Source organism: Myxine glutinosa, chromosome 10 (assembly GCF_964187855.1).
Source record: "Myxine glutinosa chromosome 10, kmMyxGlut1.1, whole genome shotgun sequence".
NCBI lineage: Eukaryota > Metazoa > Chordata > Myxini > Myxiniformes > Myxinidae > Myxine > Myxine glutinosa.
Window position 1 is genome coordinate 6,746,614 of NC_136270.1, and position 55,896 is coordinate 6,802,509.

At 45.9% G+C, this 55,896-nt stretch overlaps 1 protein-coding gene across 1 annotated transcript; it reads right to left on the reverse strand.

Annotated features, from left to right (window-relative positions):
• Nucleotides 1–7,501: 7,501 nt before the first annotated feature.
• On the reverse strand, nt 7,502–54,614 carry NCF4 (neutrophil cytosolic factor 4). Its single transcript, XM_068127108.2, has 12 exons — nt 54,580–54,614; nt 51,027–51,111; nt 39,146–39,201; nt 34,854–34,954; nt 31,684–31,754; nt 30,880–31,007; nt 30,540–30,597; nt 29,153–29,251; nt 28,708–28,877; nt 17,203–17,268; nt 9,066–9,193; nt 7,502–7,762 (listed from the first exon to the last, which is right to left on the reverse strand). Exons 1-12 carry the CDS (start codon nt 54,603–54,605, stop codon nt 7,632–7,634), a joined length of 1,119 nt encoding a protein of 372 aa, XP_067983209.2. The 5' UTR covers nt 54,606–54,614; the 3' UTR covers nt 7,502–7,631.
• Between the last annotated feature and the right edge of the window lie 1,282 nt (nt 54,615–55,896).

The following is a 55,896-nucleotide window of genomic DNA, read 5'->3' on the forward strand; positions in this document are numbered from 1 at the left end:
AATATTAACTGTTGAATTAAATATTTCCTGATAATGATTGTTTAAAAAAAAAAAATGTAATGTTCTTTTTCTGAGGATGGGGAAGGGGTCTTTTACACGCACCGCATGCAGGTCAACGATATTCCGAGACGTTGGTATTCACCTACGATCAGGGAATTGGAGCTGGGATTACAAAATTTTGAGACAGGTTAGTTTCACCCGACTGATGCTTGTTCTGACAGCTCGGACGAGAGGAACGCGATTCGGGAAAATTGCCGACACTTGGCCGAGAGGTTACGGTGCCATGCGACACTCTGATAATTAATGGCCCACCACCTCTAAGCCATAGATCCAGTTGGAGACTAGAACGGCACTCGCTAAAGAGCAAACCTCCACCAGGCTGAACATTCTACCTTTTGTAAAGTTGGAGCAAACTCCTGGATTATTCTTTGAAACAACATTGGCAAATGTGATGTGAGAAGGCCACCTTGTAGAAACCGCACAAGAGGACATCTTGAGGACATCCACATACCACAGGACATCCACATACCACACATACATCATGACGGGAATTATTATCCCCACAATTTTTTTTTAAGGTCGGTGGGATATTGTAATTGGCTACGTCTGTCTGTCCGTCTGTCATGCTTTCTCCTCCTAAATGGTTGTGCAGAAATACACCAAATTTGGTAGTTATGATCACCACATGGCAAGGTGTGATAGCGGTTTCATTTTTGCCTCTGTACCCTAACCCTGAGGAGTGCTTGAATCACTTGGAAGTTCTACGTCACAATTTTGAGCAGATTCCAAACCGCTGCTGCGTTTTTGTTTTTTTTGTTTGTTTTTTTGTATACTGAATCGAGGCTCGTGAAAGAGCTAACATTTATTTCACAAACAAATCAACCAGACAAACAAAACACACAAAAAGAGGGAGCGGAAGACAAGATGGGGAGAGAAGGGGAAGCACACAACCACAACATTTGAGAGCAGGGAGAAGTGTGGGAGGGAGAGGGCTTGGGGGCGTTCCTTTTGGTCTTCACCGTGATGTCGCAACCAAGTGTGGTTTGCACGTCTTGGGGGTGGAAGCTACATTATGACTTGGCCAAAGGTGGACTTATTATAATTACATCGACTGTTGTACTTTCAACCAAGGAATCGATCACAACTCTGCATCATCAATCAAATAATGGGATACTTTGGACATGAAACTGTTTAATTTGTTTTTGGGCATCTGGGCAGTGTGTTGCCTGATTGGCTAATGTCAACTGATGATGATCGATGTCTCCATATGATCCAATGGCATTGATCTGCTACACTGTGTGCACACTCTCAAGGAATTGTGTTGAAAGATAATAGGAATTTTTAAAAATCCGATTGAAAGTGAACAAATTATTCCCGTTTCTCTGAAAAACTTCAATTTCTATAAAATATGGGATTGACTGCCACAAAGATTAAGGGGCAAAAGGTTGTCACCGGTGTTTCAGTTGGCATGCCTGCAACGGTACATATACCTGTGATTGGTCATCTCCTTCATTGCATGCTCACAGAAAAGTACACATACCTATACTTAAGCTCCTCCAAGCTGGGGGATACAAATTAAAAATTAAGTTTGAAGATCTTTATGAGTTTAATGCAAGTTTTTTGAATCTATTAATAGTAGAACAGTTTAGTTTTTATCCTGATGGATAAGTGAGTAATTAATATGAGCTCTCCCATTCTATATCCAAAAGACTCAGGAATATCAAACTCAAACGCATTGATCCAGAACGTGTTTATTCACACAAGCATTACTGGACTTTAAAGCTAAATGGTATAAAATTAATTCCGTGAGAGATACACCGGACTATCTCACATCTGACACAGAATTGATTTGAATACACTGGATGGAACAGTCACCGAGGATGGTAAGTTAGAGGCAAAGGTGCAGAGGAGGATTCAGGTGGGTGCGAATGCATGGAGGAGGGTGGAGGGAATAATGGAAGACAACGATTTCAAGGAGATTCAAAGGAAAGGTTGTGATATCGCATGTAATGCCAGTCTACCTTTACGGTCTGGAGGTGGTGGCACGAACAGAGAGCCAACAACAGAGGCTGCAGGTTTGTGAGAACAACTGGTCAGGAGGATTGTGGGAGTGAAGAAGGTGGATTGAAGAGGAATGGATGAACTGAGCGAGGCGATTGGTGTGCAGATGAGCTCGACGGGGAGATTGGTGAAATGCCGTCTGAGATGGGCTGGACATTTGGTGCGAATGGGGGAAGAGAGAATGGTAAAGAGAGTGGATGGGTTGAGGGAACAGGGCAGGAGGAAAAGAGATAGATCATGGTTGAGATGTGACGATTGTGTGAAGAGGGATTTCAGTAAGGTGGGAGTGATCGGAGAGTGGAGAGAGTTGGCTGAGGACAGAGGGCAATGAAGGAGTATCGTGGTCAAGGCAGGGCAGGAGCATGGTGCCATTGGACCTCACTCCTTATGAAGGAAAGAGGAGGACAACAACACTGAAGTCATCTTCCTTCATAGACCATCTTTCATTGGGCATTTTCATTTATATAATATGTCGAAAAATTTAGTGCAACTTTTTTCTCAATGAAGCCAGATATATACAGTCACGTGAAAAAGTAAGTACACCCCATGTAAAGTTTTGATTTTTTCAACATATTTCAACATACAGCTATTTGATCTTCATTTCAACAACATTGATAGATAAAGGTGATATAATATAACAAATATCATGAAACATTTACATTTTGTGGTCCATTGTATAATTTAAATAAACATAAATGCAAATTTCGCATTTGGAAAAAGTAAGTACACCCCTACATTTATCACTACTTCAAATACCTAAAATTAGAATCAGGTGCACCAGCTCAGGTGCAAATGATTAGAACATCGTTAGAGAGGATCTTGGAGGAACCTGTCTTATTTAAACCTCAGACATTTCGTTTGGTTTGCTCTTTGTTGTTGAAGTGTGCGGTGTCACCATGCCTCGATCAAAAGAGCTCTCTAAGGCATTCAGAAAGAAGGTTATAGATGCCTACAAGTCTGGGAAGCGATTTATAAAGATCTCCAAACAATTTGAAATCAATAATTCGACTGTCCGGAAGATCATCTACAAGTGGAGAAGATTCCAAACAACTGCCAACTTGTTCAGGCCAGGCCGCCCCAGCAAGTTCAGCCCGAGAGCAGACCACAAGATGCTGAAAGAAGTCTCGAAGAACCCCAGAATGTCATCACGGGACCTACAGGTAGCTCTTGCCACAGTTGATGTCAAAGTGCACGAGTCTACCATTAGAAAGAGGCTGCACAAATTTGATCTACATGGGAGGTGTGCCAGGCGGAAACCTTTGCTGTCCAGAAAGAACATCAGGGCAAGACTAAAGTTTGCCAATGAACACCTAGGCAAAGACCAGCACTTCTGGAACAATGTGCTCTGGACAGATGAGTCAAAGGTAGAGCTATTTGGCCACAGTACCAGAAGACATGTTTGGCGAAAACCAAAGACAGCATTTGACCACAAGAACCTGATACCAACTGTAAAGCATGGTGGAGGAAATATTATGGTTTGGGGCAGCTTTGCTGCATCAGGGCCTGGGCAGCTCACCATCATAGAATCCACTATTAATTCTTCATTGTACCAGAGGGTGCTTGAGGATAATGTGAGGCCATCTGTCTGAAAGTTGAAGCTCAACCGAAGGTGGACATTGCAATATGACAATGACCCTAAACATACCAGTAAATCCACCAAGGAATGGCTGAAAAGAAAGAAATGGAGGGTTCTGGAATGGCCAAGTCAAAGCCCGGATCTAAATCCCATCGAGATGTTGTGGGGGGATTTGAAACGAGCTGTGCATGCAAGAAACCCCTCAAACATCGCACAGCTGAAAGAATTCTGCATGGAGGAGTGGGCAAAAATTTCTCCCAGTCGATGTCAGAGACTGGTAGACAGTTATAAGAAACGCCTACTTGAGGTTGTTTCTGCCAAACGGGGCAATACCACCTATTAGAGCCAAGGGTGTACTTACTTTTTCCACATGCGAAATTTGCATTTATGTTTATTTAAATTATACAATGGACTACAAAATGTAAATGTTTCATGATATTTGTTATATTATATCACCTTTATCTGTCAATATTGATGAAATGAGGATCAAATAGCTGTATGTTGAAATATGTTGAAAGAGTCAAAACTTTACATGGGGTGTACTTACTTTTTCACGTGACTGTATATGGATGACTCAAAGCGAAAGATTGCTTGCTGGCTAGCCTCCCTCCCGTGCTCCTTATAACGTTAACCCCGAGTGAAAAAAGCTTCCGCACATGTTAATTGTGCTATATGATTGCAAGAGCTAAATTCAAGCGATTATCAAAAGTACTATGCAAAACATGGTGAGAAAATTCATTACGCTGTGTGTGTATGGTTCTACACCATGTTTATTTTGTAACATACTTCCTATATACTGTATTTTGACAGATGTCGTCTCTGGATAACTCTGAAAGGACGGCGTGTCTTTAAGAGACAACGATCCCCATTCGCCCCAGAACTTCCCATGCCTATGCCCAGAGTCGTTGTTACCATACGCAAAAGTCCAAGTGCGAGAGGGTACCGTGTCGGTGGTTACACAACAGACAATCAATCGGCCGAGCGGAACCAACGATGCATAACCGCATCTGAGATTGAATTAGATAACCAATCAGCACAGGCCATACACCCCAGCAGTCTTGTGCCGCCAACAGAACAGACATAATAAGTCAGGACACGGTTTCCAATCATTTAATCCTCTCTTTTCCCACTTATGGAACCACCTTCCACATTCTTTTCAATCTCATTCTTCTCTCACGGTCTTCATGACACCTGTTCACCACCATCTCAGGTCATCTCACATCCAGACATAAATCTTTTCTACACCTATTAAACCACCCACACCAATCCTAAAATTTTGCTTAAGTATCCATCTTTTTCACCACTTGCATTCTCCCTTAACCCTCATCGTTACCTGCATGCATTGTTTGTCCATCCCCGTCTACCTTCTCCCTCCGCCCTGCTGTAGGCGTTTCCTCTTTCTCCTACTGTTCTCTTTATGTTGTGTCCTCATCTGTTCTGTGTCCTAGCTTTTTCACGAGCCTAGACCTTGTATTTTAAAAAGAAGGCTTTTAGTGATGGTAATCAAAATGCAAGTATTTACAAGGAGAGAAAACAATCGTCTGTGGGAGGAACCGTCTGATCGGCCTGGGTCTTGGCGTGATATTCTTCAGCAGGAGTTCACCAAACCTGTTTGAGGTGGTTTCAGGGCGCCCGTGAAGATAATGGGCTCATGACAGCCTTGGATTTTAATAATAATAATAATTCATTTATTTTGTATAGCGCTTTTCAAGAAGCCCAAAGGCGCTTTGACAGAGTGCAAAACATAATGCATAACAATACATGAAAACAACAATTGCAAAAAGACAAGAATCAATAGGGAAATATTTAAAGCAAAAGGAGGGAGAAGGAGAAGAGATAGTCAGGGGTTAAATGCTGTGGGTTGAATGTTGAATGCAGTGTTGAACAGGTGGGTCTTTAGTGATGTTTTGAATGTGGTGAGTGAGGAGGAGTCTCTGATGGTGTGAGGTAGTGAGTTCCAGAGGGTGGGAGCAGCGATGGAGAAGGCCCTGTCCCCCCAGGATCTGAATTTGGTCCGGATGGGGGGGGGGGGGTCAGGAGGTTGGTACCAGCAGAGTGGAGGTTGTGGGTGGGAGTGTGTCTGGAGAGGAGGTCAGCCAGGTAGGATGGGGCCAGGTTATGGAGGGCTTTGTATGTCAAGAGGGGGATTTTGTACTGGATTCTCTGGGGGATGGGAAGCCAGTGAAGCTTGTAAAGGACGGGGGTGATGTGGTCACAGGTCCGGGAATGGGTGAGTTTGGTCATTGGTCATCATTTGCCACAAAATTTTGTCTCACGCGTTCATGAAGCAATTCGAAATGTTTTCAGGGCCTGTGAAGAAAATGTGCTTGTGATACTGTGAGATGCGGTAATGACTTGGAGAAAAAAAAATAGAATGAGAAAAATGACTTTTGGGATTTCTAACTACACAATCGCAATGCAGACCTATAAACACGGACTTTAGAACCCTGCCAGCACGGAATCGCTCCTAGCCCAATCAGCACGGACTATCCCCTCACCCTATCAGTACGGTCTATCCCCTCGCCCTATCAGCATGGTCTATCCACTCACCCTATCAACATGGTCTATCCCCTCACCCTGTCGGCACAGACTCGCTCCTCGCCCTATCAGCATGGTCTATCCCCTCACCCTATCAGCATGGTCTATCCCCTCGCCCTATCAGCATGGTCTATCCCCTCGCCCTATCAGCATGGTCTATCCCCTCGCCCTATCAGCATGGTCTATCCACTCACCCTAGCAGCATGGTCTATCCCCTCACCCTGTCGGCACGGAATCGCTCCTCGCCCTATCAGCACGGACTATCCCCTCACCCTATCAGCACGGTCTATCCCCTCCCCCTGTCAGCACGGACTATCCCCTCACCCTATCAGTACGGTCTATCCCCTCGCCCTATCAGCATGGTCTATCCACTCACCCTATCAACATGGTCTATCCCCTCACCGTGTCTGCACAGACTCGCTCCTCGCCCTATCAGCACGGTCTATCCCCTCGCCCTATCAGCACGGTCTATCCCCTCACCCTATCAACATGGTCTATTCCCTCACCCTGTCGGCACGGAATCGCTCCTCGCCCTATCAGCACGGACTATCCCCTCACCCTATCAGCACGGTCTATCCCCTCGCCCTATCAGCATGGTCTATCCCCTCACCCTATCAACATGGTCTATCCCCTCACCCTGTCGGCACGGAATCGCTCCTCGCCCTATCAGCACGGACTATCCCCTCACCCTATCAGCACGGTCTATCCCCTCGCCCTATCAGCATGGTCTATCCACTCACCCTATCAACATGGTCTATCCCCTCACCCTATCAGCATGGTCTATCCCCTCGCCCTATCAGCACGGTCTATCCCCTCACCCTGTCTGCACGGACTCGCTCCTCACCCTATCAGCACGGTCTATCCCCTCGCCCTATCAGCACGGTCTATCCCCTCACCATATCAGCACGGTCTATCCCCTCACCCTATCAGCACGGTCTATCAGCACGGTCTCTCCCCTCACCCTATCAGCACGGTCTATCCCCTCACCGTATCAGCACGGTCTATCCCCTCACCGTATCAGCACGGTCTATCCCCTCGCCCTATCAGCACGGTCTAGCCCCTCACCCTATCGGCACGGTCTATCCCCTCACCCTATCAACATGGTCTATCCCTTCACCCTGTCGGCACGGACTAGCCCCTACCTGTTTAGTGATACAACAGCATATTAGATGCATCCGCATAGACCTGCAGTGTCATCTGTATTACTGACTTTATTTCATGTTCTTTTTAATTGGAATATAATACATTATTGGTAACTAGCCTAAACCCGTGGAACATCCACGGAAGGGAGGATGTGGTGTATGGATAGAGTGTACCATTATGGATGGCATAGGGGATTTGCAGAAAGATGAGAATGAAGAGTGCGTATATGAACAACGATCGCCGACACCGGCACAAGTGCATGCTCTGGAGTGTCCACTCAGTGGACGGCTTGCTTTCGCCTTCGCCTGTCCAATCAGCGGACGGCTTGCTTCGCCTTCGCCCAGCAGACGCCAATACGATGGCGTCGTAAGATGGCGTCGTATCGGCAGTTAATCGGATGCTTTTGGGCCCCAACGTCGGCTAATTCAGATTTTTCGAGTATGTCTGTACGTGATAAACAAAGAGCGCGGTTCGTAGATCGTAAATCCATTAGTGCCGTGGGCATCGGGTCACTGGGTGCGGCGTAAAAGGGATAACAAAGTCGAGTCCTTACGCTATTATTATATAGATGAATGAACCAAAGTACTTTAACACATGAGTTGCACATGACAATTGAATCACAATTTATCGCATAATACTATTTACACAACCCTCTATAATTCTCCCCCACACCTCAAAAAAAACCCAGAAACAAGTTTTAAAAACATTTTAAAAAATGAAACATTTGGTGGGATTAAATTCCAAAAAAAAAAAAACAGGTAGGAAGAAATAAGAAAGAATGAAACCACAATAGGACACCACTATCCTTTTATGGATTGCCATCACGACATATTTTAACATTTTTGTCACAGGTGACTATGTGCGTGGCATTAGTAACTATTGTATGAAGATGTCAAGAACAGGGAGATGTACGTTTGTTGTTACTAGGGGGCCCGTTAGTCAGTTGTACCAAATTTTCATTGGTCTTCACGGCCTTGTAGCATACCGGCCTGCCGTACTCAAGGGGGTCTTTTGGGTTCTCTGGGGCTTTTGGGTCTTTTGGATCATCAAGGACTTTTTGGGTCCTTGGGGACTTTTGGGTCATTGAGGACTTTTGGGTCTTTTAGGTGCTCAGGGACTTTTGGGACATTGTGGACTTTTTGTGTCCTTGGGAACTTTTGGGTCTTTTGGGTCATTCAGGACTTTTGGGTCATCTGGGTTATTGGGGACTTTTGGGTCATCAAGGACTTTTTGGGTGCTTGGAAACTTTTGGGTCATCAAGGACTTTGTATGAAGGGCAGGTCCATGGCGACCGATCCACACTCGGACTGTGACCACTCTGGCCTGACAAATCTGGGCAGCAGGAAAGAATGGGGAAAATTTGGCCCCTACTTGTGTTGGCGGGGGGGGGGGGGGGGGGGGTACAACCACCATGAAGAGGCATCCATGATAGTTGTAGTGTGAGTTCGTGTAATTGTATATTTTATTTGCTGTGAGGTTGAGACGGACAAATGTGAAAAGATGTAAAGTGGCAATCCGTAATGGCCGCCCTGATCATCCAATCATTGTGACGATGGAGACAAAAACACAGACTGGATCATCAGGATATCCGAGCGCTCGGGTCTACAGCCATGGCCTGAGTTCCGGTTATGGACACCAATGGTGCGGAGTTGGGATTAAACACAAAATTCATTTGATGACGCATTGTACGGGCTCAGGTCGTTTGGGCGGGTTAGGTATAACTGCCAAGAGACAAAGGACATCGCACCACGAGACACGGACAAGCCTGTAGATTCCATCAGTAAGATGGACAAGTCTGCATCGTCCATGAGGCGCACCATGTCTCCTTCATGGTCCACGTAGTTGAGAATGAGGTCGTCTTCACCCATTTCCTTTCTGGAAAATGGAAGAACGTGTTAAAAATTGTCTGTGGAATGTCAGCTCACCTGAAAACGATGTCCCTGGCGTGTGGCAGGTGTGGCTCACCTATAAACTATCTCCCTGGTGTGTGGCAGGTGTAGCTCACCTGAAAACGATCTCCCTGGTGTGTGGCAGGTGTGGCTCACCTATAAACTATCTCCCTGGTGTGTGGCAGGTGTAGCTCACCTGAAAACTATCTCCCTGGTGTGTGGCAGGTGTGGCTCACCTATAAACTATCTCCCTGGTGTGTGGCAGGTGTGGCTCACCTATAAACTATCTTTCTGGTGTGTGGCAGGTGTGGCTCACCTATAAACTATCTCCCTGGCGTGTGGCAGGTGTGGCTCACCTGTAAACTATCTCCCTGGTGTGTGGCAGGTGTGGCTCACCTGTAAACTATCTCCCTGGTGTGTGGCAGGTGTGGCTCACCTATAAACTATCTCCCTGGTGTGTGGCAGGTGTGCCTCACTTGAAAATGATCTCCCTGGTGTGTGGCAGGTGTGGCTCACCTATAAACGATCTCCCTGGTGTGTGGCAGGTGTGGCTCACCTGAAAACTATCTCCCTGGTGTGTGGCAGGTGTGGCTCACCTAGAAACTATCTTCCTGGTGTGTCGCAGATGTGGCTCACCTATAATCGATCTCCCTGGTGTGTGGCAGGTAGGCCATTTAATGTGTGTGCAGTCCCTCAGGTGGACGTTAAGATGGCTGTCCCTTGTGCTAGCGTTAGTTGGAGGATGTTAAAGATCCCACGTTGTACTTGGTGGAGACATCACCTACATCCTGGACATATTGCAATTTCCTGCCCAAAACCAGGTTACACCTGCTCATGATGTCAGTTCTCATTAGTGTGGGCCAGTAACACCTGCACTATAAAAACCACCTTTAGAGGCCATTTTTCCCCGCAAGCGGGGGTTGGCCTTTTTCGGGGACCGTGGTTGTTGTTGTTTTTTGGTCCCCTTTTTGAAGCAATGTTTTACGGCTGGATGCCCTTCCTGCCGCCAACCCTTTTTGTCGCCTTTTTACGACAAACAGGGAATTACCAGTGAACTGGTACTCAATTTGCCGACCTCGGAAGGATGACAGGCTGAGTCAACCCCCCTGGCGTTAATTCAGCGATCGACCGGGATTCGAACCCAGGATCCTAGGATCCTAAGTTGGCACCCTAGCCGCTAGCCCAACACCAGGGTTTGTCTGGCCTGACTCAGGTAACTGCACTATACATAACTCACCGCAGGGACATATTAACACCTGCACTATAATAAACAATATTACACCCCCAGATTTGGCTACAAAAGGTAACTATGGCATTACCTTTGGTGACAATGGCTTGAAAAACAATACAAGTGTTTGCTACAAATGGAAATTTAAATCCAATGTTTTTATTCCTCTGGTGACAAAGTCGTCGGAGCCATAGTGTGTCCGTCCGTGTTATCGTCACCGTGATATAATTTATAGTGAAACTCGGTACAAGATTGAATACAAATATTAACCGATTCGATTATGGGGTTAAAGGTCAGAGGTCCCGTTAGGTATAAATGCGGTTGCCGAGCTAACTTGCTATCTTACTGACTTGCTAACTTGCTAACTGACTGACTTGCTAACTTGCTAATTTTCATTGGAATCTCCCACGATGAAGCGGATTCTGAGATCCTTTCACTCACTCACCGCAGGTAGGTAGGTGGTCTTTCTGTCTTCTACCGACTCCTCTCCGGCCTTGCTCCCCCAGCTCTCTCTGTGCTCTGTCCCCCAAATATTCCTGCAGGTCGCACAAGATCTGCCTGCAACCCTCTTATGGTGAAATTGCCAAAATCAAGACTCTCTGCTCACCTTCACTCTTTCATTCCTCTTTCCTCCTGCCTCTGGAACAAGCTCCCCCACTCCCTTCAATCCCACTCTCCCCTCCAGGTCTTTAAAACAGCTGTTCACCACCATCTCTTATCTTCCCCCATCCAAAACCTTGATCTTTTCTACCCCCGTTAAAACACCCCAAATCCGCCTCTTTAAATCCCCAACTTCTTTCATGAAATTCATAGTCATGTTAATTTGCTTTATACCGTGTACCCCTCCCTCCTCCCCCAGCTCTCCCCCTTCCACAGATCTATCAACATCCTTGTTCTCTACTGTTGTTGTGCTTGTGTGCTTCCCTCTCTCTCTCCATCTTGTCTACCGCTCCCTTCATTGTATGTTGTATGCGTCTGTGCATGTTTTCATGTTCAATGTGTTAGCTCTTACATGAGCCTTGACTCTGTATACAAAAAAAATAAAAAAACAAGACCGGAAGTCTAACAGCAGTCTCAGATCTTGGAGACGGCGGCAGGGATTTTCGAAGCTCCACACGGTCTCCACGTTTTTCGAAGTTAAGTCTGTTCACAATTGTATTTTGTCGAAACTGTATTTATCTTTCGGTGTGTGAAGTTATTGTGTGCAACTTTGGTTGTTTCTCGGTGTTTATCTTTCATAAATTGATCGTCTGTTTGCCGTGTCGCGAGCAAGGCCTTTGCCGCGTCGCGAACGATTTGAAATCGAAGTTAAGTGATTGTTCCCATTTGTATTTTCGTTAAAACTGTATTTATTTATGGTGTTGTACGTATATTGTGTTCCGACGAAGATTTTTCGGTGCAAATCTTTCATACCTGTATTGAAAATCGTGTTAATTCGTGTCGTGTCTTGAGGCCTTGTACAGTGTGCACTGTACAACCTTGAGGCTTTGTTTTTCTCAGCGGTCCGTCGTTTGTGATCCAATAACTTTCGTTCTCTGTATTCCCAGTCTTTTCACCCATAGCCTACTTCCTTGTGTAAATCTCAACTCAAAAAAAAAAAAAATTTTCCTTCTCTGTTCTCATTCGTTTATTCATTCTTATTCGTTCGTTCGTTCTTCGACCACTTTTTTCTCCCCCATTTCCCCAGATAGTTTTCACTCATTAACCTTCAATGTTTACACTTTCCCCTCAAGTTATGTATTCCGTCATATTTTATAACACCTTTTTCTTCTTCTTCTTTAAAAGGCTGCTTTCGACTTGCTCACCAAATCAATTCATCCCAAAAAAAATATCCATCTCCTATAGTGCCTTTTTTCTACATTCCCTAAACTCTCCTGCACTCCATCCTCCATCCAGCGTCCTTAAACGTATTTTTAACTCGTAGGTCACAAGAAACTCATTTTGCAATAAATGTTCGTTTCCCATAAATCGTACACTTTCAAAAATCCAATCTCACCCCTCCCCTCCAAATCTTCCCCATAACCCCTCCCCTCCAAATCTTCCCCATCACCCCTCCCCTCCAAATCTTCCCCATCACCCATCCCTTTCAAATCTCCCCCCTTGCCCCCTCCCTCCTAAACTACCCCCTCACCCCTCCCCGCCAAGACGCCCCCTCGCCCCTCCCCTCCTAGACTCCTGCCTCACCCCTCCCCTCCAAATCTCCCCCATATCCCATCCCTTTCAAATCCCTCCCCTTGTCCCTTCCCTCCCAAACTCCCCCCTCACCCCTCCCCTTCAAATCTCCCCACCCTCATTGCTTCTCAATTTCCCCCCTCTCACTCCCCCTCCTCAAAGCGTCCTCCCCGCTTCTTCCCCCTTCAAACTCTCACCTCCATCTCCCCCAACCTTCTGCCTCGCTCTTCCCCCTCCTCAAATAACACCTCATTGTGGCTCACCCAATCACCATCAAACCTTTTGTCCGCCCCATCCTTCCCTTTCTCCGAGCTATTCTGAAATCTCTGACACACCTTCAACAGCTCTCCCTACCTCTTCCACCTCTTCCACATCTTACCCTACCCCTCCTCCCCCCTGTTCTGTATCTGATGCTCCCCCTTCCTCTTCATTAACGGTATGGACCTCAAACATCCGGGGCCTTCGTTCAAACTTAACTGATCTCTCCATACAGGTTGCTTCTGTCAAACCAGACGTGATCTGCTTAACAGAAACTTTCCTCCTTTATGATGTCTCTGATTCCATAGTATCTCTCCCGGGCTACTCCCTCCTCCGGTATGATAGACCTGAGCCTCGTCCTGGAGGCGGGGTTGCTATCTTTATCAAAAACTCTCTTCCTCACTCGCCCTGCACTGCACTCTCTCCACCTCACCCCCAGGAATACCTCTGGCTACGGCTTCCCCTTCGCTCCCACCTCTTGTTCATATGTGTGTTGTACCGTCCACCAAACAGTGATGACTCCATCTACATCTCGCTGTCTGATGATATGGACCAACTTCTATCTACTCATCCCAACTCTCTCTTCCTCATATGTGGTGATTTCAACTGTCATGCCAGTTGGCTGGGTGTGGGTACCTCTCTCACCAGCCATGGCTCCTCAGCAAAGGACTTCTGCGACTCACTGGGACTGACACAATCTGTCAATTTTCCGACCCGGATCTCAGTCAACGGAACATCTTCTCTTCTGGACTTGGTTATGACTAACTTCCCTGAAAATGTCTGCTGCTCTTCTTCTGCTCCGATCGGATCATCTGATCATGTCCTTGTTAAAGTGGACATCTCTCTGACCATCCTCAGGGAGCCTGCTCAGCGTCGACGAGTCTGGCATTTCACTCAGGCCAACTGGCACGGTCTTCAAGCAGCCATCAATCATCTGGACTGGTCTCCCATCTCTACCACCTCTGACATCAACTCATCCTGGGAATTCTTCCAAAGTAAATTGCTCTCTCTCATGCACAGATTTATCCCATCTCGTCTTCAGTTGTCATACCCTTCCTCCCGTCCATGGTACACGGAATCTTGTGGTGAGGCTGTTGCCCAGAAACAACTTGCCTTCATCTCCTGGAAAGCAAATCCAACGGAAGGAAATCTCACTTCCTTTCACAAAGCCCGAAACAAGTGTGTGTCCACCCTCAGGAGAGCCAGGAAACAATATCTCTCCGTTCTCAAGACCGAACTCTCTTATCTGTCTCCCTCTTCCAAATCCTGGTGGCGTCTGGTCAAATCCGTTTCTGGTGTTTGTTCCCCCTCCATCCCCTCCCTTACCTCAAACGGCTACACAGCTGACTCCGCACGTGAAAAAGCTGAATGCCTCAACTCTGTGTTTGCCTCTAAATCTTGTGTCCCAAACCCATCCCTCTCTGTACCCACCATACCCAGTCGTACCCTGCTGCTCCTGGACTCCGTGTCCTTTCCTCCTGACAAGGTGGAAAAGTTTCTGTCAACCCTCGACTCTGATTCTGCAACTGGACCCGACGGCATCAGCCCACGGGTCCTAAAATCCTGCTCTGCTGCTCTATCTCACCCTCTCTCTGTTCTCTTCACCCTCTCTTTTGCTCAAGGTCAACTGCCATCTGCTTGGAAATCAGCCAACATCACCGCTTTGCACAAAAAAGGTGCAAAAACAGATCCTAGCAACTACAGACCAATCAGCCTTCTCCCAATTATCAGCAAAGTCATGGAATCCATCATTGCTTCGGATATGAAATCTTTCCTCTTCTCCAATGGCTTGATCTCTGATCATCAATTTGGTTTCAGACCAGGTCACTCTACTCTGGACATGCTGCTTCTGCTGTCTCAACAATGGATGGAGGTCCTCAATGCCAAACAGGAAATTAGAGCTGTCTCCCTCGACATATCACGTGCCTTCGACACGGTCTGGCACCCCGCTCTGCTCACCAAACTCTCCTCCTTTGGTATCCATGGAAATCTCCACGCATGGCTGGCGGACTTCCTCTCTAGTCGTCGTCAACGTGTGGCCCTGAATGGGTTTCTCTCATCTCCTCTTCCTGTTCAGGCTGGAGTTCCCCAAGGCAGTGTTCTGGGCCCCGTGCTTTTTCTGGTCTTCATCAATGATCTCTCTGACTCTCTCGAAAATCCTCTCTATCTCTTTGCTGATGACTCCACTCTCTGCCGCTCCATTCCTCTTCCCTCAGATCGGCAGTCTGCTGCCTCCTCACTCTCTGAAGACCTGGACAAAATCACAGACTGGTCAAACAAGTGGAACATGTCTTTCAATCCTGACAAATCTCACACTCTTACTATGTCTCTCCGAAAAGATCGACTGGACAACCCTCCCATCTACTTTCTCAACAATCCTCTCCAAGAAGTTCTGTCACTCAAGATTTTGGGTCTCACTATCTGCCATGATCTTTCTTGGGAAAACCACATTTCCAAGCTGGCCTCCAAAGCCAGTCGCCGACTGGGCATCCTCCGTCGTGCGAAGTCCTTCCTCGGCACACCTGAGCTCCTCACCACATACAAGGCTTTCATCCGCAGCTCAATGGAATACTGTTCTCCCCTATGGGCCGGTGCTCCTGCCTCACACCTAGCTCGGCTTCACGCTGTTGAAACCAAAGCTTTCAGAATTATTGGAATCTCCCGCGATGAAGCTATCTCTGAGGGCCTTTCACTCACTCACCGCAGGCAGGTAGGTGGTCTTTCTGTCTTCTACCGACTCCTCTCCGGCCTTGCACCCCCAGCTCTCTCTGTGCTCTGTCCCCCAAATATTCCTACAGGTCGCACAAGATCTGCCAGCAACCCTCTGATGGTTAAACTGCCGAAATCTCGGCTCTCTGCTCACCTTCACTCTTTCATTCCTCTTTTCTCCCGCCTCTGGAACAAACTCCCTCACTCCCTTCAATCCCACTCCTCCCTCCAGGTCTTTAAAACAGCTGTTCACCACCATCTCTTATCTTCCCCCATCCAAAACCTTGATCTTTTCTACCCCCGCTAATTCACCCCAGATCCACCATGTTTGAAATTCCAACTTCTTTCCTGGAAGTCCTGGCAGTGTCCATATGTTTTATACCTCTCCCACCGCCCCCTTCCCACGCCCCCCCCCCCCCCCCCAAAGCCCTCGCCCTCTCTCAGATCTCTCGATGTCTCCATGTCTCTCGGTCCCTGCTCTCAAATGTTGTGTTTGTGTCCTTCCCCCTCTCTCCCCATCTTGTCTACCGCTCCCTATGTTATATGTTTTATGTGTCGGTTTGTCTTTCTGTGTGATTAATGTTCGCTCTTTCACGAGCCTCGATCTTGTATACAACAACAAAAAAAAAAAAAAAAAAAAAAAAAAGCGTAGCCAGGCTTGTAAAATATTATAAACCACAAACACACATGATTAGCTTTTTAAACAGTCGCTAATGCTGTTTATAACATTAATTGGAATCAAAATGGCGGTGTGTGGAGTCAGCCACCATATCACCGTAATGACATCAGATGTAATCACATCACCCTGTCATGTGAGCAGATCCTCAGCTCTGATTGGTGTATGTTTGAGGGGACATACATACATTCAGACGGACAAACACTGTCTAAACGGCTTTGTCCGATGGGCTACATCATAAAAATAAAAAACAGTGATGGGATTTTGACCAAACTTGGTATCTTAATATAATAGAGTAAACGTATATGGTTATGTATGTTTATATGCACTAAAAACGTCTTCTTCTTCTTCAAATACAATTAGCACAAAACACAGTCCATGAACTCTTAATTACGTTTAGACTGCTGAGACCCCTCAGACCTTTGACAACTCTTTAAGTCCCCGAAGACCCTTAAGATCACCAAGACCCCTGAAGACCCAAAATACCCTTAAAGACCCTGAAGACCCAAAATACCACGAAGACCCAAAACACCACAAAGATCAAAAATACCCTTATAGGCCCTGAGGATCCAAAAGACCCTGAAGACCCAAACTACACCGAAATGGTTAAAGATGTCTATCCTTCTGAAGCGACCTGTGGCGAGGCGTGCGGAGCACACCGAGTCACGCTAGTAAGTATGTATTATGATGAGATGAACTGATTGGATTTTTGCAGCAATCGGTCAAATATCAGAGTCTGTAATAGGTTTTCATTACAGCAACAACTTAAGAATGGCTGAAGGGAACTAAGTCGATCTTTGTGCAACTATGTATAATGATGTAATAATGTGGGCGGAAGCATATCAGTCAACGTCGCGATGTCGAAGAGTGCCGTTTTGGTTCTTAATGAACTAAAACGAAGACCATGATTAGTTTCACTGGAACTGCTGATTCATGTGAAAACAAGGCTTACCTTACTACTTGCAGGATCGCTGAGTAACTTGGTCTATTTGCCAAGTCTTCTTTTATAAAGATGTCACTAGGAACAAAAAAAACCACAAGTTTTAATCAATTAAAAATGCATTTCCAGGTTGCATGCCAAACGTGTGTATTCACAGATTTTGATTTTATTCAAATTTTACTTTATAAGTGTTCGAGCTTATGGAAAATCTTCTGTATATACAGATATTCAAAAAGTTATAGCAACGAGATGCTCACTCTGGATAGCAAGACATGGCAAAAAGTAAGACAATTTAAAAGAAGTAGATTGCATCTCGAAATCCAAAGCCCATCCACGTCCATTTTGTACTCAAACTAAATTTTGACAAAAACAACAGTTAAAAAAAAGCAAAAATTTATGAATTAGTGATCTCCATATTCTCATAATTAGTTTGTTTAAAATTTGATGACAAAAGCTCAAATGGTTTAAAGGTTATGGCACACACACACACACACACACTCACAGGAAACACACACACACAAAAGCTCAACTAGGCCAGCCACACACACCTTGGCCAAAAGAGCAAGACAAAGGCTTTGGGTACTTTGCAATGAGTGGCCACCCTCTTGACTCTTTAAGACCTCTCCACGATCTACAAAACTGAGGTCAAGAGTGTCCTGGAATATACATTACATCTGGATTGGAACATCTGGAACACTTGGGAAGTTTGACTCTATTCACAGAGCTGCTACCTTCATCAGCTCACCAACACAGTCCATGTTCATCATCTTCAGTCTCATGGACGTTCTGTGGCCGAATTACATACGCTTCACAAAATGCGCTGTGACAACTCGCCGACCTGCTTCAACAATCGTGTAACCATGCCAAGCAACAAAATGGACGTGCTATCACAGTGAAACCATCACCACTCATGATGTGTGCTGCTCACATCTCAAAAGTTAAAAATAAAAAAGAATCACCACTGATGGAAGGAATTATGGTGAAGCGATGAGCTGCCATACACATCAAACCCACACCAGTGTTACAGGAAACATAGGGGTATACTGCACTATGGACCACTGGTGCTCACCTGGTAGAATACACAGTATACTGCACTGACAAAGTATTTTAAACCAATTTGAATGGTTTCTGGAAGACAGGGCACCATGTAGAATCATGCTAATATAATCATAAGACTTAAACAAACAAAAAAAATACCTACTTTGGGGGGCAACCCCTTCCTCTCCCCCCAACCCCATATACCTCCTAAGACCCCAATTTTCTAATGCCTTGAACAAACGTTGGTACATCATGTGTGATTAAGGTTGTGGTGAAGTTTCATCGAAATTGCATGTGTAGTTACTTTGAAGAAAGCAAATACCTATTCTGGGGGGGTTGGGGGAGGAGGTCGGGGGACTCCCTCGATAGTCTACTGCGCAGGGATACAGTATGCCACCTCTCGAGCACTGAATGGACACAGTTTATATGAGCCCTCTCAAGGTCATTCCTTTCCAGCGGATCGTCTCGTCACTCGGCTCGAGACAATACAACATATTTCATCACATTCTCCCTCCGTTAAAATCAAGCAAGCCATAAGCAATTAATCAAGCAATTAATCAAGCAATTCCAAGTAATATAGGGCAGTCTAATAATACACACAATTCCTACCAACCAAGACGCTGCGGTGGCTGATACAGACGACCTGAACGAGTGCGATATATCCCCTCCGGGTCAGTTCCTTTACTACCCGTACCGGGTAGTTTGTCCTCACCTGATAGGATTATTTGCGGACTAGCTTTCACCGTTTGAATCGGCGAACTAGGTAACAAAGTATCATCTCCGATCATCCCGTTCTCAATCTTCGGCAAATCATACGACTTCAATTGATCGGGCCCTGCAGTCCCATTCACTTTAGTGTCCCTCTCATTCAGCATCTCTCCGCTGGGCGCGAGGTGTCAGACCGATACTGTAGTCTCTCTCCCGTCCTGTAATCTGATGTGCGTGTATTCTGGGTTGGCTTCTAAATGTGTACGTTGTCTACCATCGGCACGTACCTGCTGTGCCTAACCGCTCGCTTCAGCAGAGCTGGACCTTGCTCTGCCAGCCATGAGGGTAGCGATTGCCCACGAGCGCTGCATCGCTGGTAGCGAAATAAATGCTCGTGGGGAGTTTTGTTCGTCGCGGTTTCAGAGTAGTGCTCAGATGGCATGCAATTCCTCAGGTAACACTCACTCCCATGATTGCACAGGTAACCCGCGTGTCTTCAGGCTCATCGTAACGGCTCTCTATACTATACCGTTGTATCATTCCACTGTTCCGTTACCCTAGGGGTTATATGCAGTAGTACGGCTGGAGGCTACTCCCTGTTCCTGGAGGAATTGCTTAACTTCCTTGGATAGAAATGTGGTGCCCTTGTCGGAATGCACATAAGCGGGATAACCGAACATGAGAAACAGGTCCTGAAGACAACGTATTACTGTCGTGGATGACATATCAGCACAGGGGTATGCAAACGGAAATCGTGAGTACTCGTCGACAATTGTAAGAATGTATCGTCGCGGGCCCAGCGCCGGCAACGGCCCCTTAAAATCCACATGTAGTCACTCCCACAGTCGTCCTGCATGGATGAAAGTCCCCATGGGAGGTTTATAAAATCACGGCTTTACCTCGGTGCACACAAGACATGACCGACAAAGTCGCCGGACATCTTCGATGGAAAAAGGCAGATTTCTACATCGTACAATGTAGGATAACCGGGTGATGCCCAGATGGCACAATGATTCGTGGATCCCACGTAAATCTTCTGATGTCATGCCAGCACAGACAGGCCGAGACAGTGCATCGGCCGCCACATTATCCTGCCCAGGTCTATACACAATCTCGAAACTGTAGTTGGCCAGTTCTATGCGCCAGCGAGCTATTTTGTCATTCTTAATCTTTTGAGAATGTCGGACGTTATACATGAAAGCAACTGACTCTTGATCGGTTATCAGTTGAAAGTGTTTGCCAAGGAGAAAGTGACACCACCATCTCACTGCCTCGATGACAGCGTACGCCTCTTTTTCTATCACAGAGTGTCGCCGTTCGCTCTCAGTCAAGGTCCTCGAAAAGAATGCGACGGGGTGTCCTGCCTGCTTGAGCGTAGCAGCAATCGCGCAGTCGCTGGCATCCCTCTCGACCATGAAAGGTACTGCTTCGTCTATTGTGGTTACAACAGCCTCCACGATGTCTGATTTGAGTTGTTGAAAAGCAGCTTTAGCAGACAATGTCAACGGAAATACTTTACATTCCACCAGCGGTCTGATCTTCTCTGAGTACCGTGGGATCCATTTTGAGTAATGGGCAAATAAACCAAGTGCTCGGCCAAGCGCACCCCGATCAGGGGGAGGGGCCATCTCGAACAAAGATTGCAGGCGAGTTGCGTCGGGTCTAATCTCCCCGTCTCTCACCGTGTACCTGAACAAGTCTATAGTTCTGGCTGAGTATTTACACTTAGCTTCGTTGAGAGTCAAATTGTACTTTCGCACCATGGCCAAGAATCTTTGCAAATTTTCGTCATGTTCGGCTTGATCCCGGCCACAGATGGTCACAACGTCAATGTACACTAACACATCCTTTAATTGCTCTTTTGCTATGATATCATCGAGCGCACGTTGGAATCAGGAAAACCCCATTCGTGATTCCAAAAGGAATTCTTCGAAATTGGTACAACCGCTGCCCTGATTCAAAGGCGGTATAAGGTCGATCAGCTTCTCTAATCGGTATCTGATGATACACGGAGCAAAGATCTAAGGTACTGAACACACTGAAGGTAGCCACCTCCTGGACCATATCGTCCATCTTTGGAAGTGGGTAGGCGTCTAACTGAGTATAACGATTAATCATTTGTGAGTAGTCGATTTCCATTCGTTTCCGGTGGTTAGAACTAGCGACCACGAGTACTTGAGCTCTCCATGGCGATATCGGCCTCCGGGTGCTTCGCGGCAACAGCTGCACCAGCCATCATGTAGGGCCATCCGTAGGTTTCTGATCTAACCTGGGCTAGTTGAAGTACGCGGGCCTGGTCATATGTGACTTGTAGAGACGTAGTCTCAGTCTCCAGCAAGCGTTGCCGAATAGCAGGTGACTGAAGTCCTGTTATGAAGGCATCCCGCATGAGGTCGTCGATGACCTCAACGACCGTTCGCTCACGGCAGCCCACAGTCTTTGCCGAGCTGTCGTAGACCCTGTACATATTGCTCCAGGGACTCCGTAGTCTCCGGCCGCCTGGTAGCAAGAAGATGACGGGCTTATATCGGACTTTTTGGTTTCACAAAGAGTGCACGCAAAGTGGCTATGGCCGCCTCATACAGTCACGTGAAAAAGTAAGTACACCCCATGTTAGTCCGGCAGCTAAGCTAAATAGAGCATAACAATTGTGCATTTTGTGAGGAAAGCACCAAATTTGGCACACTAGTAGACTATCATATTATGAAAAGATCTGGATATTGGGCCATCTCAGATTCAGAGATTTGTTTTTGCAAGATTTGCAGATTTTGCAGATTTGCAAGCTGAGATTGCAACGCCAGGGACGGCCGACTCCTTCCTGCGAGCTGCCCACATCACCCGCACAAGAAGAGCTCATCAAATCACTGCAGCGGCACTGCACAGTGCACATCCTGCAACACCGTGCGTATGAACGCCACTGTATGACATATGCTGATGATGCAGAAGACCTGCCTGAGTTCGAAGACTGGTGTCACCAGAGAGGAGAAGACATTCGCAACTTTCAGTACTGGGCAACTGTGCTGGAACTAGAGATGTTGGTACTGGTCTACGTGCGTTCTCTGCGGCAGGCTTCATTCACGATGTACCTTGATGCCCTGACGGAACTGGTCCCATGGTTCCATGCCTTAGACCACACACACTATGCCAGGTGGGTCCCTGTTCACCTGAGGGATATGGTTGCACTCCCAATGAAGCACCCAGATGTAGCCAGAGAATTCAGGGCTGGCAACTTCACTGTACAGAAGACGAAGAAGGTGTTCTCTTCGATCCCAATCGAATCGAAATCTTGCAAAAATCAAATCCCTGAATCTGAGATGGCCCAATATCCAGATCTTTTCATAATATGATAGTCGACTAGTGTGCCAAATTTGGTGCTTTCCTCACAAAATGCACAATTGTTATGCTAAGTTGCCCCACTCTGTAAACTTTTGACTTTTTCAACATATTTCAACATACAGCTATTTGATCTCCATTTCAACAATATTGATAGATAAAGGTGATATAACACATCATGAAACATTTACATTTTGTAGTCCATTGTATAATTTAAATAAACATAAATGCAAATTTCGCATGTGGAAAAAGTAAGTACACCCTTGGCTCTAATAGGTGGTATTGCCCCATTTGGCAGAAACAACCTCAAGTAGGCGTTTCTTATAACTGTCTACCAGTCTCTGACATCGACTGGGAGAAATTTTTGCCCACTCCTCCATGCAGAATTCTTTCAGCTGTGCGATGTTTGAGGGGTTTCTTGCATGCACAGCTCGTTTCAAATCCCCCCACAGCTCGATGGGATTTAGATCCGGGCTTTGACTTGGCCATTCCAGAACCCTCCATTTCTTTATTTTCAGCCATTCCTTGGTGAATGTACTGGTATGTTTAGGGTCATTGTTTAGGGTCTCCACTGCTTCGCCGATGACATCCAGCTTTTCATCTCCACCAAGTCCATCTCCACCGCCACCCACTCTATCCTGACAAACTACATCACTGAAATAAAATCCTGGCTTCAAATCAACTTCCTCAAACTTAACTATGATAAATCTGAAATAATCATCATTGGCCCAAAAACGCTCACCAAATCCACCCATAACTTTGCCCTCAACATCGACGGTTTCCCAGTATCCACCTCCCCTCACATCCGGAATCTTGGCAACATCTTTGACCAAACCGTCTCCTTCGACAAATACACTAAACAGATCACAAAGACAGCCTTCTTTCACCTGAAAAACATCGCCCGTCTCCGTCCACCCCTCTCCTCCATGGCTGCAGAAACCCTCATCCACAACTTCATCACCTCCCGTCTTGACTACTGCAACAGCCTCCTCTATGGTTCACCCTCAATAAACTCCAATACATTCAGAACTCCGCTGCCCGTCGACTCACCCATTCCCGGACCCGTGACCACATCACCCCCGTCCTTTACAAGCTTCACTGGCTCCCCATCCCCCAGAGAATCCAGTACAAAATCCTCCTCTTGACCTACAAAGCCCTTCATAACCTGGCCCCATCCTACCTGGCTGACCTCCTCTCCAGACACACTCCCACCCGCAACCTCCGCTCTGCTGGTACCAACCTCCTGACCCCCCTCCCCCCCCCCGCCCCCCCATCCGGACCAAATTCAGATCCTGGGGGGACAGGGCCTTCTCCATCGCTGCTCCCACCCTCTGGAACTCACTACCTCACACCATCAGAGACTCCTCCTCACTCACCACATTCAAAACATCACTCAAGACCCACCTGTTCAACACTGCATTTAACATTTAACCCACATCATTTAACCCCTGACTATCTCTTCTCCGTCTCCTTCCTTTTGCTTTGATTATTTACCTATTGATTTTTGTCTTTTTGCACTTGTTTTTTGTACTCTGTCAAAGCGTCTTTGGGCTTCTTGAAAAGCGCTATATAAAATAAATGTATTATTATTATTATTATTGTCATGTTGCAAGGTCCACCTTCGGTTGAGCTTCAACTTTCTGACAGATGGCCTCACATTATTCTCAAGCACCCTCTGGTACAATGAAGAATTCATAGTGGATTCTATGATGGTGAGCTGCCCAGGCCTTGATGCAGCAAAGCTGCCCCAAACCATAATATTTCCACCACCATGCTTTACAGTTGGTATCAGGTTCTTGTGGTCAAATGCTGTCTTTGGTTTTCGCCAAACATGTCTTCTGGTACTGTGGCCAAATAGCTCTACCTTTGACTCATTTGTCCAGGGCACATTGTTCCAGAAGTGCTCGTCTTTGCCTCGGTGTTCATTGGCAAACTTTAGTCTTGCCCTGATGTTCTTTCTGGACAGCAAAGGTTTCCTCCTGGCACACCTCCCATGCAGATCAAATTTGTGCAGCCTCTTTCTAATGGTAGACTCATGCACTTTGACATCAACAGTGGCAAGAGCTACCTGTAGGTCCCGTAATGACATTCTGGGGTTCTTCGAGACTTCTTTCAGCATCTTGCGGTCTGCTCTCAGGCTGAACTTGCTGGGGCGGCCTGGCCTGAACAAGTTGGCAGTTGTTTGGAATCTTCTCCACTTGTAGATGATCATCTGGACAGTCGAATGATTGATTTCAAATTGTTTGGAGATATTTTTAAATCCCTTCCCAGACTCGTAGGTATCTATAACCTTCTTTCTGAAGGCGTCAGAGAGCTCTTTTGATCTAGGCATGGTGATGCCGCACACTTCAACAACAAAGAGCAAACCAAACGAAATGTCTGAGGTTTAAATAAGACAGGTTCCTCCAATATCCTCTCAAACGATGTTCTAATCATTTGCACTTGAGCTGGTGCACCTGATTCTAATTTTCGGTATTTGAAGTAGTGATAAATGTAGGGGTGTACTTACTTTTTCCACACGCAAAATTTGCATTTATGTTTACTCGAGAAATACCCGTGCTACGCACGGGTGGGAGGCCGGAAGCAAACAGGCAATGCAGATACGGTGAATGCTAAAGCATGAAACCAATAAATTCCACATTCCTGTAGCAACTTCAGTCGCACGTCAGACATGGACAGCAAGTTCGTGAAGGACTTCCATGAAAACCGTACCTGTTCGCAAACAAACGGGTACGTTCACGTAGAGAAACATCGATCGTGGGTCCGTGGCGAATCTGGATATGGCGATGGCAAAATATCAGAAATTGAAGGGTTTTATTTATTTTAAACGATTCATATAAACATCCATTGAATCATATCACACGCAAATCATCAAAATCTAAACAGTATCTTTAGAATTTCAATAAAATAAAAGCCACATCACTGTTCATATCGGTAAATATTATTCCATTGTGTTTCAATTCGTGATCGATACACGATGATCGTGATGATCGTGATCGTGATCGATAATCATGTTCACAATCGCTATGTCGTATGTACTCCCGATACGTGTACCAAATTCCCGATACGTGTAACTCTACCAAATCGACAGTTAAAAGGATTTTGAGCCGATAGGTGTGACGGCCTTGGCAAGATCGATGGAGACAGCGATCTGTAAGATCTGATCCTCCTTCATGCCGAAGTGCAGATCCTCTTTCATGCCACATCCGATCGATGCAGCCGTGCAGCGATCGGTGCAGTCGTTTGTGCGGCACACGGTGCAGCAATCGGTGCAGCCGTTTGTGCGGCACATGGTGCAGCGATCGGTGAAAACGTGGACTCCCACACTGCCACATCCTGCTGATACTTGCTCCCGCACAACGGCTGCACCGATCGAGATTTAACGGATGTTTATATAAATCGTTTAAAAGAAAAAAAGATTTCAATTTCCGATATTTTGCCTTTTCATTTGGGTCTCCCAAAGGAAGCCCTGCCCATAGGGCGGGTACCGTTGCTCGACGTAAGAAGACGTCACAATGAACGTCGTGCAAACGCGAATGTTATGCGTGAGTCCAAACCTGAGAATGCTGGAGACTAAAGCTGAAATTGGGAAATCTAAATAGCCTATTTTACTCCTTGGGATCCCAGGATTATCCACACAAAATATCTTTGCGATCGGTTCAGCAGTTTTTATGATGGTACCTTCGAACAGACAGACAGACGGACATTTGGTGAATTATAGTCTATGTTTGTTTAAATTATACAATGGACTACAAAATGTAAATGTTTCATGATATTTGTTATATTATATCACCTTTATCTATCAATATTGTTGAAGTGAAGATCAAATAGCTGTATGTGAGTGAAATAACCATAGACCGTGTTCGACACATTACAGTGTAGGATGGTCAACTTCTGCGCGTCCGTGAGCTCGGGAACCGACGCCATGTGGTGTCCGAGGGTTCTTTCCCAGTATGACCATTGGCTCGAGGCATCGCTCGCATGAGGATCCCCATTGAACCTTTCCAGCTTAATCTGCTTCTCCATGGCTCGTGCCGCTGAGTTCGAGCGAAGCGAAGTTGAGAGATAGCTGAATGAGAGGGACACTAAAGCGAATGGGATTGCAGGATCCGATCAATTGAAGTCGTATGATTTGCCGAAGGTTGAGAACGGGATGATCGGAGATGATACTTTGCTACCCAGTTCGCCGATTCGAACGGTGAAGGCTATTCCGCAAAGAATCCTATCGGGTGAGGACAAACTACCCGGTACGGGTAGTGAAGGAATTGACCCGGAGGGGATATATCGCACTCGTTCAGGTCGTCTGTGTCAGCCACCGCAGCCTCTTGGTTGGTAGGAATTGTGTGTATTATTAGACTGCTCTATATTACTTGGAATTGCTTTATGAATTGCTTGATTAATTGCTTATAGCTTGCTTGATTTTAACGGAGGGAGAATGTGATGAAATATTTTGTATTGTCTCGAGCCGAGTGACGAGACGATCCGCTGGAAAGGAATGACCTTGAGAGGGCTTATATAAACTGTGTCCATTCAGTGCTCGAGAGGTGGCATATTGTATCCCTGCGCAGTAGACTATCGAGATTTACCAGGTATGTAATGGCTTGCTTGCAAGGAATTAGAAAGAGATGTATTCTTTGGTTGCCTTGATATGGGACTAATAGGTCAGTAGGCCAAACGGTCAACATAGGCCAAAGGTCAACCACTTTTTTAAGAATTTCTAAAATCTTCAATTTTCATCCGATTGACTTGAAATTTGAATAGGATTTTCATAGCAGCTAAATGAATTCAACCACCAACTATTTTTGAGATCAGCGTAGGCCAAAAGGTCAATATAGGCCAAAGGTCAACCACTTTTTTGTCGATTTTCTAAAATCTTCAATTTATCATCCGATTGACTTGAACTTTGAATATGATTTTCATAGCAGCTAACTGAATTTAACCACCAACTATTTTTGAGATCAGCGTAGGCCAAAAGGTCAATATAGGCCAAAGGTCAACCACTTTTTTGTCGATTTTCTAAAATCTTCAATTATCATCCGATTGACTTGAACTTTGAATATGATTTTCATAGCAGCTAACTGAATTTAACCACCAACTATTTTTGAGATCAGCGTAGGCCAAAAGGTCAATATAGGCAAAAGGTCAACCACTTCTTTGTCAATTTTCTAAAATCTTCAATTTTCATCTGATTGGCTTGAAATTTGAATAGGATTTACATAGCAGCTAACTGAATTTAACCACCAACTATTTTTGAGATCAGCGTAGGCCAAAAGGTCAATATAGGCAAAAGGTCAACCACTTCTTTGTCAATTTTCTAAAATCTTCAATTTTCATCTGATTGGCTTGAAATTTGAATAGGATTTACATAGCAGCTAACTGAATTTAACCACCAACTATTTTTGAGATCAGCGTAGGCCAAAAGGTCAATATAGGCAAAAGGTCAACCACTTCTTTGTCAATTTTCTAAAATCTTCAATTTTCATCTGATTGGCTTGAAATTTGAATAGGATTTACATAGCAGCTAACTGAATTTAACCACCAACTATTTTTTAGATCAGCGTAGGCCAAAAGGTCAATATAGGCAAAAGGTCAACCACTTCTTTGTCAATTTTCTAAAATCTTCAATTTTCATCTGATTGGCTTGAAATTTGAATAGGATTTACATAGCAGCTAACTGAATTCAACCACCAACTATTTTTGAGATCAGCGTAGGCCAAAAGGTCAATATAGGCCAAAGGTCAACCACTTTTTTGTCGATTTTCTAAAATCTTCAATTTTCATCTGATTGGCTTGAAATTTGAATAGGATTTACATATCGGCTTACTGAATTCAACCATTAACTATTTTTGAGGTCAAAAGGATGCTCTACGGAGTGCCATTCTACTTTGTTTTGTTTTTCCAAGTGTCGCTCTATGAGTGATTTTCCATCTGTCTGTTTGTTTGTCTGTCTGTTTGTGAACAGGATATCTCAAAAAGGTGTGGACGGATTGTGGCGAAATTTGCTAGAGAGGTAGTGTATGTGACAAGGACGAAATGATTAGATTTTGGTGAAGATCTGAATATGAATTCGGATACCAGAATTATTTAATTAATACGTGATTCTTCACCATTGAGAGATCGGGCTAAAACCGATATATAACATGATAATTAAAAAAGTTATGGACGAGTTATGACTAAACTTGGCGGACGAGTTGGTTCGGTGACAAGAACAAGCCGATTCGATTTTGGTTCAGGTCTGAATGCAGATCCGGCCTATCAGTGGGATACAAAACATAAACTGTTCACCAGGTATGTGCCCTACCGAGCGGTCGTTAAGCGTCGTTATTGTTTTCACAGAGATTAGGAAGCCTTTTGCCTCCAAGTATTTTTCACTCACAAATACAAAATGAATGGAAGACTTCTGCAATGGCGACCATTTGCTCGGGCGTGTAGTTTTACCGGATGTAACTCTGTCCTTCCTCGTGAAAAAAGCAGCGCAGTAATCGCTTGGAGCCCTCTTGCTCGACCCCGGACATTTCTCCATCTCCATCATCGTCAGTCGCCAGCAAGTCCTGGACGATTTCTACGTAACTCGCCGGGAAGATTCCGGTTCTATTCTTGAGGGATCCCTGTGTATCCGGGGGAAGATGATTCAGCTTCCTTCTTTTAATGTTACATTTACAGTTTTGCATTGAGAATGTACAAACACTTATGGTATATAATTCACTAAATGCACAAAGATGCACAAATGGCAGGGAAACATCTACATATTACACATTTGGGAATGTATGGTTGACTTTCCTTGGCTACTTCCTCCATCCAATGGCCTTTTGTTGGTGTTTCCTGGATCCATGCAAGTTTAAAATCTTTATGAAGAATTTATATTTTATTTTATGCCCTCTACCTCGAACCAGTCATCGTTGATCCTCTGCAGGAGAGAAATGACATCACCTTCACTGATGCTCAGCTCTTTCTCGTCAGAAGCAAGGAAATCAAACATTGCCTGCATACCGGAAAACAAGATGCAAACATAGGGGCAACACCCCTGGTGCTCACCTGGTAGAATATACAGTATACTGCACCGACTAAAGGTATTTTAAAACAATTTCAATGGTTGCTAGAAGACAGGGCAGCAGGTAGAATCATACTAATATAATCATAAGACTTTAAACATACTAACATAATCATAAGACTTTAAATAAACAAATTTAAAAATACCTATCTTTGGGGGCAAATCTAACCCCACCCCCTCCCCCCCCCCCCCCCCCCCTATCCGGTATACCTCCTCAAACCCCAATTTTTCCAATGACTTCAACATTCATTGGTACATCACGGATGATGAAGGTTGTGATGAAGTTTCATCAAAATTGTATGTGTAGGTTCTGAGAAAAAAAAAGCGAATACCTATTTTGGGGGGCAAGCCCCCCATAGACCACCTTAGACCCCGATTTTTTAAATGCCAGGAACAAACTTTGGTACATCATGGGTGATTAAGGGTTGTGGTCACGTTTCATCAGAATTGCACGTGTAGTTTTTGAAAAGAAAGCAAATACCTATTTTGGGGGGCAACTTCCTCCCCATAGACCACCTTAGACCCCGATTTTTTTTAATGCTGTGAACAAACTTTGGTACATCACGGGTTATTGAAAGTTGTGGTGAAGTTTCATCGAAATATTGTGTGTAGTTTCAGAGAAATAGGAGCTTATTCCTATTTTGGGGGGTCAAACCTGGATAGACGTAGACCCCCTTAGACCCGTATTTTTTTTAATGCCATGAACAAACTTTAGTTACAACACAACAAACATCATTTGCGCCAAATTTGGTCGCAATCCCATCATCGGTTGCGGAGAAGAAGTTTCAAGTGTTTACGGACGGACTGACGGACAGACGGACACTCGCCATCGCAAAAGCTCCCCTGAACTTCATTCCAGGTGACCTAAAAACCATCATCGCATTTCTTCAGAAAGCATGAAGCCTCGTTATTTGCCTCTTCCGTGTGTCCTAATTAATTATTTTCTCTTATATCAAGTCACATGGAATAGTAAGCAGGAGAATGAATGAACGAATGAATTAAGTAACAGCAACAATTTAGGAAACAATAATGGTTCCTTCTCACAAGAATATCGCACATCAAATTTGATCTCCACTTGCAGCCCCAATGTCCGGACAACCTGATATTCAAGTGAGGCAGAAGTTACCATTCCCACCAACGAACAGATCCCAAAGCCCTCAAAGATTTCAACCATTCTTTTCTCATTCGCCAATGACTTTGCAAGGTCAGGATAAATTACCTTCGCTCTTGGCCCAACAATTTCTGTAACTTGTCTTCTCAGCGTATGCGGTAATTTCCTTGAAGGTAAGAAGTTAACACATCAAGCTCCTCCATCAGCACAGTCATTCTCCAGTTTAAATGACTTTGGGAAGAATCTCATCCCAACCTTTCCACTATCCCATATATTTGCTTTATGTGCAATCCATAGCATATTTACCAAAACTAAGTCTTTGGACTTGTAACACATTAATATAATCTTGCCAAGTGGGATAACCTAAGTTAATAAATGTTACTAAAAGAAAAATACTGGAAAGGGGCAAAAATAATGAAGTGTGATTTGTGACTTGATTGAGGCCTACAGTTTGCGTGTGGGCGGGCGCCTCCGACGGAGTCTTTTGGGTATGCGTTCCTGATCGGCCTGGGTCTGATAGAAGAAGAGGCGAACATTCTCATCCATAAGCATCCACACCGGCATGGAGAGCAACTCCTGTGGAGATGGAGCCAAGACTCAACTATGACAACTCAGTTAGAGATTTTAAACCTACCTGTTTCACGTGATTTTAGAAGAATTCAAGATTGTTCAAGACAGACCAAATGGGTCTTCACTTTGGGTCACCTCCATAAATCTAAAGATGCTGAGCAGGTCCCTTGAAGCATGAGGCCGGTAAAGACTCTTCTTAGATTCCAATTTTAGCATTACATATATCATCCATAATGGGTGTGAAATAGCACTAATATTCTTAATATTCTTCAGTATACAGCATGGTATGGCTGTGGTTTTCCATCATTTTTCCATTGTCGCTGATGCAGTGGTCAAAATGGCGGCCACTGTCGCAATGGCGGCCACCACATGGCGACCACTCGACAAAATGGCGGCCACTCCATATATTAGAGCAGGAATTTAGAGTTTAGCTAGGGTGCTGTCAACAACTCGACTACTCATCGCGAATGACACAATGTGGAATCTATAATGTCCACCAACAAATGCAAGCAGATGGGAAGCCATTTTAACATCTATCCGAGAGATGGTGCCCCATAATGTGAAATACCGGAATGACAGTTTATAGCTGGGTCGGGATTCAAACCCAGTTTAGACAGCAGAGAGGCAAGTGTGGCAGTAATGTTGATAAATAATGATCAATGCACTTAATTAATATACTTGCCTGGATGTACTTGGTGATCTGCGGAATTCTTGTTTCGGCTACTTTTTCCTTGCGCCCAATGTAAATCTTTCCTGTAACGAAGCAGATAACTCATGCCTAAAGTAAATAATAATTATTAAATTATCTTCTTCTTCTATTATTTTTGATTATATTTATTATTTTTATATATATAAAAGAAAGTTTTTGTTTGTTTGTCTGCGCAAGCTAATCTCCTGAACGGTGAAAGATAGGAGGAAACCTCCAATACAAAAAATGTCGGAACGGGCCCCGAGAAGGTTTTAGGCTCAGTGGCGAGACCGGTTGAGGCCCACGTCGGCCGGGCAGGGCCCATTTCGCAATTAAAAGCTGAGTTGAATTGCAGTAGTCAATCTTCTACGGCCGCGAGTAAAAGCTGAATTATAGTATTAAATTCATTCAAAAAGAACCAAAAATGTCGGAACGGGCCCCGGGAAGGTTATAGGCTAGTTGTCGAGGCCGCATCGGCCGGGCTGGGCCCATTTCGCAATTAAAAGCTGAGTTGAATTATAGTAGTCAATCTTCTACGGCCACGAGTAAAAGCTGAATTATAGTAGTAAATTCATTCAAAAAGAACCAAAAATGTCGGAACGGGCCCCGGGAAGGTTATAGGCTACGTGGCAAGGCCGGTCGAAGCCGCTTCGTCCGGTCTGGGCCCATTTTGCAATTAAAACCTGAGCTAAATTATAGTAGTCAGTCTTCTACGGACGCGAGTATAAGCTGAATTATAGTAGTAAATTCATTCAAAAAGAACCAAAAATGTCGGAACGGGCCCCGGGAGGGTTATAGGCTAGGTGGCGAGGCCGGTTCGAGGCCCACCTCGGCCAGGCTGGGCCCATTTCGCAATTAAAAGATGAGCTGAATTATCGTAGTCAATCGTCTACGGCCGCGAGTAAAAGCTGAATTATAGTAGTAAGTTCATTCAAAAAGAACCAAAAATGTCCGGACGGGCCCCGGGAAGGTTATAGGCTATGTGGCGAGGCCGCATCGGCCGGGCTGGGCCCATTCCGCAATTAAAAGCTGAGCTGAATAATAGTAGTCAATCTACGGCTGCGAGTAAAAGCTGAATTATAGTAGTAAATTCATTCAAAAAGAACCCGGGCAAAGCCAGGTGCTTTCGGCTAGTTAATAATAAATTATCAATAATAAAACTAAATAATAATTAAATAACATAAGCAGAAAACACCATCTGATTTTATTTGTTCCCTTTATACGTGATTTATGAATCCTGGAGCTTTTAACATGCGATGTCAATTTTTCGACATGTCGGAAGTGAGATTCTCCAACACATAATAGTCAGGGCCCTTAGGGATATTTTGGGGCCGTTTGGTTCAAATTCTTCCAAAAGCACCAAATTTGGCCCAGATGTTGCCCATGCCATACTCTTTCGATTTTTGACGGGCGCCAAGACGGGCGCCCACCCCCCCCCCCCACCCCCGGGGGCCCCATAGTGGCGAAATACTAAATGGCCACCACCCGGATTAGAGGAAAATCAGTTAAATAACCAAAAGGGTTGGAATCATGTATGATACTACTTTTCAGGGGTTTTCGAGGATCGAGGAATCCAATTATGATGTTATTTTGATGATTCGAGGTTAAGGTCAACCCTCAAGGTCATCTTAAAGGTCATTTTTGAGTCAAACATGTCGGTTTTTGAGTTTTTTGTCAAGATTTACGCGAGGTTCACCATTTTGTTTCTGGGTTGGGTAATCGAACTCTGACCTTATTTTTGACAATTAGAGGAAATATCTACATGTCTATTTCCTAATTTTCAGGCATATGCAGTTCATCAGTCGAATTACAAAGGTACAGATTTTGATGTTTTATGAACTGTATGCCATAGCCTTGTGTTTAATTTTTGTGCGATCATGATCCGGGTTCATGTATACATGATTGTATACATGTCATAAATATGACGTCATCGGTCATGTGACCCGGCGGCCATATTGGATTTTATGAAAACCTTAAAAATGGATCCCTGCCTTCATTTTTCGATCGATTCATTTTGAACGTTGACCACTTATAGTACGCCATGTGATTGGATGCATATCCTAATTATGACGTCATAGGTCAGGTGACATGGCGGGATGGACCGGTATGGTCCCCGGATCTTGGCGCCCGTCAAAAATCGAAAGAGTATGGCATGGGCAACATCTGCGCCAAATTTGATGCTTTTGGAAGAATTTGAACCAAAATATCCCAAATGGCCCTGACCATAACGTGCCCTTTTGTTATTCCTCATTTTGTGGTCACATCTGTTGTTTTCAATCCTTGGCAACCACCCACTTCGTTTAAACGGAGTTACACCTTCCCATGCAAACTGCAAGTACAACCACCAGTTTTCAACTCATTCTGTCCAGCGTTTTATGAATGAATGATGGCACTTTTATAAAAAATTTTTATCGTTGCCATGGAAACAGCAATTTGGCCTAATATTGTGGCATACATGTTTTGGATGGCCTTGATCTTGACCTTTGAGTAAATTTGACCAAATTTACAAATAAGCTTCATACGTTTCAATTTGATATGTTGAAAAATTCCTGGCGTTTGGCAATAATAAAATCACAAAAAGTCCCATTTGATTATAATGTGGTGAAACTGTTGTCATGGAAACCATTGACATGTCAAAATGGCTAAATCGATCATTTTGATTTTTGGTGAACCAATTCAGTGATACAACATGCAAATCCTGTTCAAATTTAAAGTCAATCAGATGGAAATTGATAATTTTATAGGATTTTGACCTCAAACAATGGGCTTTCGAGACCCAACATGCAACCCCTGTTCCATTTTCAAGTTAATCGGATGAAAATTGACCGGAATTGACCGGAATCGGATGAAAATCGTTTGTATGGGAAACAGACAAACAGACCGGAGTAATCCATATACTTGGGAATCTTTGATTTCACAACTGACAAACCAACCACTTTTTGAATTATACAGTGCGATATGATTGGTTAATGAAGGGATGGACGAATTACATTTAGGTCACCCCGTATAGTGTGTTCATGCAGAAAAGTTACTTCGGATGGAATCGGAAGTTTTGAGACTTGGCCCTGGGAAGGACCCATTGCAAACGAAGGAACTAATCTGAAAAATTTGTTTCCATGGTTGTAACTTACATTTTGCTTGCCAGCCATTCCTACTGTAATTACCTGGGAATGTGGAGAGAAAGTTGATTTCCTTTTCATCTTTTTCGTCATCTGAGAAGTATTTCTCCTTCAAGGTTTTGTTCAATTCATAAAACTCACTGTATCTAAGGGCAGGTGAATTCCATTTGCGCGGGGGTTAAGACACCAAAAGATAAAATTTTAAGTGGCTGGAAAATTTCAAAAGTGACAAAAATACTATTCTTGCAAACAATTTATAATAAAATCTATTAAACATCAAGAAGGATATTCCAAACCAGAATGCACCAAGTACTTAAAACCCCCAAAAAGGGTCAAATTATCGAAACTGGAAGCACCCGCTCGACGGAGCGGCCAGGAGGGTTATGATATTATCCTTATACAAACGTGTAATTTAAAATCGAACTCGCTGTGGAATTCAAAACACCTCATTACACTGGAAAACCTGGAAACAGGAACACTGTACAGTAAACTGTAAAGGGTAGGACTTGTAATACCCTCTCCCACCAGGAGTGGAGCTACATGATACACATTTCCATAGAGAATTTGCGTCTCCGTCCTCCCTCATACCTCACCCCCAAGACCACTGGCAAAGATAAAAACATGCCTATATACCAGAACGGCACTCAGTAGAGAGCATACCTCCGCCAGGTGAACAGTTTACATTTTGTATCCCACTGATGGGTCGTATCTGGATCCAGACCTGAACCAAAGTCGAATCAGCTTGTTCTTGTCGCCTAACCAATTAATGCAACTAGTTTTGTCATAACTCGTCCATGTTAGAACTCGTCCATAACCTTTTGAGACATACTGCTATATATCGTTTTTGGCCCGATCTCTCAATGGCGAAGAATCACTTAAATTATTCTATCTAGATCCAGATCTTCACCAAGATTGAATCGATTAGTCCTCGTCACACACACAACCTGTCCACCAAGTTTTGTCCAAATCCGTCCTCAACCTTTTGAGATATCCTGCTATGTATCATTTTTGGCCCTATCTCCCAATGGTGAAGAATCACTTAAAAATTAAATAATTCTCATATCTAAATCCATATTCAGATCTTCACCAAAATAGAATCGATTCGTCATTGTCAGACACCCAACCGTTCCACCAAGTTTCGTCCAAATCCGTCCACAACTTTTTGAGATATCCTGCTATGTATCGTTTTTGGCCCGACCTCCCAATGGTGAAAAATCACTTTTTAAAAATTATACTCGCCGGATCCGGATCTTCACCAAAATAGAATAATTTCGTTAGTGTCACACGCACTACCTCTCTGCCAAATTTCATCCGAATCCGTCCACAACTTTTTTAGATATCTTGTTCACACACAGACAAACAAACACAGACATACAGACAGACAGGGGGTGAAAAACATAACGTCCATCCACCTTTGGTGGCGGAGGTAACTAATTGGGGTCATGCCCAACCTATGTAGCAAGTCTGGATGTAATCAGCCCAGAACTATAGGAGGAGTAGCGTAACAAACACACACACACACACACACACACACACACACACACACACACACACACACACACACTGGTCCGTGAATTATAGTAAAGATTAACTTCTATTGGGTTTGTATTTGATCTCTATCATTGCCCCATCGTTGCTCATCCAACCAGTAGTTGCGACATAACGCATTATATCATAACGAGCTACAGCTACAGAGCTAACAGAGCTACAGCTTTCAACCTCAAACTCAACTTTGACAAATGTCATGTGAAACAATCATCCGTGAAATATGCAGGGCATATTTTGACAGGGAGTGGTCTGAAACCTGATGATGACAAAGTGAGGGCCGTGAAAGCAATGCCAGAGCCCAAGAACAAAGAAGATGTCCGAAGAATACTTGGCTTCATCCAGTATTTGGCAAAATTTCTACCAGAATTAAGTACAGTGGATGCACCACTTCGTGCCCTATTGCCCAAAGATGTCCTCTTCCATTGGGACAAACCTCAAGCCGAGAGCTTTGAAAAGATGAAACAGTTGTGCTGCAATGCACCGGTGCTGGCCTATTACGACGCCAAGAAAGGCTGTACCATTCAATGTGATGCCAGCAGTTACGCTCTCGGAGGAGTGCTTCTGCAAGATGACCACCCTGTAGCATATACATCCCGTGCGCTCACACCGACTGAGCAGAGATACTCGCAATTGGAGAAGGAAATGTTGGCCATTGTACATGCCTGCAAGAAGTTCCATTACTACATATTTGGGACATCAAACATCACCGTCGAGTCCGACCACAAGCCGTTGCAGTCAATTCACACCAAGCCCCTACTAGCAGCACCTATGAGGCTACAATCAATGCTCCTGAAGTTGCAGCCGTATGACTTGACAATCACGTACAAACCAGGGAAGGACATTCCACTGGGCGACACCCTGAGCCGTGCTAACCTCCCAGATACTACACCAGAGATGGACATTGAGCTAATCAATATGGTAGACTTCATATCAGTGGTGCCGTCTCGCTACGCGCAGTTCCAGCAGAGAACTGCTGAAGAGTTGAATGAACTGCACACCATGGTTCTGAAAGGATGGCCAGACACCAAAGCTGAAACACCTCACAGCATCCGTGCATACTGGCAGTACCGTGACGAGCTGTCGGTGATGGATGGAATTGTTTACAAAGGCATGAGAATCGTTGTACCCACAACAATGCGGCCAGACATGATGCGACAAATACATGGCTCACACATGGGAATCAGCAAATGCAAACAGAGAGCCCGAGAAGCTCTGTTCTGGCCAGGCATGACTGCACAAATTGAAGACGTCGTCAGTGATTGCCCACAGTGCAGTTTGTACCAAAGTCAGCAGCACGCAGAAACTCTGATGCCCCTGAAAACACCTCTGTTACCTTGGATTGAGGTGGCTGCTGATATCTTCGAATATGAAGGGAATCAATACTTACTCACAACCGACTGTTTCTCCAAATTCATCGAGGTGGATGCTCTGACAAACCTCAGCACAGCAGTCACTGTCAACGCCCTCAAATCACAAATGTGTCGACACGGCATCGCAGAGACACTCAGAACAGATAACGGACCTCAGTTCAGCTCGCAAGAATTTTCCCAGTTTTGTGCTGACTATCACATCAATCACCAGACGTCTTCGCCCTGATACCCTCAGTCAAATGGTGCAGCTGAGAGAGCCATACAGACGGTAAAGCGACTCTGGTCTAAGTGCAGTGATAAACATCTGGCCCTCCTTGACTACAGGACCACGCCGCTGGAAAGTTGCAACATGTCACCTGCCACGCTTTGCATGTCTCGCAGACCCCGCAACCTGCTGCCAACCTCTCGTGAGTTGTTGCGTCCAATTACTCTGAACTGTGATGAGGTCAGGAAGAAGCTCGATCAGAGCAAGGAGAAGCAACGGGTCCACCACGACAAACATGTCCAAAGAGACCTGCCCGCCCTCCTCCCAGGAGACCCAGTAAGGATGACTCCACTCCCAGGTACAAACAACTGGCTGCCTGCAACAGTTGTAGCCCATCACAGTGTGCCCAGATCATATATCGTTGAAAGTAATGGCAGGAAGTATCGCCGAAACAGGAAACACCTCCGCCTCTCAACATACGGTGCTCATCAGCCAAGCTCCACAGCACTGACGTATGCAACCCGGCAACCGACCAGACCGACCCCACACTGTGCTACTGCTCCAGCTGGTCTGCCAGCTCCCAGCTCAGCTCAGACCACACAGCACTGCCCGTGCAGCAGCAGCCTGCACTCTACAGCCCGTACAGGGCAACCCTCGCCAGTCACACACACGCCATCCTCTCTGCCGCCTGAACAGGGTCAGAATCCTCTCACCACGAAGTCAGGCCGCGTCATCAACAGACCCAAACATCTAGAGGATTATGTGACAAACTGAGGGCAGACTAACCCTTCTTCTAGCACCTTGTAACTCAGGGTAGTCTACCCCTGTTTTACTGTTGTGACTATGTTCTAAATGTTTACACTTATTTTGTTCATGTTCGTTCATGCATCAGCTACATCTTTTATTACTTGCTGTGCCATGCTTCACTTAATTTTCCGTTTGTTGTTTGTCAAAGGGAGATGCGACATAACGCATTATATCATAACGTTATGTTCACGTCATGGTTTACGACATGGTTGTAACATAACGCATTACATCATGACGTTATGTTCACGTCATGGTTTACGGCATGTTCACGACACCATGACGAATAAACGGCAGTCCGTTGGCCCGCCATCTTGTTGACTTGTTTGTGTCTGAATAACCAAACGTTACAGTAGTTATACATTCCATGAAATGGCAGCAGGAAAATGTAAACCAATCCCTGATCGTACCTGCGGTAGATAAAGTAGTGATCTCCCCCTTTCATTGTCATTTCAATTGTGAACATCTGTGGGGTCAAAGGGAGATTGCATTTAGTGAGCATTACGCAGTTACATGTGACATCTGAAAGAGGAAGCTATAAGTCATAAGGGAAGTACAGGTTGTAGAATGTACCGTACCCGATAAAATAAGAATCTACTTTGTAACCTCGCTTATGCTATTTTATTCCCCGATCTATCTACTATATAAGAGAGATGTCTGTCTGTGTGTCGCCATTTTTCTCAGAGATGGCTGAACGGATCTTCGTCAAACTTTCAGAGGTTCATCAGTGAGTGCCTCGGAGTGTTTTAGGCCAAAGAAAAAAATTATGAAAAAAAAAAAGATCGTTTTTTGGAGTTAAAAAAAAATCACTCGATAGTGCCGAAGCCTTTTTAAATTAATGATAGTTCTATACAAGTACACATTCGCATAAATAAATACAAAACAATCACCAGACATTTGAATACGAATAAATCAAGCAATTCCGGAAGTGGTCGAAGTTGGTAGTAAGGCGTCTTCTTCTTCCTGATCGGCATCACACAACTCAGAAACGTGATGAACGCCACATTCACAAACCAGCATATATATGAACCCCCTTCCTTTCATGCCTCTCCTCCCCTTCCCCCTTCCTTTCATGCCTCTCCTCCCCTTCCCCCTTCCTTTCATGCCTCTCCTCCCCTTCCCCCTTCCTTTCATGCCTCTCCTCCCCTTCCCCCTTCCTTTCATGCCTCTCCTCCCCTTCCCCCTTCCCACTTTCCTCCCCCTCCCCCCCTTCCACTTTCCTCCCCTCCCCTCCCTCTTCCCCCTTCCCCCCTCCCCCTTCCACCCCTCCTCCCCTTCCCCCTCACCTTCCTCCCCTTCCCACCTCCATCCCCCTTCCCCCCTCCCCCCTCTCTCCCCTTTCCCTCCTCCCTCCCCTCCCCCCCTCCCCTTCCCTTCTCCTCCCCTGCCCCTCCTCCACCCAGCAACGCCGGGTACTTCTGCTAGTATCTTATATTGGAGTGACCCGGTGGTTAAATATTTGCTGCTTTACTTTGCTGGCGTGGGTTCGATTACACCCTGAAATTTACCAGAAATGTTTCCAGGATTCCTATGAGTTGTGAGATGGGACCAGGCCTTGATAAATATATATTTTAGTGTACAACATCTGGGCTCATGGATGAGCAAGGAGACAGAAGGTAAGGATGGGGAATAACCCGAATCCCAATTAATGTCTTCTGTCGAAAAGTCATTCTAAGAGTGGAATGCAAGGACTCAAAAAAGATTCTACTCGAGTGAGGATCATGTAAGAGCAAGGTTGAACTAAAAGTGAGGAAGCAAGGCAAAAAATGAAAAGCCTAAAAAATAAAGAGAGAGAAGGTGTAGAGGGGAGAAACATATGTGATGTCGGGGAACCAGCCCACAAAAGAGAGCAGTACTCCACTGAGTTACAGCCAAAGGCCTTTTAGTCTGTAAATCTGCGGTTCTTAACCTGTGGGGCGCGCCCCCCAAGGGGGGCGTGAGCAATTTTCAGAGGGGGCGCGGGACGGCAGTATAAAAGTCTAAATAACCCCAAACGGAAATTATAATCCCCCGACTGAAAAAAATTAATTAACCGAAAAGCTAGCGCCTTATATAATTCCTAGTTTGTTTCAGTCTCAACTAACACTTCTTTTTTTCTTCCGACAGATTATTAACTGGAATCGAAGTCAATGGCAATGAGTGCGAAAAAGAGGAAATACCAAGACGAGTACATCAAGTTTGGATTTGTGGCACTTCAAAAGGGTGACGCAGAGGTTCCTCAGTGCGTTATATGTGCACATCGGATTTTTATGTGAAAAAATAAAAAATATTTTTTCACATAAAACGGCTTTTTTGCGCGCAAAAAAATTATTTTGCTATTTTCGGAGAAAAAAAGAATTTCGCCCTTTTTCGGGAAAAATAAAATGCCCTTTTTGGTCGAAAATGTCTGGCAACGCGAAAAAAAATTAGGGAATTTTTCGAAATTTTAAACTGCGATCGAAATTTGTAACTGCGATCGAAATTTTTAACTGCGATCGATCTCAAAAACAAAACGTTGCGTCCACTTGCGTGCGTTGCGTCCCCAGCATGTACAGCAGTGAGGCGGTGTACTACAGTGAGAGAGTGTACACAAAGTGTGAACAAGTCTCCTATCAAGATGAGTGCTGCTCTTCGTGACAAGTGGCTGAAGGAATTCAACGCTGGCGGCGATGGGGCCACCTTCAAGTACGTGTCGAGTGACACGGCTTTCTGTCGAGCTTGTGAAAAGACTTTCCGGGCGAAGCAGAAGTCTGAGCTGGCCCAACATGTCCGAGGAGACCGCCACAAGAGCAACTTGGCCTTGAAGAAGAAGAGGACGGTCATGCAAGCCACCATGGAGGACTTTGGTGGCGGAAAGAGGCACAAGTGCGACGTCGTGGCTCAGGAGCTGTGCCAGGCCATGCTGGCCGCTGGCATCCCATGGTCGAAATTGGAAAACCCTGCCCTCCGGTCGTTCCTGGAGAAGCACATCACTCTCCAGATCCCCGATGAAAGCTGGATTCGAAAGCACTACCTCGACAAGTGCTACGACGAGGCCTTGGCGGGGATCCGTGCCGACCTCGGACAGCAGCCCATCTGGCTGTCCGTCGACGAGATGACCGATTCGGCAGGTCGATATGTGGCCAACATCATCGCGGGACGCTTGTCCAAGGAGGGGTACTTTCGTCCCCACCTCGTCCAGTGCATGTTTCTGGAGAAGACCAACTCCGGGGAGATCGTGCGTGCAGTCAATGACACGCTGCGCTATCTTTGGCCTGATTTCAAGCCGGAGTGCCTCGAGGTCCTTGTCAGCGACGCCGCGGCCTATATGATCAAGGCCGGCCATGCCCTGAAGGAACTCTTCCCGGACTTGCTGCATGTGACTTGCGTTGCCCACGCGCTCCACCGTGTCTGCGAGACAGTCCGAGAAATGTTCAAGGACGTCAACGACCTGATTGCCACGACGAAGAAGGTGTTCGTCAAAGCCCCGTCACGTGTTGTCTTTTGGAAGGAGCAGCAGCCCAATCTTTCTCTCCCCCCGGAGCCCATTCTGACTCGGTGGGGGACGTGGATCGACGCCGCGGTGTTTTACGCCGAGCACTTCGAGGCCGTCAAGGACATTGTGGACCAGCTGAACGATGACGACGCGATGGCAATCCGGAGTGCCAAGGACCTGTTCGGAAAGGCGGACATCAAGCTCAGTTTGGTCTTCTTAAATGCCCACTTGTCGTTCATCCCGAAGATCCTTAAGCAGCTGGAGGAGGCCGGCATGGAGCTGGCCAAGGCCTTCCAGCTCCTTGATCAGGCCAAGGAGGAGCTCGAAAAATCCGAGGCTGCCGTAAGGAGATCCTGCTCACCAAGTTCAAGGCGGTGCTGCAGCGCAATCCCGACGTTGGTGTGCTGAGGACAGTGGCTTTGATCCTGGATGGAGATCAGCACGGATCTGAGGTTGGTGTGCCGGCTGGAGTCAAGCTTGCTGACATCCCCCTCTTGAGGTACTGCCCCATCGTCAGCGTCGACGTGGAAAGGTCCTTCTCCGTCTACAGAAACGTCCTCACCGACCGCCGACACCGCCTCACCAAGGAGAACATTACCAAGATAATGATTTCAAACACCTACTTTAACCGTTCCTAAAAGGGTCTTGTCAATTTCTTCTCGTCCTCTACTTATCAAACAATGCGGTTGCAATAAAGGTACCTGAACGTCATTTTTTACCTGTTTACTAGACCAGAGTGCTTAATGTTGTGCAGGAAAAAGATTACCATTTTTTTTTCTTTTTTTGACTGATTTCTGAAAAACTTGGTAATAATAAAAGATGAATAAAACGGGGGGGAAAAATATTTCGGGATTTTTTCACATTAAAAAAAAAAAATTCCGCTTTTCAAAACATAAAAGGCCTATTTTCTTAACATAAAAATCCGTAGTCTAGACTTATATGTTACAAGACTCTGAGCAATGATGCCATGCGGCCAACACGTTTGGAACGCCACTTGAGGACAACCCATCCTGAACTAGCAGACAAATCACAGGCATTCTTTGTGGCGAAAAGGGAAGCCTTGAAGCGAGCTAAGTTGGACAGCAGTGGGACATTTCGGCAACAGACGTCAAAGATCGTTGAGGCGTCCTACGAGATTGCCCTGCTAGTAGCAAAGAACAAGAAGAGCCATACAATCGGAGAGACTCTCATTAAACCGAGTCTACTGCGAGCGGCAGAGCTCATCCTGGGGAAGGATAGTGCGAACAAACTCTCGGCTATCTCCCTGTCGAACGATACCATCAAGGGACGGATCGATGAAATGTCTCAGGACATCAAAGAACAAGTGACTGACCAGATAAGGGCCTCGCCTGTCTTTGCCATCCAATGCGACAAAACGACAGACGTGGCTCAGTGTTCTCAGCTGCTCATGTATGCTCGTTTCATATTAGGCGACAGCGTGAAGGAGGAAATGCTATTTTGTCATCCCCTGGAAACTTACACGACAGCAGCGGATGTCTTTGAAGTGGTATCGAAGTTCTTCGAAGAATATCGACTTTCATGGGACGCGTTGGTAGGTGTTTGCACAGACGGAGCTCCGGCTATGCTTGGCTCGCGTTCGGGTTTCGTTACGAAGGTGAAACCAAAGAGTCCCTCTGCTATTGGTACACACTGCGTTATCCATCGTGAGTCCTTAGCATCTAAGACCATGCCCGCTGAAATGAGGGATTTCCTGAACCTGGCTATCAAGGTAGTCAACTTTATCAAAGGTGGAGCCTTAAACAGTCGCCTGTTCAAACAGCTGTGCAAGGACTTGGACTGCGATCATCAAGCCTTGCTTTTCCACACAAACGTGCGTTGGCTTTCGAAGGGAAACATGTTGGGGCGAGTCTACGAGCTGAGGGAAGAAGTCGCAACATTCCTAGACGTGCAGCGGAAGGCGGATCTCTACAAAATGTTCCAGTCCCGAGAATGTCAACTGTCTCTAGCTTACCTCGTAGACATCTTCGAAGCACTCAACGGTATCAACCAAAAACTGCAAGGGAAGCACATAAACATTATCACGCAATACGACGCCATTCGAGCCTTCATGGTGAAACTCGACCTCTGGAAATGCCGAATGGAGGCCGGAAACATAGCTTGTTTCCCAAACTTGGACTCTGCCGTTCCGGACGGCCTTCTCGATTCAAAGTTAAAGAACCAAATCATCGATCATCTGACTGAACTCAAAGCGGAATTCATCCGCTACTTTCCTGACTTGGACGAAAAGCGAAAGACCTGGAAATTCATCAGAAACCCATTCCAATGCGACGTAGCTGATGTTTCGGACGGGGTCCAGGAGGAGTTTCTGGAGCTGAAGTTCAACTCCTCGGCTGAGGATGACTTTGAAATTCTGGACCTGGAGACATTCTGGGTCAAGTATCTTCCTGTTTATCCTCTGATCTCGCTTCAAGCTGTTCGGATTCTGACGATGTTCGGATCCACGTATCTCTGCGAGGCTGCATTCTCCATGCTGGTCGCTGTCAAGACCAAATACAGAAGCAAGCTGAACGTTGAAGGAGATCTGCGCTGTGCTCTCTCTGGCACGCGACCACGAATTCCGGATCTGATAGCTAAGAAGCAGTGCCAACCATCTCACTAAAATTTAGTGAGATTTTTGGCATTGCTTTTTTAGTGACTAAATTGTTGTTTCATTGATTTTGCGTCCTTTGACGTGACATTTCAACAAACGTGTTTTGTGTAGTTACCCTTTCCTTTCATCGATCCGTGCCTTGAGCTTGTTTGCGTTTTGATGCAATAAAACGAGGTTTGTAATCTCTCCTTTGTTATTTTGAAAGAACATTATCTGTTCAGGGGTACCAGATCCAGTGTTTGAAATAAGCCAGGGCCCGCCAGGGCCCGGCCCTGGCTGCCATGCTTAGGGCCCTGGCTGTTAACAGAATCTACGTCAATAGCCAGGGCCCAGGGCCCAGCCCTGGCTGGCTTCAATATCAACGAACAAACCCCTCAGAATGCACCACAGAGCACCTAGAATTCAAAAATTTCCTGGGGGGGACCCCCCGGACCCCCCCGGCGAGAGGGGTAAGCCCTCTCGCACTCTCCCCAACAAGCGGCCTCGTCAGATGTAGGTGGAGGGGGGCGTGGAGACGATCAACAATTGCTAAAGGGGGCGCGACACTAGAAAGGTTAAGAACCCCTGCTGTAAATCCTCATAGTTCTGATTTTCCAGGAATTATTTAAAATGACACGTAATTGTCCTGTCTGGGATTGGAGGCCAGCTCTGTGACGTGGCCAGCAGCACAGGAGAGATAATGACTGATGTTGAGGCCTCGAAGTTTAAGAGACTGAACCTCTCAGTAGCTGATCGTGGTAGGTGAGTTTGATTATCCCTTTGGAACAACAGGGTAAGACTGCGAGATTTGCTGGGATTTAAAAGAGGTGTTGCCTTTATCAGAAGAAGAAAGAAAAGAACAACCTTTAGAGGCCATTTTTCCCCACAGAGCAGGGGTTGGCCTTTTTCGGGCACCGTGGTCCGCTTTTCAAAGCAATGTTTTACAGGCGGATGCCCTTCCTGCCGCCAACCAGTGAACTGGTGCTCAATTTGCCGACCTCGGAAGGATAACAGGCTGAGTCAACCCCCCTGGCGTTAATTCAGCGATCGACTGGGATTTTAACCCAGGATCCTTGGATCCCAAGCCGGCACCCTAACCGCTAAGCCAACACCAGTTTTCAATTCATCATTCATTTGCCTTTATCAGACGAGCGTCTAATCAATTCTAGGTCACCATAGAGTGATGCTGCTGCTGTCTGCCTGTCAGTGGGATGGGCTATTGTACGTCATCTGGAAAAAGGAAGAGAGAGTTTTCCAGGCCACTGTATGGAGGACATTTATGTGTATGAGGAACAAGAATGGGCCCGACACTGCCTTGGGGCACCCAGGCCTCCACCAAGAGAGGTTGCTCATCCGAGAGAGGTTGCGGCTGCAGTGATGCCACTTAAGATGAGGGAGGGGGTGAAGGTGAAACATACTCCAGAGGAAGACTTGGAAAGGCACTGCTACAACTTGGAGGAAGAACACACGGAGAGTTTAGCCTTGAGCTTTGGAAGATGTTCTCTGGCTTGCTTAAGGATGTACACGCACTTGTTGTGAGTCCTACGGAGTTACCTTGAGTTTCCTTCAGTTGGGTAGCCTTCTATGTTGAGAAAGCAAGCCGTTTGAAAACAGCCTTGCCACTGGATACAATGTACCAGGGCCGAGGTGAATGACAGATGGCCACAGATTGGATGGGATAAACTGTTGCATGAAATATACTAGGCTTTGGAGAAAGTATTCCCAGGCAAAATCAATATGAGATGTTGTGGAGTTGGTAGCCCAATCATTTTGTCGCAATCCCTGTTATTTGGCCTGTGCAAACAGCCATATTTTGCCACATTGAGATGCTCCTTCACAATAGCCAGAGAAATATGGGTTTTCAGAAGAACATAGAGGGGCATAGGAGGGACAGGAAAGGTTGGATGGAAAGTTAGTCATAATCAGATCCAGGAGGGAGATGTAGCAGTTGCAGAAACCCTGCTTGGAAAGTTTGCAGATCGAGTCAGTTCCACAAAGTCGCAGAAGGCCTTAGATGCAATATTTTCCATGGTTGGTGGTAGCAGATTTGACTCCCAGGCAACTGGCATGGTGGAAGTTGAAATTACCCCAGATGAGGATGACCGATTTGGGATGGATGGCTATGATTTGATTAATGTCAGAGGAAATAGAGGTTATATCGTGTCTTCATCATTCAGTGCATTGTACACCTCATAGACAAACAACAGGGAGAAATGGAGTTTGTGACACAGACAGCACCATTCCTTAAGCCCCTGTCACACCTTGACGATTTGGCCAGCGTATGCGGAATGTGTGAGTCATACGCTGGCATACGTCGACAAATTTTGTGCATGCACAAAATTTGTCGACGAGCTCGGCGTACTACGACGTATGCCAGCGTGCTTCAGCGTGCTCTTAACGTATACAAAACTTACCCATAACGTATTCGACGTGTGCCAGCGTATTCGCCAAATTTTTCATACGCTGGCTAAAACGTCAAGGTGTGACAGCGGCTTAATGGGTGGGGAGACTGTTGAGTCAGAAGAAAGAGCAGCGAGGAAGATCCAAGGCACTAAGGAATTGGAGATGTCCTGTTCGAAAGAATGTTTTCATTAGGCATACAACGTGCAACAGCAACCTGAATGGAAAGATCGGTAATAATATAACGGATAACTTGAATAGGGGTGGACCACACTATTATGGAGAAGCCTGAGGAGATTAGAGGGCAGAGGGGCATGTGGTGAGGGCAGAAAGACGCTTGGAGGGGGGGGGGGCAGAATGAGGGTGCAGCGGTGTGGTTGCAGGACCAGCATGTATGGCAATGGTAGTGCCAGCATGTGTGGCAATGGCAGTGCCAGCATGTGTGGCAATGGCAGTGCGAGCATGTGTGGCAATGGCAGTGCCAGCATGTGTGGCAATGGCAGTGCCAGCATGTGTGGCAATGGCAGTGCCAGCATGTGTGGCAATGGCAGTGCCAGCATGTGTGGCAATGGCAGTGCCAGCATGTGTGACAATGGCAGTGCCAGCATGTGTGGCAATGGTAGTGCCAGCATGTGTGGCAATGGTAGTGTCAGCATGTGTGGCAATGGTAGTGCCAGTATGTGTGGCAATGGCAGTGCGAGCATGTGTGGCAATGGTAGTGCCAGTATGTGTGGCAATGGCAGTGCGAGCATGTGTGGCAATGGTAGTGCCAGAATGTGTGGCAATGGTAGTGCCAGCATGTGTGGCAATGGCAGTACCAGCATCTGTGGCAATGGCAGTGCCAGCATGTATGGCAATGGTAGTGCCAGCATGTGTGGCAATGGTAGTGCCAGCATGTGTGGCAATGGCAGTGCCAGCATGTGTGACAATGGCAGTGCCAGCATGTGTGGCAATGGTAGTGCCAGCATGTGTGGCAATGGTAGTGTCAGCATGTGTGGCAATGGTAGTGCCAGTATGTGTGGCAATGGCAGTGCGAGCATGTGTGGCAATGGTAGTGCCAGTATGTGTGGCAATGGCAGTGCGAGCATGTGTGGCAATGGTAGTGCCAGAATGTGTGGCAATGGTAGTGCCAGCATGTGTGGCAATGGCAGTACCAGCATCTGTGGCAATGGCAGTGCCAGCATGTATGGCAATGGTAGTGCCAGCATGTGTGGCAATGGCAGTGCCAGCATGTGTGACAATGGCAGTGCCAGCATGTGTGGCAAAGGCAGTGCCAGTATGTGTGACAATAGCAATGCCAGCATGTGTGGCAATGGTAGTGCGAGCATGTGTGGCAATGGCAGTGCGAGCATGTGTGGCAATGGCAGTGCCAGCATGTGTGGCAATGGCAGTGCCAGCATGTGTGGCAATGGCAGTGCCAGCATGTGTGGCAATGGCAGTGCCAGCATGTGTGGCAATGGCAGTGTCAGCATGTGTGGCAAAGGCAGTGCGAGCATGTGTGGCAATGGCAGTGCCAGCATGTGTGGCAATGGCAGTGCCAGCATGTGTGGCAATGGCAGTGCCAGCATGTGTGACAATGGCAATGGCAGCATGTATGGCAATTGTAGTGCGAGCATGTGTGGCAATGGCAGTGCCAGCATGTGTGGCAATGGCAGTGCCAGCATGTGTGGCAATGGTAGTGCCAGCATGTGTGGCAATGGCAGTGCCAGCATGTGTGACAACGGCAGTGCCAGCATGTGTGGCAATGGCAGTACCAGCATGTGTGACAACGGCAGTGCCAGCATGTGTGCCAACGGTAGTGCCAGCATGTGTGGCAATGGCAGTGCCAGAATGTGTGGCAATGGTAGTGCGAGCATGTGTGGCAATGGCAGTGCGAGCATGTGTGGCAATGGTAGTGCGAGCATGTGTAGCAATGGCAGTGCCAGCATGTGTGGCAATGGCAGTGCCAGCATGTGTGGCAATGGCAGTGCCAGCATGTGTGGCAATGGCAGTGCCAGCATGTGTGGCAATGGTAGTGCGAGCATGTGTGGCAATGGCAGTGCGAGCATGTGTGGCAATGGTAGTGCGAGCATGTGTGGCAATGGCAGTGCCAGCATGTGTGGCAATGGCAGTGCGAGCATGTGTGGCAATGGTAGTGCCAGTTTGTGTGGCAATGGCAGTGCCAGCATGTATGGCAAAGGCAATGCCAGCATGTGTGGCAATGGCAGTGCCAGCATGTGTGACAATGGCAGTGCCAGCATGTGTGGCAATGGTAGTGCGAGCATGTGTGGCAATGGCAGTGCCGGCATGTGTGGCAATGGCAGTGCCAGCATGTGTGGCAATGGTAGTGCGAGCATGTGTGGCAATGGCAGTGCGAGCATGTGTGGCAATGGTAGTGCGAGCATGTGTGGCAATGGCAGTGCCAGCATGTGTGGCAATGGCAGTGCCAGCATGTGTGGCAATGGCAGTGCGAGCATGTGTGGCAATGGTAGTGCCAGTTTGTGTGGCAGTGCCAGTATGTGTGGCAAAGGCAATGCCAGCCTGTGTGGCAATGGCAGTGCCAGCATGTGTGGAAACGGCAATGCCAGCATGTGTGGCAATGGCAGTGCCAGCATGTGTGGCAAAGGCAATGCCAGCATGTGTGGCAATGGTAGTGCCAGCATGTGTGGCAATGGCAGTGCCAGCATGTGTGGCAATGGCAGTGCCAGCATGTGTGACAATGGCAGTGCCAGCATCTGTGGCAAAGGGCGTCAATCATTATTGAAAAGTGATGGGGAGCGGGGGGAGGGGAGTGGTGTGGCAGGGTGCTGGAGGCAGGGGGAGATGGGGAGTGGCCAAAACGGCATGGGGTCCGGCGCCAATACGGCATGGGGTCCGGCGCCAATACGGCATGGGGTCCGGCGCCAATACGGCATGGGGTCCGGCGCCAAAACGGGATGGGGTCCGGCACCAATACTGCATGGGGTCCGGCAGCAATACGGCATGGGGTCCGGGGCCCTTAGGCAGGCTCTGCAAGGTTTAGGATTCTGTGCACTTTATGGCTGCTTGTGCTACCTTTTCTGGGAAAATTGTTTTGTGGGATGGAGGGGGGTCATCTTTGTTTTGTGTATAGTCCAAAAAAATTAAGGAATAGTAAGAACAGCCAAATGACCTAAAAATCCAATCAAATGAGCAAGTGGTGAGGAAAGCAGCTGTACATCACAAATGACACTCCAAGCTGCTGACCTCTTTTCCAGATGGAAAAAGCAAATAAAACATTGGAATTCCTCCGGATATTTTCCAGTCAAGGCTAAAGCAACATAATCGACTGAAAATGTAAAATAAATGCGCGCCAACAAAATCAGGACACAAGATATGGAGGAATAAAAGGGCAGTTTGAGTTTGGGGGCGGGGGTTGATTTAAATATAGTTTTCTCTTTTTGAGTCGAGTTGAGAAGAAAATGGAGAAGTAACACAGAGGGAAAAGCACAGGAGAGAAGAAAGATAACGTGTCAGTCGAAGACTCATGAGCTTGACGAGGCCTAGGCAAACACAATCTCAATATCAATGTATGACCAAATTGGTACAGATTCACATTACGAATAACAACATGAGGAACAAACAAGTTAGGATGGGGAACATGGGCAAGAATATTTACTCATAGGATATAACATGCTCAAAATGTCACATGTGTGGCAATGTGTATGCATAGACATTGTATCATTAGGTGTAAAAAAAATCCCATAATTATGAAGTTCAGCTGATACAAGCAGAAGTTAGATCGTCATAGGTCCCAATGCAGTGAGGGAAGAAGGGTGCTCTGGTTATTTCTACACTGTTGTTTAAAGGTGGAGAGATGCCCATGATGGCTGCAAAAGGTCGTACATACGTAAAAGCTGGAGAATCCACAGCAACATTCCATATCACAGACGTTGCCGTAGATTGGGACATCATCAGGAAGTTGCTCAAAGTCTCTGAATAATCACAGGAAGAGTTAGTTAGTTCTCCTTTCATGGCACGCAGCAAAAAATCCAACAAGCAGTGGCCATTACGAAGATGTTTGTAAAGTTAATAGAATCAAATTAGTAGAGGATATCATTCTAAAATGTGCGATTTTATCAGTATGTATGTCTGTATGTCTGTCCCCCTCCCCTCCCCCTAGGAGCCCCAATGATCCGAATTCGAAAAATCGAATCCCTAGCGATTGTGCCAGCTACTGTCTTGTATACATGTGTCAAGTTTCAAAACAATCAGCCAGGTGACAAGGAAGGAGTAGCAAAAATAACAAAAAGTTAACGGACAGACGGACGGACGGATGGACAGACGGACGGATGCACAGACGGACGGATGCACAGACGGACGGATGGACAGTCATCCGGACATCACGACCCATTTTATAAGTTCATCACCTCGAGAATCAATCGACATGAGATGACCTATAAATAGGACCACGGGTCCGGAAACTTACCTGGATCAGGAGCAACAGTCAATGACGTCATAAAATTTTGCTGCTGATGCAACGCCCCCTGTAGGTTAGGGCAGGAATTTCTTTTGAGCATTTTAGGCCCGATTTAACCCATTAACTAGAACGGGCACTCGGTAGAGCGCATACCTTCGCCGCAGCTACTTTTGTTGCCAAAATAAAAGACTACAAGATCTGTGTAGCAAAGCCACACCTACGTTGTCATGCGGGAAGATTTGTTTCAAATTAAACCATTCTATCCCGCCAAAAGTTTGATATTGTAATCACATCCATGTGGTGGTACTTGATAACATTTGGACTCTATGTGCTGCGAAGTGCTGCAAAAATATGAGACAGAGAAATGGTTGTTCTGTTGATATGCTATGGTAAAAAGACGATTTTGACCTTTTCATGACCTTGACCTTGACCTTTGACCCGATCGATTCCAAAATCTAATCAAATGGTTCCCGGATAATAACCTATCATCCCACCAAATTTCATGCGAATCGGTTGAATACTTTTTGAGTTATGCGAATAACATACACACACACACACAGACATACAAATAAATACACAGCGATCAAAACATAACCTTCCGCTTTTGCGAAGGTAATGAGCGCATATTTTGATGCCGTCAATAAACCTTCGTTAGACATCAGATATGAAGCTTGTGGCTAAGTTTCATCGAAATTGTGTGTTTGGTGCAAGCGTTAATGACTGAAGTATTGACAAACTCTCTCACTGACTCACCTATGGACACTGCTCGATCGCATAAGCTCACCGCACCAAGGTCCAGGTGAGCTAATAGTGGTAAAGTCAACCACCACAATTACCGCAGGTGGTTCCTGAACTCCATCGATCAAATCTTTGACGTCACCTTGTACTGTACCAGTAAGACGAGGCGCCCCGCCACCCCCCCCCCCCCCCAAGCTCTGTCTGTGCTCTGTCCCCCAAATATTCCTGCAGGTCGCACAAGATCTGCCAGCAACCCTGTTATGGTTAAACTTAAACTGCCAAAATCTAGGCTCTCTGCTCACCTTCACTCTTTCATGCCTCTTTTCCCCCGCCTCTGGAACAAACTCCCCCACTCCCTTCAATCCCACTCAACGGTGAGACGATCAACGGTGCGAGCTACCGGGCTGTGCTCAAGAAGTTCCATAATGATCTATCCCAAAAGGTCACCCCAAACCAGCTCAGCATGACCTGGTGTATGCAGGATGGTGCACCCCGCATGCAGCTGGTGACACCATCACTTTCCTGCAGCAGCTCTTCAGAAACTGCCTCGTTGCCCTGGGTACCGCTCCATGACTGGGCACCCCATCGACCAGAATTGTACCCTCTGGACTACTGGTTCTGGGGGGCTGCCAAGGGCTCTGTCTACGTCAACCGTCCTGCCACACTGGATGATCTGAAGCAAGAGGTGTCAGACTACCTCCTGGCAGTGCCACATGAGACCTACAGGAAAGTTGGACAGAACTTTGGAGTCAGGATCAATGCCTGTCTGAACCGCGGAGGGGCACACACCGAGAACGTCAATTACAAGGATTTTGCGTAAATGCCAATTTCAGACCTTGGCTTCTCACTAACTCTATCGGTGATTTACTGCAATAGCATTCAGTGATAGTAAATACCATGTCATAAGCTTTCAATAAATGTTTGGTTCACGTCCCTGAGATGTCTGTTTCTTTGTAAATAAACGTTCAAAGTTGTATCACTGTTTTTCAAACACCCTGTATATATGTATATAATATATATAGGCCTATATATTTGCTTGCTCTGAGAGTCCAAATCGACGAGCGTCCGATGTATTACGAAAGATGGCGGCTATGTTGGAAAATTGGAAGGTGGACGGAGGTTCTGTTTTCACCCCTGTTTTTTTGTCTGTTTTGTATACAGAATCGAGGTTCGTGTAAGAGCTAAAACATTGAACATGAAAACATGCACAGACACATAAAACATACAATGAAGGGAGCGGGAGACAAGAGGGGGAGATAGAGGGATGCACACAAGCACAACAACAGTGGAGAAGAAGGACGTCGGTAGATCTGTGGAAGAGGGAGGGCTGGGGGAGGAGGGAGGGGTACACGGTATAAAGCAAATGAACACTACTAGGAATTTCACTACTAGGAATTTCAGGAAAGAATTTGGGGATTGAAAGAGGCGGATTTGGGGTGTTTTAAAGGGGGTAGAAAAGATCAAGGTTTTGGATGGGGTGCACAGCTGTTTTAAAGACCTGCAGGGAGGAGTGGGATTGAAGAGAGTGAGGGAGTTTGTTCCAGAGGCGGGAGAAAAGAGGAATGAAAGAGTGAAGGTGAGCAGAGAGTCTTGATTTTGGCAGTTTAACCATAAGAGGGTTGCTGGCAGATCTTGTGTGACCTGAAGGAATATTCGGGAGACAGAGCACAGAGAGAGCTGGGGGGGCAAGGCCGGAGAGGAGTCGGTTGAAGGCAGAAAGACCACCAACCTGCCTGCGGTGAGTGAGTGAAAGGCCCTCAGAGATAGCTTCTTCGCGAGAGATTTCAATGATTCTGAAAGCTTTGATATCAACAGCGTGAAGCCGAGCTAGGTGTGAGGCAGGAGCACCAGCCCAGAGGGGAGAGCAGTATTCCATTGAGCTGTGGATGAAAGCCTTGTATGTGGTGAGGAGCTCAGGTGTGCCAAGGAAGGACTTCCCATGACGGTGACTCGCTTTGTCTGTGAGCACGAAATCTCAAACAGTTGTGGACGGATTGTGGACAGGTTGAAATTTTGAAATTTTGAAATGAAATTTTGTGGACAGGTTGAGAAGGTGACAAAACAAGCAGATTCGATTTTTGGTTCAGTTCCGAATCCAGATCCGGCCTATCAGTGGGATACAAAACATAAACTGTTCCGTTCCAGTGTTTTTCTCTGCCTTTAGTGGATATTAAGTTGATTTCAATTTCCATAGTTAACATCAGGTTTAAAATGAATGTAACACTGCAGAAAAAGGAGCACTTACGTGTTCTCTCGGAGCTGATGGTTCATCGCTGAGCTGAATTCAAGCTCTGTGTGTTCCTGGTATCAGGATAAACGTTAAAAACGGAACCTATTAATAAATAACACAGCAAAACTTCCCTTTTGTGAATGTGCTTTGTAAAACAACAACATGAACATGATGGCCTTCCTGTTTTTGGAGAATGTTTTTTTCCCCTCTTATCTACTTTCACTTTGTTGAATTTCTAAAAAAATAAAATACGATTGTGTAAGGAACCATATACATATTACATATTTAGGAGAGTATGAGTGAGCAATAATATGCGTTCACATACAAAAAACTCAACACAGAAGGCCATTTGGCCAATCAGGTATGCGCAATGGTTGCCAACATATGGTTGTTTGTGCATGCTCTATCCTTTTTACTGTTTTTCCCAATCGCTTTAATTTCCTGAAACATTGCCTAAGGGCGGGGCTTCAATTGGGAGGCGCAAATAATTATTTAAACCATTTATATAAACATTCGTCAAATCATATCACACGCAAATCATCAAAATATAAAGAGTATTTGTAGAATTTCAATAAAAGCCACATCACTGTTCATATCGGTAAATATTATTTCATCGTGTTTGGAAAAACTGGAAAATTGGAAAATTGGAAAAATTGGGAATTTTCCTAATTGGAAAAATTGGAAAAAAAATTGGAAAAACAATATGGACTATTTTACTCCAGGGCGTCCCAGGATTACCCACCCAAAATTTTGTTGCGATCAGTTCAGCCATTTTTGCGGTACCTGGGAACAGACAGACAGACAGACATTTGGTGAATTATAGTAACATGCTCTCAGAATATCGAATAAATGTCAAAAATGAAATAAGTACATCAAAACAATACAATTAGGCATCTAATGAAAAGCTCACATTATCAGATATTTCACAACGGTACAATAAATACTGTTGCGGATCTCAACGTCGGCCTTTCCCCTTACCAAGGGGGGATTAGTCCCCTTGTCTTTTACTAGCCAACGTGATCCGGGGCTATGACGTTCCTTCCGGTCAGCGTTGGGTAGGGTCGTAGGCCGAATTCCTAATACCTAATTACCAACGCCTCCCAGGAAGCAAGGAAATAACCCCGCCCGAATCACGGTTGTCGTGGAAACGCCGAGCGATAGCGAGCCGTGATCTGAGCCGTTAACAAGAACTAACCCGATCTGAGCGGTTCCGAATCGTGCCACGCTTACCCAATGGAGGAAAGGACTGATACGGTCGAATTAGGAAGAAACAAGGAAGAACAATTGGTTTATTAATAAATTTGTACAGGAAGGAGGAGAAGAACACACAGT

Excerpts from the sequence above, each read along its gene's own strand:
- NCF4 (XM_068127108.2), bottom strand. The coding sequence starts at position 54,605 with ATGAACCATCAGCTCCGAGAGAACAC. Across the intron at positions 51,112-54,579 it reads CATCAGCTCCGAGAGAACAC|AGACTTTGAGCAACTTCCTG; the intron begins GTAAGTGCTCCT and ends GTGATTATTCAG. Across the intron at positions 17,269-28,707 it reads GAAGGACAGAGTTACATCCG|TGACATCTTTATAAAAGAAG; the intron begins GTAAAACTACAC and ends TTTTGTTCCTAG.